General features: G+C 56.1%; 4 protein-coding genes and 1 long non-coding RNA gene across 5 annotated transcripts; all 5 read left to right on the forward strand.

Annotated features, from left to right (window-relative positions):
* Positions 1–3,113: 3,113 nt before the first annotated feature.
* On the forward strand, positions 3,114–32,082 carry PLEKHM2 (pleckstrin homology and RUN domain containing M2). The gene is made up of 20 exons (XM_074161686.1): positions 3,114–3,173; positions 15,694–15,800; positions 15,950–16,059; positions 17,697–17,796; positions 18,336–18,423; positions 18,906–19,092; positions 21,169–21,228; positions 23,819–24,053; positions 25,181–25,954; positions 26,216–26,285; positions 26,373–26,463; positions 27,365–27,429; positions 27,772–27,860; positions 28,396–28,528; positions 28,613–28,803; positions 29,073–29,138; positions 29,575–29,734; positions 29,977–30,156; positions 30,242–30,358; positions 30,882–32,082. Exons 1-20 carry the CDS (start codon positions 3,114–3,116, stop codon positions 31,017–31,019), a joined length of 3,021 nt encoding a protein of 1,006 aa, XP_074017787.1. The 3' UTR covers positions 31,020–32,082.
* TMEM82 (transmembrane protein 82) lies at positions 31,174–40,470 on the forward strand. Its single transcript, XM_074161714.1, has 7 exons — positions 31,174–31,193; positions 35,917–36,122; positions 36,215–36,287; positions 36,589–36,763; positions 37,964–38,372; positions 39,767–39,954; positions 40,048–40,470. Exons 2-7 carry the CDS (start codon positions 36,044–36,046, stop codon positions 40,114–40,116), a joined length of 993 nt encoding a protein of 330 aa, XP_074017815.1. The 5' UTR covers positions 31,174–31,193; positions 35,917–36,043; the 3' UTR covers positions 40,117–40,470.
* SLC25A34 (solute carrier family 25 member 34) lies at positions 33,348–35,623 on the forward strand. Its single transcript, XM_074161703.1, is given in 7 exon segments — positions 33,348–33,839; positions 34,471–34,536; positions 34,919–34,957; positions 34,959–35,072; positions 35,183–35,213; positions 35,216–35,316; positions 35,441–35,623. Coding segments are annotated over 7 exon segments (1,026 nt in total).
* Positions 40,471–43,114: 2,644 nt separating the features above from the next.
* On the forward strand, positions 43,115–47,548 carry FBLIM1 (filamin binding LIM protein 1). Its single transcript, XM_074161702.1, has 8 exons — positions 43,115–43,270; positions 44,084–44,277; positions 44,655–44,788; positions 44,895–45,006; positions 45,096–45,265; positions 45,490–45,668; positions 45,775–45,892; positions 46,177–47,548. Exons 1-8 carry the CDS (start codon positions 43,245–43,247, stop codon positions 46,288–46,290), a joined length of 1,047 nt encoding a protein of 348 aa, XP_074017803.1. The 5' UTR covers positions 43,115–43,244; the 3' UTR covers positions 46,291–47,548.
* A 3,749-nt stretch (positions 47,549–51,297) lies between these two features.
* LOC141474038 (uncharacterized) lies at positions 51,298–56,696 on the forward strand. The gene is made up of 4 exons (XR_012463614.1): positions 51,298–51,606; positions 54,092–54,143; positions 54,625–54,797; positions 55,840–56,696. It is a non-coding gene; the product is annotated as an uncharacterized lncRNA (long non-coding RNA).
* Positions 56,697–61,780: the final 5,084 nt, after the last annotated feature.

A 61,780-nucleotide genomic window follows, 5' to 3' on the forward strand; every position in this document is an offset into this window, starting at 1 on the left:
ACCAAAACACTTGTGCCTGGCTGTGGAAATGGAGGTGTGCTCGCAGGCCTGCATGTTGGTCGTGAGATGCAGGGCTCGCTGTTTTCTTATCCTGATAAACCTGTGGTTTTTTTCTTTGGTTTTTTTTTTCCAAATACTAAATTTTTTCTTCCCTAAATCTATACCGCTACCTCCTAAAATGTTTCTTGGGTCACTTTAATTTCCTTCCGGATCACTGGCAACCGTATCGAAGTGCCCTACGACTGCACTACATGATGAGGTGTGTATCTTAGGAGGATGCTATCTTGCACTTAACTCGCTTTGCTGCAGGAGCCGAGACACACCTCAGTGACTCAGTCTGGCCTTCCTTGCTCTCCTCACGGCTCCTCTCTGTGGGTAAGGTTCTTCATGCTACCTTCCAGCTGGAAATATCGCACAAAATATTTTATATATTTTTATATCGTGCCCTAAAGAGTTAAAAAATCTCTCGGGAGGAGAGTAGGAAGCAGACTAGCATGTGGTGGGAGCGGGATGGTGCTTCCTGAGCCTGTCCAGGGAGAATGGGAGCTGTCTTTAAATGCTGGGAGCAGGAAATTTTCCATGTAAATCCATAATTGCGTGGTGGGTGCTATAAGGGATTACAACCAACTCATTTTACTTGCAGTAAAGCAGGGACTTGGGGCATTCAAAACATCCAGGAGAACAGTTGGAGGCTGGGAAGTCTGGCGAACCATGGGATTATACAGGGGTATATGTGGGGCTGCCTCTAGTGCAACAAAGAACACAAACAGATGCCCTTACCTGCTGGCTGGTGCTGTATGGCTTGTTTTCTTTATAACCCGAGCGTGTTTTAAATCCTAAAATTCACTAGTAAGCTCAAAAACAGTGCATTGGATCTGTTGTGCTGCTTTAAAAGGGCTGACTTTGGCTTGTTGCTCTCCCCAGTCACTTCTTGGGGATCAGGCTTAAATATTTCATGCTCAGTAGTTGTGTGTGCACTTTAGTGGGGTGGTTTCCCTCTCATGCCCCCCCCAGCTCAGCAGGGGAGCTTTTTACCTTCTTCCCCAGGCGCCGAGACAAGTGCGGATCCTTGTTGGGCTCTCACTCAACGCAATGCTTCTGCTTCATTGGTGGGGAGCTGAGAAAAGAAGAGGAGTTTTATGGTTTGGCTCGGTTTTAACCCAAGCACTAAGGAGCTGCGCTCTCTTCCCTTCCCTTCCCTTCCCTGGGAGTTTCTCCCGTGGTTTCCGAAGCTGTTAAACTGGCTGGGCCGTTCCTGCCACTGCGGGGAAGGAGCAGGCTCAGCCCGGCGTGTTTTCTCCATCCCAGTCCCTGCTCAGCTCGTCCCTTCCCTGCCAGGAGGATACTCGGGGAGGAAGGGGTGGGAATGGCGCAGGGAACGGGCTCCTTGCCGGCTTTTCCTTTTTTAATTGCTTTTACTTTCGGTTCCATTTTCAGTTGTCGGGGTTGGGCGTTTCAAGGGTGACAAGCCAGCCCCGAGGGACAGCCCCATCAGGGCCTTTCACCTGAATCTCAGGAGAAAGGTTTAATATTAATTTTATCTTTTATTTCTCCAACTCTCACCTCAGCGCAGCCTCTGCACCGACTCCCAGCTCCGTCCTGTGATGGCGAGTGGGGCTTCTATTATTTTTTTTTAAGGATCTTTTCCCAGTGATGGAGGTTTCAGCACCACTTTTCTGGCCCATTTCTGGCTCCCAGGTGCCATGGAACCAAGCCCACGGACCTCAGCAGAGAGACGGGTCTCCCCTGTTCATCTTGGGGCAGCTAAAGCCCTGGGGGGGGGGTGTGCTGTGTGGACTCCCCCATTTTTCCCTCATGCCACTGAATATTTCTCTTTCCTTTAAGGCTGGCCCCTGCCAGCTCCCCAAAGGGCAGCAAAGCTGCGGGCTGGGCCCTGGCTAGGAGGGCTGGGGGGCTGGTGGCCACTTCGTCTGGTGTCCCCAAAGTGGGGTCTGCTGACCCCCCTGTGTGTCCTCTCAAGGGACACCCAGCACCATCCACCCCTCGTGCCCCCTCAGGGGGCTGTGAGGGACCCAACACCATCTTCCCTCTTCCCCCTCACATCACCTCACTGTGCCCAACACCACCTCCCCTCGTGTCCCCTCAGTGAGTCATGAAGGACGCAACACCATCTCCCCTCACTGAACCCTGAGGGCTGAGAAGGACCCAATGCCATCTCCCCACATGTCCCCTCACTGTGCCAACAGTCCCCTCAACTGGGTCATGAGGGATCCAGTGCCATCCACCCTCATCCTCCTCATGTCCCCTCACTGTCCCCAATGCAGTCTCTCCTCACGTCCCTTCCCTGTGCCCAATGCCATCTCACCTCATGTTCCCTCAGTGGGGCATGAGGGAGCCAGCGCCATCTCTCCTCACATTCCCTCATTGAGCCCAGGGCCATGAGGGACCTAACACCATCTCCCCTCATGTTCCCTCACTGGGTCATGAAGGACCCAGCGTCATCTCCCTTCACATCCCCTTCATGTCCCTTCACTGTCCCCAATGCCATCTCCCCTCAAGTCCCCTCACCAAGCCCAGGGCCGTGAGGGACCCAGTGCCATGTCCCCTCATCCCCCTCATGTCCCCTCACTGTCCCCAGCGCCATCTCCCCTCACGCCCCCTCACTGCCTCATGAGGGACCCAGCGCCATGTCCCCCGCGCCCCGCCGCCTCCGTGAAGGACCCGCGGGCGCCATTAGCGGCGGCCCGCCGGGGCGGTCCCCGGTGCCGGCTGCCGGGGGCGGGCATCGCCGTTCCCCTCCCTCCCTCCGTCCCTCCCGCCTGACCTCAGTTCCTGGCGGAGCGCGGCGCCTGTCACGAGTGAGGCTCCGCTCCGCTCCCTCCTCCCCACGGGGCCCCGTTCGCCTCCGCGCCCGCCGCGGGGGGCCCCGGCGCGGCCATGGAGCGCTGAGCGCCGGCGGAGGCCGCCACCCCGCAGCCGGCGGGCCGGGCCGGGGCCGGGCCGGGGCAGCCGGCAGGACGGAGCCGGCCGGCGGGGGGCGGCGGGGCGGCGAGCGGGCCCGGCGGGCGGGCCGGCACTCGGCCTCCGCCGGGCGGGCGAGGCGGCGGGCGGCGGCGGCGGCGGCGGCAACGGCGGGCGGAGGCGCCGCCGCCATGGAGCCGGCAGAGGTGAAGGACCGCATCCTGGAGAACATCTCCCTCTCCGTCAAGAAGGTGGGCGGCGGGGGGGGCGGTGTGGGGCCGGGGTGGCCCTGGAGACAACCCCGTCCTCAGCTCGGGCTGGGGTGTGGGGCTGGGGACCCCCTGTGCCGGGGCCGTGGGACTGAGGACGGCCCTGGGGACACCCCTGTGCTGGGGCTGCGAGGCAGGGGACAACCCTGGGGACCCCCATGTGCCGGGTCCGTGGGGCTGGGGACAGCCCTAGGACAGCCCTGGAGACCCCCTTGTGCCAGGGCCATGGGGTAGGGGACAGCCCTAGGACAGTCCTGAGGTGTCCCTGGGGACTGTCCTCTGCTTCTGGGTGGGGGACACTCCTGGGGACCCGCCAGACACACATCACGACCGGACATGTGGGGCCGAAGGACAGTCCCTAGGGACATCCCACTCCTCCCCAGGCTAGGGGGCTGGGAACGTCCCGGGGACACTGGGGGAGTCTCTGGGACAGGAGTGTGGGGTCAAGGACACCCGCCATCTCCTCTGCCAGAGGCAGGGGACACCTTTAGGCATTCCTCTGCGCAGGTTTGGGGGTGTTCCTAGTGACCCCTTGTGCTGGGGCTGTGAGGTTGGAGCCATCCTTGTTGCTGGTGCCTTGGGACGCCCCAGAGGCACCCCTGGGGGTGAGGGGTCTCCCCCTGGCCCACCCTGCCAAAGGGACACTGCCAGGGTCACCCCCAGGAACCTCCGTCTCAGCTGGTTGGGATATACTGGGGTTATCCCTGGGGGTTCCCCCTTTTCAAGGAGTTTCTTTCTCCCGTGGACGGGACTGGGGGGATCCTGGTGGGACCCCTTTTCCTGGGGCTGTACGAGGAGGGGATCTGGACGAGTCCAGCCTGAAACCCTCTTTGGAGAGGCCTTCCTTCCAGGCAGGGGCATGGCAGGGGTTGGCTGTGCCCTGGTCTGAGCCCTCTAAAGAAGGGCTCTGAAGACACGTGCCGTCATACCTCGTCTCTCACCTTGTTGTTCTGCTTGCCCCTCATTTCTCCTGCCCCTTGGCATCTGCTGCTGGTGAGAGCGTTTCTTAAAGCCCGTCCCTTTGGTGGGACTGTCTCCGTGCTGGCACAAAGGGCACCAGGACGCTGGAGTCTGGTCACAGGAGTGAGCTGTAATGACGTGCTGGAAGTTTTGGGTTGGGCCACATGTCCTGCCTGGTGCCCGTGGGAGCTCCAGCTGTGCCTGAGAAAGAACACCAACTCTGTTTGAGGAGGTAAAGGGAATCTTAGTCCAGTTTTCATCCCAAGTTTGGGGGAAAGGAGGCTTTGCGGACTTGCTGACATCTCTCCAGCTATTTGGTTTCTGCTGCCTTATGGAGTAGGAAATTTCCTGTGGTCTGCAATGTGTCCTGACACTGGTTCATTCCTGAAAACTTGTCTTACGAAGACCATCACAAGCGAATTCCCAGCACTATTAAGGAATGGATGGCTTGGTATCACCTCTGGGACGTAGGATGGACGTGCAAACCTTCCCAGCCTTTCTTTTTTCTTCCATGGGTGACCCTGTGCTCTGGTCTCTCACCGTTCTGTCCTCTAAAAATTAAGGATATTCTTTTATCTACCTGGAAATCAGTGGATGTTGAGCCGTCTCCAAGCTCTGTTACAACACTCTGCAGCGCTACTGCCTCAGTTTCCCCGTATGTATGAGGATTTACTACTTCCCCACAGGATTTGTTGGACATAATTTATTTGTGTTTGGAAAATCCTCAGAGGATCCCTGTTGGAAATGCTATAAAATCAAAGTGATGGCTATTTTAATTATTATCGTACTTGAACAGGAGTCCTCAGCTCCAGCTCTGCCAACGCACCTCTGTCTTGACTTGCCTCGATCTCTGCCGACTCCTGTCCTGGTCCAGCAGCAAAGAGGGATTTGGGGAATTATCACTCCTGCCCTGTTCAGCTGGGAGCAAGGAAACTCGGGGCAACGTAGGAATCTCCGTGAAGCTTCAGGATGATGGATTTAGCGATACCATCCCAGCGAAACCAAACTCAGCTGCATGGCCCAAGTCCAGCGCTGGCACATCCCCGCTTTTTACCACTGGGATGCAGTTCTCCTTCTTCTTCATCGCTCCTTTTCAGCTGTGGAGCTGCTAATTTTTCCTGGCGCTTCCCTGTCCGACTTCGTCCCTCAAATCCCTGATATTTCTCTTTTTCTCTGTGTTGGTGGGCAAAGGTGGTAGATCAGGGGAGCAGGTACACTCGTCCCACACCCTGCCTGCGCGCTGGGAAATCCTGCTCTCCTTCATCCTCCTCGGGGTCCCTCTTGAGTAACTCCCTGGCGCTGGGATTGTGTCATGGGGCGCGGAGGAGTTTTCCAAGTCTCTCGCCTCTGATTTCAAAAGCTTCCTAGCTGCGTAGGTTGCTCGCTCCTTACTTTTGCCATCGTCGCAGGTTTGAGTTGTAGAGCAGAGGGTTTGGGGTGATGTGCACACCCCTCCACACCACACCACTTTTTCAGTCAGATGATGATCATTGGTTTTCTTTCCTCAGCTTCAGACCCAAAGAGGAGTTTGTGGACTCTCAGCAGTCCGTGCACTGCAAGTCAGACGTTAGACTGAAGATGACCAGGACTAAACTCCACCTTGAGCCTGGGTAAACTGGGACAAGCCACCACTGAAGGCTGAGGTACCTGGTTACAATTTGAGTAGCAGCAGCAGAAAAAAATGCCTTATTTTCACCCAGTGGCCCAGGGAAAACCATCCAGGTGCTTGTCAGCTTCCCTCTGCCTCAGATGGGGAAGGCAGTGGGCAGCAGCAGAGCCCTGAGCAGGGTTTGTGCCACGGAGACCTGTGGCTGTGACTTTGCCTGGCTGTGACTTCAGTTTCTCCAGGGTGCTTCTGAATTTCGGGGGGGGGGGGGGGAGGGTGGGCTGGTCAGAACACAAGCAGTGAGTAAATGCCGTACAAATCAACAGCAAAACCAGTGCTTCAGATCCAAGTGAACCCCTCAAGCCTCAGTGAACAGGACTGTTTCCCTCTCATTTTCCTAGAAATATACGAGGGATGGGGCACCGCTAGAAAAGGCAGGGATGCAAACCTGCTCGGAGAGGGTAATTACAAGCCCGTGGGTTTCTCTGTGTGATACCCAAGTGCCAGATCTGGACCGTTCACATCCTTCACCCTTATCTCAGAGATCAGCGGTAGCTTTGCCACTGACTGCAGAGGCGTGAGATCAGGCCTCAGCTGCAGAGAGAGAGGCAGAACATCTGATTTAGACACCCAATAAATTGTCCCCTGCAGCTGGAGAGGTGTCAAGAGGTTGGTGGCTTCAGGAGAGATCGGGAGAGCTCAGCAGTAGGGAGCTGGGTCCTTGCTTCAATCCAAGCACACCTCCAAGGGAACTGGGAGCGCAGTGTGGATTTCCCATCTGCAGTTTGTCCTCTCGGGGAGATATAAATTAATTCCGAGGGCAGTGCTTTCTGCTCTGGTTACGTGGACAGCGTGATGCTACGGAGCTCGTTGCTTCTGTCTTGTGACCATTTCTTTTCCCTTTTCCCATCCAGTGCTCCCTCACCCTGTTTTCTGCTGAGGGCTGTGCTCCAGCCCAAATTACTGTGCAAATTGATGCCTAACCCTTTTTTTTTTAAAGAATTAGGGCTTTATTGAGGCAGAAGGCTGGAGATGGGCCTCAGCGTGCATTCGCTTTCTGTGTATCCTCTCCCAGCAGGGTGCTGACCCTTCTTCACTCAAGTGCTTGTTTTCTTCTAGGAGATATGACTGTGCGTGCCAGCAGCGGGATGAGAACTGCCTCCTGGTGCCTCCCTGTTGAACCCTTGCTGTGATAAGCACACTAGAAGTGCCCACAGCTTCATATCTGTCCTTGGCCAACCATCTCCTGGTAGCTAAGAGCTGTCACAGGTGACCTGGTCCATGCTGAAGATGGTAGTGTAGATGTTTTGGATTCTCTTATTGGATTTCCATGCCCTCCTGGACATGGCAGTGGGTTCAGGAGAGATTTATTGCTGTCCTGCTTGGGATTAGGTGGTGAAAAGGCAAAGTCCTTAACAGTGCTCTTTGTTGGCAATTCCAGGTGCTAAACTTAAAATCGGAAAAGAAATCAGAATGCAAGATTTTGGGACTCTTCTCTGTTTTTCAGGCTTTCCCACTGGCTTTGAAGGACACAAATTCTCATGAACCCTAGAGCAGCTGATCCTTGGTGCATGTCAATCAGGTGGAGCAATGGTTTTTTGCTGATGTTGCAGGAGTTCTTGCCAAAAGCTCTGGCTCTGCTCCGTTTATGCATGACTTTGGGAAGGTTTCCACTTTCCCCATGGTGAATTAATGCTGTGCCTTTTCTGCTTGTCTCTGGATCAGCTTTTCAGCCCTGTACCAGTGAAATTCCTTTGCAGTTCCCCTGGTTCTGCGTTGCAACATCTCTGATCCTCCCACATGGTGAGGGAGGGTAGATTTGGGGGATGGCTTAGTGTCCCCATGTCCTGGAGAGAAGCAGGTAGCACTGGAGCGGAGCATCCCTCTTCAAATAATGGAGAGAATGTGCTCATCTCCCCCTGGGTGGATTTATTTAGCCCAGTTGTCGTGACATGGAGGTAGCAGTTCTGGAGATGTGAAAATAGGCAAATTGTGACTTGCTTTCTGCTTCCTGTTGAGGGGCACCTCGCCGGCTCTAAGACCACAGCGATTTTTTCTCTCTGGCAGAGTATTTCTTCTCGCTCATGTTTGCTCCAGGCCATGTCTGCTGTCGGTGTGGGGAGCGCGCAGCAAGGATTGACATCGCTCCTGTTGGCAGTCCTGCCCCTTTGCCACGTGTCCCAGGGTCACCAGCCACCAGACTACAGGGCCACCAGAAGCCCGTGGCTGAAGCCAGCAGCAATTTTTGGAGCTTGTAAGTCCACCGTGAAGACACAAGGGTTGCTCAGGTGCTCTTAAGAAGTCTACAAACTCTCGCAGCTCCGACACTGCGTATTTCGGTGGCCCTCTAAGGGCTTTGCCACCGTTTGGCAAGCGAGCAAAGCCGTTTGTGGTTCTGCTGAGAGTGCAGCAGTGTGTTTCTTGGGTTACTTGAGTATGTCACGGTTTATCTCTTTTCAAATTCCTCATGCCACATCCTGACACAGGTCTGACGATGATTTGAGGTTCGTCGTCTCCAGTTGCAAGGGGATTGGATTCTGATATTGTCTCTTTATATCCAGAAGAGGTGTTTCTCAAACCCAGCTCTGGATCTGCCATTAGGCAAGGCTATTTGTCTTGGCTTTTTGGGGAGAAAAAAGTCTCATTTCTTCTGCCACTAACTCCCATTTCACTGGGAGAGCAGCTGGTTTAGGAGCACGAATTGCAACAGTGGGTTTTGTATGAGAGGCTGAAGCGATGCCTCTCTGCCTCTGATTGCACAATTCCGGTGCCTGTGGAGTGATTTCAGCTTTCCCTGTTCCTGATATCCTCGTCCAAGAGGAGAAACAGAAATAACTGTGGGCCAGAGGACTTGGTCGATGGGGAGGGATCCAAAGCCGGCGTGTGAGTAAGCGGCAGCTCCCTGGGAGAGCAGCATTCCCGAGACTTGCAGGGCACAAGAACCCTGAGGTCGCTTGTTTTGGTGTGTTTACCAGCCAAACTTGGGTTTTTGTTTTTTTTCATTTCCCGTGAAATCTGTTTATTTCTCTTGTGCCAAGCATGTGACTTTTCCCTCTGCCTTCAGTGAGCGCAGGGATCCTGTCCCGCAGCAGCCAGCTCCGTGCCCGTCCCCTGCTCTCTGCGCTCTGCTCGCCGTGGCAGAGGAACGGGATGCTCCCCACGACCTGCAAGGTGTCACCACTGGGAAAAAAAATCCTGTCCTTGGCTGAGCCCCGCACAGCTCCAGCCTGCTCCAAGGTTTGCTGCTTGGAAATCATGAAGGAAAGCCCTGGAAAAGCCTTCGGGGTGCGGGAGCTGACGAGTGTACGTCTCCCACGAGGCGACAGCTTTGCTGGGGCTGGATTGCAAAAGCTTCAGAACTCTGCGTTTCCAGCCACGGAGCATCTTTGCTGTGGGTTTCAGCTTCACCTCTTTCAGGCTCCTGTCTCCGCACATCATGAGCGTGCTTCGTTTCTCTCCAGGCTGTTCCACCATCCGTTTGTGGTGCCTTCAACGTGCAGATGGATTTCATCGGGAAAGCCCACGAGACCCAGGCGAGGTGTACTGCATGTGGGATGGGAAGCTGGATGCTGAGGCTGGTGCTGGTTTGGAAGCTTGTTGTAAGAAATGTTGAGTCAGATCATGTTTGTAACCTCCAAAACATCCTGCTTGAGCTGAAGTTTCAGGGGGTTGTGTTCTTCAAGCGTACAAGAGAGAATAACACCCCTACCTTGAAATTCAGCCTGCTTTTGTGGGTGGTATGGAAGACTAGGGGTCTTCCAGGCAGAGTGGTTCAGCCTCCTCTTTATCCATTTGCCACTGAATGTCTGCACTCCCCTGAGCAGGTATGAGAGTGCTAGTTGCTTATTTATCTTCTTAGCTGTCTATCCTGTCCCTTCCCATTGCCTCTTCCCTTGGGATTGAGCTGTCGTCGTCTGCATGGGACAAGTTCAGTCACCTGCCACCTTGTTTTGGTGCTCCCTGGAGCTCCAGCCTTGCTCCGGAGGGTGCTGAGCTCTGGGTGCAGCCCCAGACTGAGTGCCAAGACCCAGAGCTGCCTTCTTAATCAGCATTTTTTTTTTAATCGCCTTCTTAGACAGCTTTGCAAACTGCTCACAGGAAACCATGTGGGTTTGCTCTTGCTGCAGAGGGTTATTCTGGCTGTGCCGTCCAGTAGGTGACATGCCACCATGCTCGTCCAGTCATGCAGCAAGTGCTGGGAGCAGGTTTGGGAAGGGATTTGAGGCTAGCAAAGGGGTGGCATCTCCAGCTGCCTGCCTGGATAGCTCATGAAATACTGCCCTCAAAGAAAAACACCTACTTGGTAGCTTGGAAAAGGTCTTTCCAGCCTCTGGGGAAGACGGGGAGAGGGCAGGAATTGAGGCAGAAAAAAGGCTTCTGCAGTTTCTGTCATGTTTTGACTGTTCACTTGCTGCTTGATGGCACTGCTTTTGTTTTGCATTCCTGCAGCTGGGGAAAACCGCTCGCAGTCCATGTGCTTTGGGTGAGAAAAGCGGGTTTCGAAGCACCTCTTTCCTTCCCCGAGCGCTGTGGCTACGGAGCCGGAGGAATGGAAAGGGTGCCCGAGTGGGCTCTCTGCTTTCCTTTGGCCGTGTTTGTCCTGCCAGGGAAATACCAAACAGAACAAGGGAAATGAACTCGGTGCTGGAAAGCTGTTAGCGAAACATCTGCGGGCCAGACTTACGGAGAGGAGAGGGAGACTCGGTTGGGTTGTGGCCAGCCGTGAACAGGTCAGGGGCCTTGTTTCAATATTTCAATAAGCTTGTGGAAATACTGGAGAGATTTCAAAGGAGAGCCACAAGAATGATTAGGTTTGGTGAATGGACTTTAAAGCACGCCTGCCCCGATTGTTTTTTGGCATCTCTTGCAACACAGCAAAGGAGCCTGGAGAGCTTCACGCTCGTTGAGAACTGGTGCGATTAGCAGGCTATAAAATTGTGCAAGGAATATCCTTTCTGGTGCGTGCCGGAGTGGGGTGTGGTGTATCGCTCCAAAAAAAAAATTCAACTCGTGATTGATAAACAGCAATTAAACCCACCTTCTCCTCCACGGGGACGAGGTGTGATTGTTGGGAGCCCAAACCCAGTGTTCCCCCCCGTGCAAACCAGCTCTCGTTGGAGAAACTCCCTTCTGCTCTGCTTTCTTCTCGAGTGTGTTGAACTCACCACCCTCGAGTGTTTGGGCTCTTGTCACCAGTTCACCGAAGGGGGTTTTGTCCCACGCTGTCACAACGCCGGTGCTCAGGCCCAGTCGGGGCTGCAGTGGCCTCGGTGGATGGCGGGGATGCCTTCTGTGAGCCAACGGCGCTTATTTTGGCCACAGGAATGTCTATAAATAGCCCTGGGTCAGGCCTGGAGGCGTTCACCGTGCCCCACACAAGTCCTCCATCCGAGCCAGCCTTCTGGTGTTGGAGCACAGAGGAGACGAGCATCTCTCCAGAAAATCCGGAGATGACCAATGTCGCATTCAGTTAATGGTTTTGGGTTTTTTTTGACCTTATTGCTTTCCTCCTTCCTGACTTTTCCCCAGCTCCAGCCCGTCTCACTGCCCAGATATGTCAGGGAGCTGCTTTGTCAATGCTTCACAGAGTTTGGTCACCACCTCCCAAACAGGTCCGTCTGCGACGCCGTGATTAGGGAGAGGTTGGTTTCAAATTATTCATTTGTGTCTTATAGCAATTGACAGGAGAGAAGTAAACACTCCATACAAACACCATTTTTTCAGGGCAGCGTCACATCGCTCCTGCCTGTGCTGCGTGATCAGTGTCGGGTGCTGGGACCATCCATGGTCTGTGCCTCTGCCCTAAGACGCTTGTGGTTTCCTACAGAAACCACAATTCCTACCTAAAAATCTGTCGGAATTGTTGTTTCCGTAGGTGGATCCTGGAGCATGCCAGCGGGGCCTTTGGGAAATGATGCAACTGGATTTTATTCTCCAGCTGGGAAAGCTATTTCATCCTACTTTTCCTCCGTGGTGTGTCTTCACCCTTCTCCCCAAGCTGAAAACGCCTCCCCATCGGCTTTTGCAAGTCTCAGCCTTTTGTCACCCTCGCCGTAGGGATGACTCCACCCAGGAGATCCCAAGGCTCGTTCCGTCTTGTTTCCTTCCTGGACACGTGGTAGTTTGGTGGGGATTCACCTCTTTTGGGAGCTTCTTGTGCTCCGGCAAGCCCTGCATGTCCTGTGCTCGGGGCTGTAAGCCCTTGGCCATGTTTATTTTGTAGAGATCATGGAAATAGCACCATCCTTTGACACAGCATGATTTCCCCCTGTGCTTGGCGTTGGTGAGGTCCCACCTCGAGGGCTGTGTCCAGTTTTGGGCCCCTCATGATAAGAAAGACGTCGAGGGGCTGGAGCGGGTCCAGAGAAGGGCAACGGAGCTGGCGAGGGGTCTGGAGCACAAGTCTTGTGAGGAGCAGCTGAGGGAGCTGGGGGTGTTCAGCCTGGAGAAAAGGAGGCTGAGGGGAGACCTTCTCGCTCTCTGCAACTCCCTGAAAGGAGGGTGTAGCCAGGGGGGGTCGGTCTCTTCTCCCAAGGAACAGGCCATGGGACAAGAGGAAACGGCCTCAAGTTGCACCAGGGGAGGTTTAGGAGGGATATTGGGAAAAATTTCTTCACCAAAAGAGTTATGAAGCCTTGGAATGGGCTGCCCAGGGCAGTGGTGGAGTCACCATCCCTGGAGGGATTTAAAAGCTGGGCAGACGTGGTGCTGAGGGACACAGGTCAGTGGTGGGTTTGGCAGTGTTATGTTGATGGTAAACTCGATGATCTGAAAAGTCCCTTCAACCTCAACAATTCTATTATTCTATGAGCTGGGTAGGAGCGAGCTGTTGATGCTCTGCCCGGTGACCGACAGTTCCTAAACTGTGACCGGGAGCGCCTGAATCCAAATCCAAAACTGCTGAGTGTGCATTTCCCACTCGCAGTGTCCCACGTGCGCGGGGCTGGCGTGGCCCTCGTGACTCTGAGCAAGGCACAGTCACAGCAGCTCGTCCTCTGGCTCTTGACGTTGCAGAGGGGCAGAACTGAGCCTTTTGGGAATAGGTTTCTGGACATCGCTATGGGGCTGGGTTTTCCAGCAGCCTCCCCAGGATGGGGGTGAAATGCAGGGGTGACTGGTTTGTGTGGGGCAGGAGGCTGCGTGCTCCCTGCAGAGCAGCGAAAAGTAACACCAAGCCTTAATATAACACAGAATAAGCCTTTTAAAACTTGGATCCCTCCGTGGGGGGAAGATTTGACTTTTCTAGGGAAGAGAAATCTGTTTTTCAGAAATTCCCTGGTGCTTCTCGCTGTTTGGAGATGCTGAGATGAGACAACCGCTGTGTGCTAAGGGTTTGCATCTTCTGATGGTGGGAGCAGGTCGGTCCGTGTAACAACAGAGAGGGTTGGGAGCTGTGAACTGGCTGCAGGAAGGACTGTAACAAAGACCTAACTTATTTTTGGAGAAGGAAGGAAAGAAAAAAGAGGAAATGCTTCTCTTTGCTCATCTCTTTGGCTGCCCAGGCCTGGAGTCTCTCTGTCACGGGGAATTCCTCCAGTCAGTGACACAGATGGGCTCCAAATTCCCCCCAAGATGACCTCCCCGAGTGCAGAGCTGGCTGAGTGGCTCCTTGGTTTCAGTGGTACGCTGAGGTAGGGCCTGGTTATTTTTGTTTTCCCCTACCTGTCGCCCACAGCTGCGTTTCCTCAAGCCAGCACAGAGCCTGCAGCACAGAACCCCTCCTCCGAGGGCACCCCAGGCTCTCTGCAGAGGCAACAGCCTCGCTGGGATAAGTTGGGAATTTCTGCCTTCAAATCCTGTCTCACGTCCTATTTCATTTTCCCCAAAATGGGGTATTTTAGTGATCTCCAGACAGGTCTTGGAGAGCATCACCTGTAGCTCTGTCTGTCCATCCTTTGAGGGATGTGACTCTATATTTCTTCCTCTAGTGTCCTCGCTGCAGGAGTGAGCTTAAAACACAGGTAGCTCCTGAAATATTTCTTGAATAATGGGATTTTCAGGGCATTCTCCTCCCTGCTTGGGTCTGGGCTGCCTGTTAATAGTGCAAATCTTCTGGCTCAGCTTCTCCCCAGAAATGGGTAAGAGCTGCTGAGCTGAAATGCTTTGGATCTCACTTGGGTGTTGTGAAAAAGTCTGTGCGTGGCTGGAGCACCCGTGGGTGGCTCTGCAAACAAAGCATTATTGCATATTTCCTTCCCCGGGGGATTTACCTTCTTGACTAGACGGGACAGGGACAGGCTGAGCTGCGCTTTGAGATCAGATGAGGGAATTTGGCCGCAATTCTTTGGGCTCAGCAGTTCTTTCCCATGTAAGGGCTGGGACCTGCTCCATGCAGGAACACGCTTGCCTCTCCCGTCTTACCTAAGAGCTCCGGAGAGAGTCCAGGTCTTCAAACCATGGGGTGCTGGAGCCAGATATATCCTTATTTTTAAGAGGGTTGTTGGGAGCAGTTCCCCAGCGGCCGTGAGGTTCTCTGTCCCCCTTGATAACTTTCACATTGAGACTGGATGATTTTCTAAAGGCGATTCTCCGGCTCCAGTAATAATTCAGGAGGAGAAACCAGTTTCTGGGAACAGCTCAGACTCGACAGGCGCAAATGGTTTTGGTTTTTTAAAAATCTACTGTCCAACCGGTGAGGTTTCGCAGAGACCTGTTGTGTCACCAAAATAATGTACACAGGGATGATGTGTTGTGGCTCAGCTTGTCGCCAGCCAGAGCAAATAAACGTGGCCTATTCAGCTGAGATTACATCCCGGGTGAGTAATCTCCCTCCCTGAATGCCAAGTATGTGTGAGACGGGGACCTAAATAGATCTGTAAGCTCTGGGGGCAGGAGGAGACCAGTGGGTCAGCTGGGAAGGGATAGAGGATTTGGGTCCAAGGGGATTTCTAGGATTTCTAGCTGGTTTTGCAGAAGCAGAACAGCAATTTATGCTGCGTGGAGCCTCCGAGGGCTGTTGTCAGCAGAGCGTGGGGCCAGCGCCGACTTCAGAGCTAACTTTGTGTCTGCGAACGGGTTAACTGAGGATGAGTCAAACTGTCCTGATTTTTGAGAGAGCGGCAGCTCCGTGACGTGGCGCGTCGTAGCGATGTAGCCTCACCCCAGCAGGGGCAAACGACTCGGGATTAATTGAGCTGCCTTAGTCCCGTACGCACGTGCCTCCGTCCGTATCTGCGCTGCCCTCTACACCCCCAGAGTCCCTGCTGCCGTGCAGCCAGGCCAGCCATGCCAGCCCCTCTTTGAAAGTCTGGGGAAGCTCTCAGCCGCCTGGCATCAATACCCAGCATCGCAGTGGTTATGGGAGCTGTCTGTAACAGGAAAACCTCTGTCTCTTCCCGGGATGCTGAAACCGCGCTGAGAATTTGCACAGGTTTAGCACAGATCCCATGTGCTGCAAGAATGAGGTTCCTGGACTCGGAGCATCTTTTATACCTGGAAACAACATCTCTCCCCTGCCAGCGTTTCCCAGGGCAAGACTCAGACTGAGGAGGGGACTCCTCATGGCAGAGCCAGAAACAGAGCCCAGAGCTCTGATTTATTTCTGTTCTGAACTGCTTTGCAATGGCTGCACTGCTGCAGGGGAGCCACCAAAACCCCGCTGCAGTGCTGGCTGTAAAGGAGGAGGAGGAGGCCGTGCAGCCCAGCCCGCCTGCTCAGCGAACAGGGAAGTTGGTTCTGCAGCTGCGGCCACGCTGCTGGCGTGTCTCTGAAAAGCGCACGAATCTTTGTGGGTGAGGTTCTCCCTGTGAGTTATTGCCTTTAGGGTACTCTTAAAACCAATTGCTACACCCTGTAAGTAACCTGCATCAAGGCTTAACAATCCGAGAGATTAAAAAAAGCTATTTAATGCTGGCTGTGAGTGTCTTGGTATCTCTATCCGCCTCCTCAGTGGGCTGTAGAAGGGTATTTCAGCCATCCCACCTCTTATTTTCACAGCTGCAGAGCTACTTTGCCGCCTGTGAAGACGAGACGCCGGCCATCAGAAACCATGACAAGGTTCTGCAGCGCCTCTGTGAACATCTGGACCACGCTCTGCTCTATGGGTAAGCGTGGAGCCTGCCCCTGGGCCGCTGGGGTGCTTTTCACCATGCTTTGATGTGGCCTCGGCATGGGCCAGCTGTTTAGGCAGTAATTGGGATGGAGATAACGATGCCCATGCTTAACCTTTCTCTGGACTTCTTTCTTCTTACAGCCTGCAAGATCTTTCCTCGGGCTACTGGGTGCTGGTGGTTCACTTCACCCGCCGGGAAGCCGTCAAACAGATAGAGGTGCTTCAACACGTGGCCACCAACTTGGGACGCAGTGAGTATTGGCAGCCGCTGCCCCGGCTCTGAGGGCAAACCTCCGTTTGGGGACAGCTGGCAGGAGGCCCGGGCAGGTTGTTGCTGGCCACGTGGCCAAGGGCTGGGGCTTCAGACAGGCTGAGGGAGCCAGTGGGCTACTCTTTGCTGAGGGTGGCTTGTTTTGCTCAGGCCAAGGAGGTGGGAGTCCTGCCGTAACGGCTCTAGAAATAATTGCACCGTGTCTCAGGATGGGTTGTTGGGTCAAAGACACAGCCCTGCTTCTGCTGCCCTGAAACCAAAGCCATCTGCTGGGTTCTGCTCCGGGAAGGGTTTCTGGCAGATGGGAGGCATCACCTCTCATGCCAGAACAGATTCACAGAATGATATGGGGTTGGAAGGGACCTCTGGAGATTGCCCAGTCCAACCCCCTGCCAGAGCAGGGTCACCCAGAGCAGGTCCCACAGGAACGTGTCCAGGGGGGTTTGAATGTCTCCAGAGAAGAAGACTCCACCACCTCTCTGGGCAGCCTCTGCCAGGGCTCTGCCACCCTCACAGCAAAGAAGTTCCTCCTCATGTTGAGATGGAATTTCCCATGTTCAAGTTTGTGCCCGTTCCCTCTTGTCCTGTCCCTGGGCACCACTGGAAAAAGACTGGCCCCATCTCTTGACACCTGCCCTTTAGCTATTGCTCAGCATCGATGAAATTCCCTCTCAGTCTGCTCTTCTCCAGGCCGAACAGCCCCAGCTCCCTCAGCCTTTCCTCAGCAGAGAGATGCTCCAGTCCCTCATCATCTTCACAGTCTCCACTGTCCCCTCTCCAGCTGTTCCCTGTCCTTCTGGAACTGGGGAGCCCAAACTGGTCCCAGTGCTCCAGATGTGGCCTCCCCAGGGCAGAGCAGAGGGGGAGGATGACCTCCCTTCACCTGCTGGTCACACTCTTCCTCATGCACCCCAGGAGACCATTGGCCTTCTTGGCCACAAGGGCACGTTGCTGGCTTGTGGGCAACTTGTTGTCCACCAGGACTCCCGGGTCTCTCTCTGCAGAGCTGCTCTCCAGCAGGTCAGCCCCATCCTGTGTAACGTCTCACTGTAGCTGTCGTTTGCCCGATGCTGCGAGTTGTCTGTAGCGGATGTTTGGGACCATCAAGACCGTTTTTGACGCAGGACAGTGCCCAGAGGCCTCCTCTCTGCCTGATTACCCCACCACCCCTCGTCTCCCAAGCCCCGTACCGGTGAGAGCGGAGCTGAGCGCAGACCCCGCCGTCACCTCTCTCTGCACCACGATTTGTGTAATACCTCACATTGCGCCTACGCTGATTCAGAGCGATTCTCCCTCCGTCTCTCCTGTCTCCCGATTCCTGCTGGGAATGCCACAGGGCTCCCATCTTGCCGGAGAGACACAGTTGTGTGTCTGCTTCTCAACTGGCTACCACGCAGTCTCTTATTCTTATTCCCACTCCGAATCACAAATCCGCCTCATCGTCTCCCACTGGCATTTTTCCCCACAGATTTCCCCAAGGGTCAGTTGCTCCCCTGAAATGATACAAATAAGAATGAACGATCTGACATGTTTTAACCGATTCGGGATTATTTCCGGGCTCACTTCGCTTCTCTGGTGTTTCCCCACAGATAAATCTCTCTGCTGCTTGCTTTTCAGGCCGGGCATGGCTGTACCTCGCCCTCAACGAAAACTCCTTGGAGAGTTATTTGAGGCTGTTCCAGGAGAACCTAAGCCTGTTGCACAAGTACTACGTCAAGTGAGTGTCCCAGCTCGTTCTCGTTTGGGCACTGGTTGGCATCCGTTCCTGTCAGAAGCAGGCCCTAATTTGCCAGTGGGGAGCGAGCAGTGGATCAGGATCTGACCTTTCCTTGTGGGTTTTGCAGAGGTTTCACATGATTAATTTGAAGGTTCTGTATGTGGGCACGCTGTCCTATTTGAGGGCTTTTATGCATCTCTCGCAGTTAACTGCTGTTACTCCCAGTCCCAGATGCAGCCTTTATATTCTTCGGTGTTCTCCAAGAAGCTGCTGAGCTCTTGTCCGGGGACCCAGCTCTGGTGGACACCTGGAAATCTGGCTGTAGCTTGGTTCAGGGGCAGCACATAGTTCTCTGAGCCACATACATCTGCCCTTAAGCTTTGCCATTGCTCTTAAGAAGAAGAAAACAGCAGGCTGACAGCTCTGAGGCTTTTATGTGGCAGCTCAGAGACAGGCCACCAAGAAAACAGAAGGGCTCTTGTAGCTCTTTCTTCTCTTTCCCGCGTCTCTAAAGCTCTGCTGTTTTATCCGCGCTGCAGGAACGCCTTGGTTTGCAGTCACGATCATCTGACCTTGTTCTTAACGCTGGTGTCCGGGCTGGAGTTCATCCGCTTCGACTTGGATCTGGTGAGTGTTTCTCTTGGAGCAGGGAAGGTCCTGGGTGTCAGAAGTCCCACCGCTTGGTCCAGGCTGTACCTTCTTGTTGGTCTTCAGCTGAAAATGTGAAGCTGCCGCTTTTAGGCTGGGAAAGGCTCTAGGCTGGGATCTCTGGAGATCCAGCAATGGGAATTATTCCTGTTACTCAGTTATTCCCCTGCACTGTTTGGAAGAGGATCGAGGCAGTTGTGGGGACACCAGCTGTGGGGCAGGTTGGTGGGGATGAAGGAGTTGAGCTCTGCAAGCACAATACAAAATGCTGGCGTCCCTCCAGGTAAACACAAAGCCACTGGCTAAACCTCGGTGTCACGGTGGAGCCGCTGGATTTCCTCTGAAAGGTGCAGAAATGGACAGTGGGAAGAGGTTGAAGGACAGCCCCATCGTTTGGACTGTGCTAATAACTGTGTGTGGTGACTCAGAGCCTGACTCACCCCACGCTCTCCTCTCTGCAGGACGCTCCTTACCTGGATCTGGCTCCCTACATGCCCGATTACTACAAACCTCAGTACCTGCTAGACTTTGAAGACCGCCTGCCCAGCTCCCTGCACGGCTCGGACAGCCTGTCCCTCAACTCCTTCAACTCGGTCACCTCCACCAACCTGGAGTGGGATGACAGCGCCATCGCTCCCTCCAGTGAAGGTCAGTGGTTTTTTGGGGATGGGTGCAGTCAGGGCTCCCACATTGCCTCCGGCTGAGCTGCTGGAGCGGGCCAGACGCCGAATGAGGTAGCAAATGATGGGCTGGAAGAGAGCAAAGCAAGAAACCCAGCAGTTAGGCTGTGAGCCTTTCCTGTCTTGCCCTGGGAGGTGCTGGAATTTAAGCTGTGGACATCCCCTTTGCTTCAGACCAGGAGAGAAGGACTTTCCCTTCTAGTCACCGCAGGCCACATTTCCATCCTGGGGGGGTGTGTTTTAGCGAAAACGTGAGAAATCTCCCCATGGAGTGAAAATCATGTCTATCTGAATGTGGCTTCCAGTTCAGAGCAGGTACTCAGGGCGGCAAAGGACCTTTCTTAACTGCTTATTTTGCAGTCCAGAGCCCCACGTACACTGGAAGTCGTGGGGAGTAGTTTCCAGAGTCTTTCCTCCGTGTCTGCAGTCTGAGGGAAGGTGGTCTCGGAGGTGCTGGTTTTATCTCTTTATGCATCCTAACTTGAGCAGCCTGATGAGGTGTTGTCCTCACCCCGTCACCTCTGTCAGAGAGGGCTGGTGGTGGTCCTGGTGAACCGAGAAGACACGTGCCTTTTGCCTGCCCCCTTAACCCGCTTCGGGCTGGAGCAGGGAGCCCTTAAGCCGCACGAAGCGTGTTCACGTGAAGGAACAGTTTTGCTGCTGCTGTTCCTAATCCCAGATAAGTTGGCCCTGTTCCTTTTTTGATGTCAGTTTGAACAAAATGAGATGAGGGGATTCCGGAGTAGGTGGGGTGATGTGTGCCATTAATTGGGTGCAGTGAATTCAGATGGGTTCCCTCTGAGACAAGGGTCTGCCGGTTGCCTTTTATGTGCAAGATAGAAACCGCAGACATGAAAAATGCTGAGAAGGAGCAGCCTGGGATGGGAATTAGCATCGTTTTAGCCAAGGACTTTGAAGCACAGCACTGTTTGGGGCTCATCCACGACGTCTGTGCTTGTGCTGTAAGTGTGAAAGGGTTTGCTTTCGGGCACTGGCTTATGCCAAACCTCCAGCATCCCAGGTAAGTTGGAGACAGCACGAGGAACGTAGCAATGAAAGTCACAGGAGGAAGCTCCTCTGTCCCCAGAGGTCTGGCATAAGAAGACGTTTCAGCGTATCCTGCACCCCTTTGGATTCCTGTTCCTCGCTCAGCAGAACCTGCCTTGGTGCCAGCACAAGTCCTGCCTGTCCCTGCTGACTGGGCAAGGGGTGTCACTTGGGTTTGGCCACAGACCTCCAGCTCATCTGGTGGATGGAAGCTTAATGATCGAGAGAAGAGGGGTTTGCAGTAGAGATCCAAGGGATTTTGGAGCTAGATTTTGGGTTTGGCATTGTCACACGCTGTTCCATGTGTCCAGGCAGCAGCTGTAATCTGTGTCTCAGTTTCCCTGCACACAGAGGGGTTGGGTGCTGGTGTAGGAAGTGCTGTCCCGCGTTGTGGGACCAGGATGGTGGAGGATTCCCGACCAGGAATTGTCTCTGTTCCTCTGACGTGGAGGAATTTAACTTCAGTAACTATTTCACTGCTCGTCATTTCAACAGGAGCCTCTCGCTGCCCCGGGAGTGTAGGTGAAGCTGGGGGTTTTAGGATCAGAGAACAAGTTTTTACCTTTAATCAGACCCCTGGCTTTGCAAACATTAATGAGTCAAACATCACAGTATCTCTGGGAGGTAAGTGTGAAGTGGGGAAACTGAGGCACAGAGGGTATCCCTAATTAGGTACATGACACCAACCATTCATCTGGTTTGGCTTTCCAGCAGCTCCCATAAAGGGGCCTTCATCCTTCCCTGGTCCCACTGTAGTTTCCGTAACGCAGACATCCAGCAGGAACCACCATTAGTGCAGCTGGTTTCCATTTGCATCCATGTTCCCTAACTGTTTTCTCATGCGTTTCAGATACCTGTGGAAGATTGTTTTGTTTCTATCCTTTCCCATCTCCCTCCCCAAAATCCCCCTTCACACTCTCCCCTGTGTCCCCCCCCCCCCACCTCCCTCCCCACTACTTGTATTTCTAATCCTGAGTTTTATCCCTCGTTTTTGTAGATTATGATTTTGGAGATGTCTTTCCAGCAATGCAGACCATGCCCAGCAGAGACTGGGAAGGTGGGACATACTCATCTCTGTTGCACCATTTTGTTTTTCCTCTCTGCATTGCTGCCACGTCGAGCTTGCTGCATGCTCCCCCCCCTTCGTCCCTTTAACAGCCGACCACCCCATCTCGATGGAATTCGGTAGAGGCAGAAAGGAGCGGAAAAGATCCCCCCCCAAGGTGTGGGAGGTTGGGCGTCTCGTTTGTGAGACCACGTGCGAAGCTTTCCCTGGCTCGTTCTCCTGGCCGTTAATCCCGGAGTGGAGGGACGTTTTCCTGCCTCTGACGATGCCTCCCGTGTCTTCTAGAGGTGTCTGCCCGTAGCAAATGTGAGGCTGGAGTTTCGAGTGAGGTTCTGTGGCTGCTCGATACGTTACGGCCGGTATTGATAAAGGAGCCTTTTTCCCAGGTTATAAAATAAAAGGTGTAAAATCTCCGCTGTCCTAAAGCTGCAGGCAGGGATCAGCGGCCGTCCCAAAGGAACATGACCTGATTTTACAGACCTTACGCTGTAAATTCCCTCTTTGGGGTAAGGCATGCAGGGTGCTGATTGAAAAACCCATCCACCTTCACTGATTTCCTGAAAGCACTAGAAATTTCTGCTTTTTTTTATTATTTTTTATTTGGGGCCTTTTGCCAGGGATTAATTTGGGAGGTTTTGGGTTTTTTTTTCCCTGGACCCTGCTCTCCTGTGTCAAAAAATCTCTCTTGAAGCCACAACATCCAGCACATTGCTCTGCTCAGTTTGGGTCACCGCACTTCTTTTTTTTTTTTTTTTTTTTTAATTTTATTTTACCACTTCTAAAACCAACTTGTTGGCGATGTCTGGCCTTCACGGTCAGGAGCACGTGCTCATTTTAGAGGAACTTGTTCTCCTTCCTCCCCGTGCAGTCCCTGTGCGTATCCTTTGCACGTCACAGGAGTAAGGGATCTCTTGGTTTTACCCCCGGAGGAAAAACACCCACGCTCTGTCCTTTGCAGCTAAAAGCTGGATGGAGCCTTGGGTCCGAATTGCCTGAATATTGGGGGAAATTCTGCCTGAATTCCATGTGGATGGCTCTACGCCTCTAACACGCTCCCTCTCGTCTTCTCTCTCACCCCACGTGCAACGATGCTCACAGAGATGGTTTAACGCCCCGCTGAAGCCCGAGTGTGTGCCCAGAGAGAACAAACCACGTTTCCAAACCCAACACCCAGCGAGAACGTAACCCTGGGTGTTAGGTGCGGGCTGGGAGAAGCCACGGGGCGTGAGGGGCAAATCCCTCTGGTTTTCGGAGGCGTGCGCAGCTCCAGGGTGATCCAGCCGGAACAGCTCCGGTTACTGTGTGCTGAGCAAACCTCAGCCCTGGCAAACCTTCCATCCTACCCCCCCCTGCCAGGTCAACTTAGTGATGCCTCCCTGGCTGTTTGTACGCAGAGCAGGAGGTAACGTTGAGGCACTGAAAGTTCCCCGTTTTCAGTGGACGCTTTTGGGGAAGAATTTTGGACAAAGTTTGTTTTGTCTCAACAGAACTCGCAGGGTTTAGGCAAAAGAAGTGATGTTCGTTTTGATGATACAGGCTAGAAGCCTGGGGCTGAAATAGCTTTTAAACGTTTTGTCTTCCCTTTAATGTAGACATTAAAAATCTCCCTGATTTACTTCCCCTGATGGAGTTCTCACCCCCCGCGCTGCGGGGCAGGCCCTTCAGTGGGAACAAAGCAGCCTTCTGAAGCCGGCCATCACAAAACTGCCTTTATTAGACTTCTATAAGAGGTTTTATTTTCCTCCTCATAAACCTACGCCCCCCCGAATCAGTCGGCCAGGGCTGGGATTTCCTTTGGAAGGGATGTCCCTGCCGAGCAAGAGGTTTCCAGCTGGCTTTGGGAATGGAGGGCGCTGGAGAAGAGAAGGGCGTGGGGTAACCTTCCTTTAACCGTGACTCTGTGGATGGATAACTCCGAGCATGACTCCTGTAGCCCTTCTCTGCTGCTCCTTTTCCCTCTGAAGACTAACACGGGCCGAGCCAGTTGTGCTACGACCTGTCTGTGCTCCCTGCTGTCCTTGGACCCCGGTGAATGCTGTGTGTCCCCCCCCGTGTGTGTGTCACACAAGCTGAGAAAAGCAGCTGGCTCCGTTTCTGCCCTTCTACCCGAGCGAGCATCTTCCTAAGACCCCGTCACAGGGCAGCAGCGGCAATGGGGGGCAGCAGCCCCGGTACCTCGCTGGCATCTCGCTAAGGAGAACCATGGCCCCGAGACCCCCTCGAGTTCCTTCCCAAGGATGCTATTTCTGAATCCAGCTGTGGATTCCGAGCTGGAATGACCGAGCTGGGTGACCGAGCTGTTCTTTCCAGGCGTTGCCTAAATTGCAGCGGGTTCAAAATGCAAGAGCGATGCTGGGTCACACGGTGGCCTCTCTGTCCCTCCTCGTGAAGAGCCTGCTGCCCGCAGCGATCTCTGAATGGCCCCATGGCACTCTGCCAGTGGCTGGGATGGTGTCACTTGCCAGCAGTACGGTGACCGTGTAGTGCCCCGATCCCCCCCTGCGCCCAGCTTTGCTTGAGTTGACTCGATCCAGGTGCCGGAGCCGACGTAAATCCTGCCCTTCCCTTCTTGTCTTTGCAGATGGAGACCTCACGGACACACTCAGCTGCCCGCGCTCCACCGCCTCGGAGGCCAATGGCAGCAAGGCCTCGGTGAAGAGCCCCACGCAGCGCTACAACCCCTTCAACGAGGAGAAAGCCGACGTGCCATCCTCCACCGAGACCACGCCGGTGCACTCGGCTTCCCAGGAGAAGGCAGAAGCCACCCCTGAAGGAACAGACCAGTCCGAGAGCTGCACAGAGCTGGAGGTCATCAGGTAGGGACAGAGCTGCCTGGCCTGGAAATGTGCTCCTGAGTGTCATCTGTCACCAGAGGCTGATGATGTGCCAACACTTCTAGCCCAATGTAGCCTTTATACCACCATGAGAAAGGGGTTTTACACCTCCAGACACCAACTGGTGCTCGGTAGGTGTCAACAGAGCTGGTCCCTTGAGTCTGTAGGGCTACAGCTTGGCTCGATGTAAACACCTTTGCCTGAGAGTCTGTATTGGAGAGCTCAGAGGAAGCCCTGGGCTTTTTTTTTTTGACGCTTTCTCCAGCTGGTGGCAGGTTTGCAGCACCTCTGGGCCTCAGATCTTCTCTCTCCTCCTTCCTCTTCTTTGTCAATGAGCTGTGGCTAAACCTGTTGAGGGAGATGCCTCTGCAGACCTGCTGGCCTGCATTTGACTCTTGCAGAGGAGATCCCCAGGGGTCCCTTGGAGCCCTTAAACCCAGACAAAGAGCTCAAGGCTCTGTCTGCTCACACCCAGGGTGGGGGCACCCCAAAACCAGCCCAGCAGGCCCAAGCTCTGCTCTTGCACCCTGATTTTCCTGGGAGGTGCGGAGGAGCTGGGTTGTGTCGCTCCCCACTCTCTGGCAGACACGTGGGAAGGAGAGCACCACGCTCACTTCCCAAAAAAGAGTGGCCTGGGTCTGTTTGGGTGCTATGGGGGGTGCTTCCGCAGCCACCATCCCCGTGTGCTCCAGCCCGCATCTCCCTCTTCTGGCAGCCAGGGACATGGCATTCCCACCTCCTCTTGAAACCTTCTCCCATCATGCTCTCAAGAGAGGGATTTCTCCCACCTCACTTCAGCTCCACATCCGTTTGTGAGCCCCTTTGTGGCCAAAGGAAGCCCAAGATGCTGTGTCTCGCAGCCGATGCCTCTATTCTTTTTTGAATAAGAAGGAAACGGTGTCCATACCCTGCTTTTCTTGTGACGGCTGGCACAGAGACGGGGCCTCTTCGTGGGCACACACTGGGCGATGTTCTTGATACGAGGATTTCTCTGCAATAGGGAAAATTGCAGAGGAAGGTTGTTGGGGAAGGGTGGGACCCCTCTCTATTTTGGAAAAGTCTAAGCATGTGCAGATGAGTGACGTCTCCATTGGTCTCTCACCATGCAGGTTAGCCAAGAAGAAGAAAACAGGCAAGAAGAAGAAAGCAAAGCCTGAGGAGCCGGTGAACACCCCTGCGCCCATGGAGCCCCAGCAGGTCAGCGGCGATAGCGGCGTGAACGGGCTGAGCGACAGAGAGGACCCACAGAGAGACGATGATCCTGCTGCCCCGGCTGGTGAGCCGAGCCCAGGCAGGCAGGAGGAGGGTCGGGAGCGCTCTGCCCTCAGCCAGCTGGCTTTACACATCCCCGAGATGAAGGACACGTCCATGGAGAGCCTGGGGCAGCCCCTCAGCAAGGTGATGGACAGGCTTAACGGGCAGCTGGACCCCGGAGGCTGGAATGCCCCTCACGAGCCCCCCGGGCAGTCCTTTCGGACTGGCACGCCAGGGGAGACCCCGGATGGATCGTCCTCTGGCGACTTTAGTGAGGGGATTTCAGCCCCCATGGACTTCTACCGCTTTACCGTCGAGAGTCCAAACGCTGCTGCACCAGGTGGTGGCCACCATGACTCTCCAGGGCCTGGCCAACCGCCACATGTTTCTGGTAGCCCTGAGGCTCCTGAAGAAGAAGAAAGCAGAGAGGGAGAGGCAGTTGGAGCAGTAGAGGAGGCTGGAGGGGCGAGTGATGAGCCCCAAACTGGCCAGACGGAAACGGCCAACCCCCAGGCTCTCCATGAGCCCAAGAAGGAGCAGCCCAGCCCTTCCCTGAGCAGCGCCGAGGACTCTGGTGTGGAGGAAGGTCAGGGCAGCCCTTCGGAGCTGACCCATCCCTCCGAATTCAGGTGAGGCTGGGTTTGCTCAGCAGGGAGAGTGTCTTCCAAACAATCTTGAGCTCAAGCTGGTACTTCTCCCATTGTCCTTGGTTTTGGGGGGCAAAGCCCATCCTTTTCCAGGCTGAAGATGAGGCACAAGGGGAGAGGAGAAGGTCTTGGGGGCCCAACAGGTGCCCGAATCATGGACAAGTTCAGTAAGGAAGGGGATTGCCCTTCCTGGACTCACCAAACTCCACCTCTATGTCCATCCTCTGCTGTCTCTCTCCACAGGGTGGATAACAACCATCTCCTCCTGCTGATGATCCACGTCTTTCGGGAGAACGAGGAGCAGTTGTTCAGGGTAAGGTGGTTGTGATCGATCTTCCGCGAAGGACCAGCCCTATGCCTGCCTCATCCGCGGGCTGAGAGCTCTTCTCTCTCCACACAGATGATCCGAATGAGCACTGGGCACATGGAGGGGAACCTGCAGCTCATCTACGTCCTGCTGACGGATTGCTACGTGTACCTGATCCGGAAAGGTATCCCATCCCAGTGGCCTCTGTGCTCAGCTCCAGGGAAGACTTGCTTGATCCGTGGCTTGTCCATAAATTATAGAATCACAGAATGGATTGGGTTGGAAGGGACCTCAAAGACCCCCCAGTCCCACCCCCTGCCCTGGGCAGGGACACCTCCCACCACACCAGGTTGCTCAAATCCCCCTCCAACCTGGCCTTGAACCCCTCCAGGGATGGGGCAGCCACAGCTTCTCTGGGCAACCTGGGCCAGGCTCTCACCACCCTCACAGCAAAGAAGTTCTTCCCCACATCTCAGCTCAATCTCCCCTCTTTCAGTGTCAAACCCTTCCCCCTCCCTGGCTCCCCTCCCTGATCCAGAGTCCCTCCCCAGCTTTCCTGGAGCCCCTTTAGGGACTGGAAGGGGCTCGAAGGTCTCCCCGGAGCCTTCTCTTCTCCAGGCTGAACCCCCCCAACTCTCTCAGTCTGTCTTCATAGGAGAGGGGCTCCAGCCCTCTCATCGTTTTCCTGGCCTCCTCTGGCCCCGCTCCAACAGCTCCATGTCCTTCCTGTGCTGAGGACCCCAAAGCTGGACACAGTGCTCCAGGTGGGGTCTCACCAGAGCGGAGCAGAGGGTCAGAATCCCCTTCCTCGTCCTGCTGGCCGCGCTTCTTTTGGTGCAGCCCAGGATGCATCGTGAGGCCACCACAGCTCACTACCTTCACTGCCAGCTCCTGCTAGTGTCCCTAGGAGCGGTGGCAGCCGCAGTAGGGAGCTCAGGTTGATTTGTCCCCTGAGAAGGCATGGCACACGTGCCCCGTGGCTTGGTGCTGCCTGGGACACGGCTTGGTTTGCGGGTCCATCGCTGCGGTTGCGCGGCGCTGGGCTCCTTTGCCCCCATCTTCACGCAGTTCTTTGTGTCCGCCAGGGGCAGCGGAGAAGCCGTACATGGTGGAGGAGGCTGTTTCCTATAACGAGCTGGATTACATTTCGGTGAGCGAAGCCTGGGTCGGGTCTTGGGGGGAGCAGGAGGCCAGCGGGGAGGTCAGTCCTCACCTCTCCAGCTGTGGGGGTGTCAGGAGCATCACGGTGGGGGGTTTCTGTGGGGCTCTGTCCCCAGGGAGCGTTTTGACCAGCCGATCCTGAAGACCGGGGGAGTTAGAAGTGATCCCCCACCTCGAATGCCACCTCTGCAGGGGCCCAGCTTTGCTTGTACCTTCACGTGGGCAGCAGAGCCACTGCTGACCTTCTCCCCCGGGGCCAGAAGCCAGGCTCAGCCCTGCTCCGCTGCCCCTCGTCCCCCACCTGGCTTCCTTAACCGGTCATGTGTCACAGGTTGGGCTGGATCAGCAGACGGTGACGCTGGTGTGCACCAACCGGAGGAAGCAGTTCCTGCTGGACACCGCGGACGTGGCTCTCACTGAGTAAGCGGGGACGGGGCGGTGAACCGTGATGCCTTCCTCCGGGGGTCCGGGACCTCCGCCCGGCACCTTGGACTTGGGGAATGCAAGAGACTCTGGTGACAGCCCTTCACGACAAAGTCCTGTGACCAGAGGGGGTTTGGTTTGATACCACCAGCTAAAACCTGCGGGTACTGGGTGACGTGGACTCTGTGTCCTCTGTGTCACTTGGGATGAGTAGGGACAAGATCTTGAGTTTTGAGGCACATCCCCAGGTCTCTCTGCATGTTGTCAGCTCAGGGGGGTGATCTCTTTAGGGCCTGAATGGTGATATTGGGATCTGTGTTGGGATGGGTGTCCATGTCCCAGTCTCACCAGTCTCACCTGTTCTGGAGCTCAGATTTTGCAACCCCCCATCACCTTTGGTTGATTTTGAGACCCTTTGGTCTGGGAGACCAGAGGCCCACGTTGAAGGGAAGCCCGTTCGGCGTGAGAGCACGTGAGGAAGATGAGGGGCTGTTTGCCCTGACCTCATCAGAGATCTCTGTCTCCCTCTCAGGTTCTTCCTGGTCTCCTTGAAGTCAGCCATGATCAAAGGGTGCCGGGAGCCCCCATATCCCAGTATCCTTACGGACGCCACCATGGAGAAACTGGCGCTCGCAAAGTTTGTGGCCCAGGAGTCCAAGTGCGAGGTGAGTCTGAGTATCACGGTCATCGTTCCATGTGGCAGAGGCTCTCGGGAGACTCTCGTTGACTTCTCCACTTGACTCTGGCAGGCCTGCGACGTGGTTGTGCGTTTCTACGGCCTCGTTCACTGGGAAGACCCCATGGACGAGGCGCTGGGACCCGCCAACAGTAGCTACAGCTCCACCGAGAACGCGGTCACCAAGGACGGCGTCCTGCACTACAAGGCGGGGACCTCCTACCTGGGCAAGGAGCAGTGGAAGACCTGCTTCGTGGTGCTCAGGTGGGCACCGGGGCTGTGGGTCGGGGCTAGGGTCAGGCAGGGCTTGGAGGAGAAGGTGCTGGGACCAGTTTGCTGCCAAGGAACTGCTTGGGAGATGGAGAGGACCCATCTTGTCACCTGGGAGGTGACAAGCCACTGGTTGTGGCTGCCCAGCAGCAGGGGGGAGGACAGGCTGGAGGGTCTGTGGGACCGAGGGCAGAGGGTGTTTGTGCAGTCGCTGGAGCCAGGCTGACTCCAGTTACCGCCTCTCTCATCTTCCCAAACGGCAGCAACGGGATCTTGTACCAGTACCCGGACCGCACGGACGTCACTCCTCTGCTCTCCATCAACATGGGGTAAGCGGCTGGTGGGATGCGGCACCCCGGCTCGGTGGGGATCTGGGGATGGGGAGCTCCTTGGGGTGTTCAGGGGGGTCTTTAGGGGCAAATCATGATCTGGTGCACGTAGCTGGAGATGGGCTCATTCCCTCCTGGATTTCCCACCCCAAGCCCACCCTTTGATGGGGAATTGGCCTCTGAAGGGCTGACACGTGCCTCCAGGAGCCACACTGAGCGTCCCCCACAAACCCACCGTGCTCAACTCCAGCTCTACCGCGGTGTGTAGGGACCGAGGGCATCCTTGGAGCAACCGCAGGGGGTGTCGCAGATGAGAATCGAGTGTTTGTGGGGAGAAGGGGCGATGTGCAGCGCAGGGGGGGCAGAGGGAGGCTGGTTTTGGGCTGGCACTGGCCCATCCGTCCCGCTCATCTCCATCCTCCCCCCTCTCTCCCAGCGGCGAGCAGTGCGGGGGATGCCGGCGCTCCAACACCACCGACCGGCCACACTCCTTCCAGGTGATCCTGACGGACCGGCCCTCCCTGGAGCTCAGTGCCGAGAACGAGGAAGACATGGCGGACTGGATGCAGTACTTCTGCCAGGCTGTCTCCAAAGGGGTGAGCTGGGGATGTGACCCCCACCAAGCGTGGGCACATCCACCCCCCCCCTCCTTCACCCGGAGCCCCTTTGGGGCACAGCCCAGCCGGGAGGGAGCTGCCGAGGGGAGCGGGGATGTCGGGAAGGGATGGAGCAGGCAGTTTTCTCCTGAGCCAGGGGTTCTTCCCCACGGGCCACCCCATGGAGATGGGGTTTCTTCGTGCCAGATTTTAACCGACCCCCCTTTCCCCACCCCATGCAGGTGATCCCCCAAGGGGTTGCCCCTACGCCGTGTGTCCCCTGCTGCCTGGTGCTGACGGACGAGAAGGCTTTCACCTGCCACGAGGACTGTCAGACCAGCTTCTTCCGCTCGCTGGGCACCGTGGAGCTGACGGACATCACCGCCGTCTCCACGGAGGCCGGCAAGGAGTACTGTATCCTGGTGAGCCCGGGTGCTGTGGGACCGGCTGGCCCGGGGCTGGACAAGGATGGGGTTGGTAACGCCCGGCCTCTCTCTTGGTGTTTAGGAGTTTGCTCAGGACAGCAAGCAGTTCCTGCCCCCCTGGGTCCTGTATTTTAGTTGCACTACAGAACTGGAGAGGTTCCTCTCGGCGCTGAACACTGCGTGGAGGAACATCTACCAGGTGAGTGTGTGAGGCTGCATCACACCCTTCTTCCAGCGAGGAAGGGCGAGAGGGACAGCGTCCTGGGAGGAAGGACTTGGGTGAATTGTTCCCTGCAGGGTGAACCTGGCTTTCCTACAAGGGGCAGGAGAGCTACAGGGCTTCTCCGTGTCCATATAACCACGGGATGTGGGAATTCAGAGCTTTGAGCCTCCTGGAACACGAGCCAGGGCTGGCAGGAGGGGTGGGGAGGAACCTGGGCCAAGCCCCTCCCCCTCTGTCACTCATATTTATGACACAAGCAACTTCTCTGCTGTTTTTGAGGTGGTTTTACAACGAGGAGGGGGGGGAAGTTCAAGGTGAAGCTCGACGAGACCCTGAGCAACCTGGTCTAGTTGGAGGTGTCCCTGCTGACTGCGGGGGGGTCGGACTAGATGACCTTTGGAGGTCCCTTCCAGCCCAGACCAATCTACGAATCTATGAATCTATGAAGTGGCTGTTGTTCGTTCGTTCCCCTCTTGACCGCCCCCCACGTGTGTTTCAGGTCGACCTCCTGCACAAGGCCATTCTGGACGCCACCGTCAAGAAGAAATGCGAGGACGCTCAGAGCCTCATCGACAGCGCCTGGCAGCGCAGCGACAGCCTCTGCCGCGGGCGAGCGGAGCGGGACCCCTGGTGTTAACCCCGGCCGGGGGCAAGGACGGCTGACGGGGGCCTGTTTTCGGAGAGCGGGGCCGGTACCCGGCTGCCCCGCAGCCAACTGCCCCCCCCCCTCCCCCTTTTCCCCCCCAACCCCTCCTGCCATCGCTCGCTCCCCACCAGGAACGTGCCTGCAGGCGTGGGCCCCCTCCCCACCGCGCTCTCCACCCAGTCGGGGACGTCCGGCTCGTTTTGGGGAGAAACCGGCCACTTCCCCAACGCTGGAGGCGAGGCCCAGCTCTGCCGGGGGGAGCCTGCGCCCTCGTCCAGCTGCCACGGGGCAAAATAATCTGCCTTTCACGGAATAATATCCCAGGAGTAGTGAGGGAGAGGGTGGGAGCGGGGTGGGCTGGGGATGAGCGTCCCCCCCCGTGGCGCCGGGGACTGAGGACGTGTGTTAGTTGTAGAGCAGGGTCGGGCCGCGGAGGTGACGAGAGGGGACACTGAATCGCGCCCCTGCATGTTTTCTCCTTGCTAATTACAATCACCGAGTGCGGCACCACTTCGCCGCCTCCTCCTCCTCCTCCTGGCGTCTCCCGGCGCCGGGAGATCTCACCCAGGGCCTCCGGACATCACGAAACCCCCCCCCCTCCAGCCTGTCGGTGAGAATTTCCAGGCGAAGGAAGAAGGACCGGGGCCAAAAATTTGGCCTTAAATATCCCAGCAGGGTTTTAGGAGACCTCAGAAGCCGGTTTGAGGTTTGGACGCCGGCCCCGTGTGCCGGGGCAGAGGAGATGGAATCCCACAGTCTCCAGATCTTAAGGGACGCTGTCACACGGCTGCCACCAAACCTGTCCCCATCTTGGCTCGTCGCATCCGAAGCCAGTGAGGACCCGTCACCGCTTGCCCTCTACAGCGAGCCCTTTGGGGCACAACCCCAGCTTTTAAATAATAATAATAATAATTAATAATAATCCGGAGACCTTCTCATGTAATATATGTTCACGGGGCCTTTTTCTGGGAGGAAACGTATGTGACTGAATGTATATGTACATACATCTGCTTCCTTTCCCCCCTCCCCAAATAAATATCCATTGGTAACTCGGATTTGGCCCTAAGGCAAATTCCGGGGTCGGGGGCTGCCCTTCCTCCCCTCCACCCCGGGATGATGGAGCCCCTGCTTCACTTCGGGGATAGGGGATCCCCCCTTCGGAGAAGGGGATATTTAGGATGAAGAAGAGGAGGAGGAGGAAGAAGGGGGGCAGGACGTGCCCCCCCCCCCCCCCCCGGCATTAACCCTCCAGCTTTGCAGCTTCAACCCTGAATTATCCCGTCCTGACGTTCCAACCCTGTTTGTCCCCGGATCCGGGAGATATTCCCAGTCTAGACAAGGAACAAACAGCCGCGGGGTCAGCCCCCGGCGGCACCCGCCTTCCCCAGTAACCCCCCCCCCCCCGCCTTTTGGGATCGAAGGGGGCAGTTTGGGGGAGGATATGGGGAATGGGGCAACCATGGGGGGGGAGAGGACTTTGGGGGGGTTTCCCCCCCCCCCCAACCCCTGTAATGACAGAAGTGACTGCGCTGAGGTGTAAACACAGGTCCCCAGGGGGTCACTGAAGAGCCCTAAAAATAGGATGCCACAAGGGGGGACACACACACACACAGAGGGGACAGACAGCGACCTTCCCCCTACCACCACCCCCCCCATCCTACCCCCCCCGCAGCTTTTTGAGCTGGAAAGCTCCGATTTCAAAGCATTTGGGTAATCCCGAGAGGGGCTGGCACCGGGAAAAGGAGGAAAGGAGATGAGACACACGCACCCCCCCCCGCTCAGCCCCCCCCCCGGAACCGCAGCCACAAGCGCAATGAGTTGGCCGGTCCTCATCCCCCCCCCCCCCCCGTTGGGGCTGACTGCGGGGGGGGGAGGAGGGGGACGGGCAGATGGCTGCGTATCCCCCCCCCCCCCCCCCGAACCCCTCATCCCCGGCTTTTATTTCAATTTTATCGCGCCTTTTCCTTTCGATTTTTGTGGGTTTTTGTTTTTTTTGGCAGAAAGTGCCTTTTTTTTCCCTATTTGCACCGCCGAGTCACGTGACTGCGGGACGCCCGGCCGGGATTCGGCTGCCGGTTGCCGGGAGGGGGGGGGGGCCACACACACGGGACAACACGCACCCCCCCACCGCCAGGCCTGACCTTTGCCCCATATCCCTTCCCAAATTGGGGGGCGGCTTCGGATTGGGGGGGGGGGGGTTGGTTTGCAGGAGGCGGCGCTCGCTCCCCCTTCTATTTCCCCCGCAGAGGGGGGCGCGGGGGGGGGGTGTGGGGGGGGGGGGAGGTGGAGCCTGGGGCCATCCCCGCAGGCAGGTGCTGCATGGCGGCGGGTGCGGGGGCCCTCGCACCCTTCCCCGGGGCCCCCCCAACCCCCCTGCATGAATTCCCTTACCCCTCCCAAAACAGATCCCGCGTGGCCCGGGGGTCTCCTCCTACCGGGGGGGTCCCTCCGGCAATCGATTTGGTTCTGGGGGCTACTGCCGGCTGCTTGGCCTGCGTCCTCACCAACCCCTTGGAGGTGGTCAAGACGCGGCTGCAGCTTCAGGGGGAACTGCAGCCCCCCGGCACCTACCCCCGGCCCTACCGGGGGGTGCTGCGGGCGGTGGGGGCCGTCTGCCGGGCCGACGGGCTGCGGGGGCTGCAGAAGGGCCTGGCCGCCGGGCTCCTTTACCAGGGGTTGATGAACGGCGTCCGTTTTTATTGCTACTCCTGCGCCGAGGACGCCGGTTGGACCCGGTATCCCGGGGGGACGGTGGCCGCCGGGGCCGTGGCCGGGGCGGTGGGAGCCTTCGTGGGCAGCCCCGCGTACCTGGTGAGTGCTCTGCCCCGGCAGCCTTCGCATCCCGGGGGGAGGGAGGGGGGTGTGGAGGGATGGGGGGGACATTTTTGGGGATACACTCCCCCCCCCCCCCCCAAAAGCTTCGGCCAGCCCAGGGCTCGGCTGCATCCTGCAAACGCCAGCGCGGGGGCATCCCTTCTCCCCCTGCGTTGCTTCGCTCCACTTCACCCCAAAAATGGGGGGGTTGCTTTGTGCATCTTCATTCCTCCCTCCCCCCCCCCCCCCCCGTTTCTCCCCCCTCCCGGAAACTCAAGTGGAGAACTCCCTCATAAGGAAATTGGAGTGGTTTTTTCCCCCTTTTTGGGGGGTCTCCCCTGGTTTTTTGGGGGTGCGGAGCTCAAAGGGGAGGGGGGCTGTGGTGGGTGTTTCTGGGGGGGGCCCTTTGCCCCAGGGTGGGAGGGGTGGAAAATAAAAATACCCAAGGTTCAAAGTCTGGAGGTGCTGCTTGGCAACACACCTGGGCACCCCACACCTGCCCGAGGGGCTTAAAACACCCCCAAAAGCTGCTACAAAGAGATGGGGGGCAAGGGGGGGGACACAGCCCTTCCCGGGGCGGGGGGGACGACAGGAGGGGTTTTGTCACCCGGCATTGTCCCCGTCCCAGGTCAAGACCCACCTCCAAGCCCAGACGCTGGCGGCCGTGGCCGTGGGCCACCAGCACAACCATGAGGTGAGCGGGGTCGGGGGGGGGGACGACAATGATGGAGGGGGGGCACGGGCACGATTCGGTGGCACTTTGGCCGTCGGGACCTGGTGAGGACAAGGCTGTTTTGGCCACCGGGTATTTAAAGCTGCTGTTTGGCAGCTCGCGCCCCCCCCCCCCCCCCGCGGATGCTATAAATAACGGTGTGAGGACGGGGAGGGGGTGACGGGGACGCGGAGCCCGACACTCGTTAGGATCGCCGTCACCCGGCCTGAGCCACGGTGGCTTCGTGCCACCGGCCAGCGATGGGGGTCTTGTGCGCCGGGGTGGGGAATTTTGCCAGGGTGGGGAATTTTGCCGGGGTGGGATGCGCCGTTCCCGGTTTTCCCGAATTTCCTCTTTTCCCCAGAGCATCTCCGGGGCTTTCGCCAGCATCTACAAGCAGCACGGGGGTGGCGGGGCTGTGGCGGGGGGTGACGGGGGCCGTGCCCCGGGTGGCCGTGGGCTCGGCCGCGCAACTCGCCACCTTCGCCTCCGCCAAGGACTGGGTCTGCGAGCGCCAGGTGAGGGGGGAACCTGCGGGATCCGGCCGCCGCCAGCCCTATTTTCCCCTATTTTTATGGGGAAGGGTGGTGGGGGGGGGGGGAATGCTGACGGCCGGCGCTCCCCGCAGTGGTTCGGGGAGGGCAGCTGGGCGGCGGTGCTGGCGGGGGCATGGTGAGCGGCGTGGCCGTGGCGGTGACGATGACACCCTTCGACGTGGTCAGCACCCGTCTCTACAACCAGCCGGTGGACGCCCAGGGCGCGGTAAGGGCCGTTGGGCAAAAGATGGGGTGATGGGGGGGGGGGGGGGGGGGTGGCTTTTCCCGGGGGTGGCTTTTCCCAGGGGTGGCCTCCGGCAGGGGTGCGCAGCCGGCTCCTCTCTCCCCAGGGCAAGCTCTACCGGGGTTTTTTGGATTGCATCCTGCAAATCTCCAGCAAAGAGGGGCTGCTGGGCTTGTACAAGGGCATCGGCGCCGTCTACCTCCGCCTGGGCCCCCACACCGTCCTCAGCCTCTTCTTCTGGGACGAGCTCAGGAAGATGGTGCAGCACCAGCAGCCCCCGGGGCCGTAGGACGAGCTCCCGCCGCCGTTAATAAAGGGTTTTTTTGGTTTTTTTTTTCTATTTTTTGGCATCGTTTCAGGGTCTTTGGGGTGGTGTAAAGAGCTGGGGGGGGGGGGGGGGGCGGTTCATAACCAGCCAAGCCAGGACCTGAAACGCCGCGATGCATCGGGCTGGAGAGGGTAACGGTGATGATGGGACGGGGGGGGTTAAAGACGCTGGTGGTCCCTCGGTCCCACCATGTGCATCCCATCACTGCATCCCTAATTTTCCCCTCCTCGGGGCAGCTGGAGCTCTGGCCTGAGGAGCTGAGCTCCAGCTGCCCTGGCTTGCCCCAGCAATGATTTACTAGCCCGGGGGGCCGCTCCCAGCCTCCGCCCCGCGGACCTTGGAGCCGGGGCCTGGTTACGCCGTGGCTCCTCTCCACCAAAAATGTTTTCCCTGGGGTCCTGGCTGCCGGCGCTGCCGGGGCTGGCGTGGGGCTGGGCGCTGCTGGATGCCCTGCTGCAAGGTGAGACAGCCCTGGGGGGTGGCCTGGGGATGGCTTGGGGACACCCTTGGTGGGGGACACACCGGTGACCCGCTGCTGCCTTTTCCCCGCAGGGTTGGTGGGTGCCTGCGCCGTCTCGGTGCTCTGCAGCCTCCTGAAGGTTTATCTCTACATCCAGTGCCTGAAGTAAGCACCGGCCATTCTTCTCCTCACCACCCCCCCACCCCTCCCCCCCCGCTGGGGGGAATCCGTTTTGGGGAGCCACCTTTGGGATCTGCCTTTGGGATCCACTCCTAGGGTGGGGGGTGGCTCTCAGCACCCATGGGTGCTGGTGGTGGCCTGAGCAGGGCAGGGGCTGCGCCCTCCTCTCCCCACTCCAAAGCCTGGGGGGGGGTGGGGGTGTCTCTGAGGCTGTCACCCCGTTATGGGGTGGTGGAGGATGAAGGGGACTCCCTGCCCGGCTCAGTGTCCCCCCTGCTGTCCCCAGTGACCCCCAGAGGCAGGCGGAGAAGGAGGCCATCCGGGCGCAGTGGTGGGTGCTGGAGCCGCTGCACGTGGTGGTGCTGACGGCCCTGCTGGCCCTGGTGGGCTCCCGGGTGGCCGCGCTGGTGGTCCTGGAGTTCTCCCTGCGCGCCGTCTCCACCCTCCTCTCCCTCAGCAAGGTGAGGTGGGACGGGGGAAACTGAGGCACGGTGGGGTGGAGGGGGCCGCAGAACGGTGCAGCCCTCACGACAACTATGGGGGCTGCAGGGGTTGCGGCGTGGAGTCGCTTTGCAGCCGCGCAGCCCCTCACTGCGTCGCAACACGCACGGGGAGGACGGGGGCTGCGGCCTGGGGGGTAGTGTGGGTCCCTTCTCTGTTCCGCAGCCTCTGTGGGGCGGGCAGGGGTGGCTGGCTCGGGGAAAAGCATGCGTCGCTTTGCCTGCATGCATGCCTCTGCAACCGTGCATCCCCTTGCCGCATGCAGCCCCCTGCGGGGTCACAGGGGGCCGCAGCGTGGAGAAAACCATGTGTGGCTTTGGAGCAGTGCATCCCCTCGCTGCTCTGCAGCCTCTGCAGGGAGGATGAGGGCCGTTGCATTCCCGAAATAATGCATCCCCCGCTGCTTGCAGCACCCGTGGGGCATCTGGGAGCTGCATGGAGGAGCCTACGCATCCCCTTCCTGCAGCCTTTGGGAGGCGGATGAGGATGGCTGGCACGGAGAAAGCCCTGCATCGCTTTGCATGCATGCATGCCCTTACAACCCTGCATCCCCTCGCTGCTTTGCAACGCCTGCAGGGGGCTGCAGCACGGAGAAAACCACTCATCGCTTTGCAACTGTGCATCCCCTTCCTGCTCCGCAGCCTCTGCGGGGTGGATGAGGGTGGCTGGCATGGAGGAAACCATGCATCGCTTCGCATGCATGCATGCCAAGCACATGTGCAGCCCCTTGCTGCTTGCAGCACCCGTGGTGGTCTGGCGTGAAAAAGACCATGCGTGGCTTTCCAACCACGCATCCCCTCGCTGCGTGCAGAACCTGTGGGGCTACAGGGGGCTGCAGCCTGGAGAAGACCATGCATGGCTTTGCAACCACGCATCCCCTCGCTGCGTGCAGAACCTGTGGGGGGCTGCAGCCTGGAGAAGACCGTGCATGGTTTTGCAACCACTCATCCCCTCGCTGCATGCAACACCTGCGGGGGGCTGCAGCCTGGAGAAGACCGTGCATGGCTTTGCAGCCTTGCGTCCCCTCGCTGCTTGCAACACCCATGGGGGTTGGGGGGGGGCTGCAGGGTGGAGGAGGCCATGCATGGCGTTGCAGCTGCGCGTCCCCTCGCCGCTCTACAACCTCCACAGCGGCTGAGGGGGCCGTTCTGCTCTCGCAGGGTGCGCACAGCAGCCAGCTCTACCTGCTGTGCCAGTACTCGCTGGGCTGCGGGGTCTCCTGCAGCCTCAGCTTCTTGCTGGAAGGGGCTCCCCACTCCACCTGCAACCTGGCGCTGGCAGCGGGGCTAGCGGGGCTGCTGGCCACCTACGCCCGGCGCCTGGCTCACCACGTCTGCACCCTCTACGAGCTGCACAGCCGAGCGCGTTACTGCGGCGTCTGCATCCTCCTCCTCGCCGCCGGTCACGGTATCCCCCGGCTGCTGCGGAAGGCGTTGGCCGTCACCTTCGCCGTGGCCGACCTGGCCGCCGTGGCCCTCATCAACCGGGATTTCCTCTCCACGGCGGAGGCCATCCGCTTCTGGACACCGCTCACCATCTGCTACACCCTGCTGGTCATCTACATGCAAGGTGAGAAGGGGACCGAACCCCCAGTTATGGGGTTTTTTTTGGGGGGGGAAGGAGGGTATGTCCCAGTATGGGGCATCCTGGGGCTGTATGGGGGCAATATGGGGCATCCAGGGGGTGTATATGGGCAATATGGGGCATCCTGGGGCTATGAGGAGGTATAGGGGGCCACCTGGGGCTGTATATGGAGCTGTGTGGGGCATCCTGGGGGCACATGGGGCATCCTGGAGGTGTATAGAGGATATATGGGGCATCCTGGGGCTGTGTGGGGGCATAAGGGATATATGGGGACACGTGGGGCTGTATATGAAGATGTGTGGCGCATCCTGTGGTTATACAGAGGATATATGGGGCATCCTGGGTGTGTATGGAACTGTATGGAGCATCCTGGGGCTGTATATGGAGCTGTGTGGGGCATCCTGGGGGCACATGGGACACCCTGGAGGTGTATAGAGGATATATGGGGCATCCTGGGGCTGTGTGGGGGCATAGGGAATATATAGGGCATATACATAGGGGATGTATATGGGGACACATGGGGCTGTATATGAAGATGTGTGGTGCATCCTGTGGGTATATAGAGGAAATATGGGTCATCCTGGGGGTGTATGGGGGCATAAGGGGTATTCTGGGGCTATATAGAGGATATAGGGGGCGTCCTGAGGGTGTATAGAACTGTATGGAGCATCATGGGGGTGTATAGAGGTGCAAGAGGCCACCTGGGGCTGCGTGGGGGGCATCCTGGGGCTGTAGGGGGGTACATGGGGCATCCTGGGGGTATATAGGGGATATATGGGACTTCCTGCGGCTGTATGGAACTGTATGGGACATCCTGGGGGTATATGGGAGCACGAGGGGACACTTGGGGCTGTATAGAGGGTATATGGTGCATCCTGCGGGTGTATGGGGGTACATGGGGCACCCTGGGGCTGTATGGAGGCACAAGGGAGGTGCACCCAGGGCTGTATATGGGGCAGTATGGGGCATCCTGGGGTTGTATGGGGGTACATGGGGCATCCTGGGGGTATATAGGGGATATATAGGGCATCCTGGAGCTGTAGGGGGGTACATGGGGCATCCTGGGGCTGTATGGGGGCACTGGGGGCCACTTGGGGCTGTATGGGGGGTATATGGTGCATCCTGGGGCTGTATGGGTTTATATGGGGCATCCTAGGGGTGCATAGGGGATATATGGGACATGCTGGGGGTGTATGGGAGCACAGGGGGGGCACTTGGGGCTGTATAGAGGGTGTTATATGGTGCATCCTGGGGGTATATGGGGCAGCAGGGGGCTATACCCCATAGCATCCCCGAGAGGCACGGTGCCCCCAGGTTATGGGGCTGGGGAGGGGACAGGGTGTCCCCACGGTGGCCACCCCAACCCCGTGTCCTTGCAGAGGAGTCGCGGCAGAGCACGGACGGGCGGGGGGTTTACCAGACGGTGCTGGTACGGATGGGTGGCCTCTTCATCCTCCTCCTCACCGTCGGCCGTTGGAGCGACGTCCTCCACGTCCTGGTCTCGCTGCTGGGAGAGCTCTGGTGCCTGCTGCGCGCCGGCGTCATGCTGGAGGCCTGCTGGCGGCAGGTGAGATGGGGGGTCACCTCCCCATATGGGGCACGGGCAGCCCCGAGGCCACGGTGAGGGGCCTTTCCGCTTCTCTTCTTCCCTCTCCCGTAGGATTTTGGCCAGCAGTCACGGTCAGATGGGCAGTTGGGATCAGGATCAGGATCGGAGGAGACGTCCTGATAAGCCCCGGGGGCATCAGAAACTCAGGGTGGCTTTGCCCAGCTCCCCAAAGTGTGGGCACCCCCCAAATCCTTCCCGTCGCAGATCCCCCATGGGGACGAAGGCAAAAGGGCTCCCAGAAGGTGCTCGACCCCATCCCATGTGGTGGGGAAGTTTGTGGGGAGGCTCACATGGCCCCTCGTTTTTTGGGGGACCCCACAAGGCTGCAGTGGTGCTGGGGGTTTGCTCCCTGGTCCCCCCGGGGACGTGGGATGCTGTCGGATGTCCCCGTCCTTGGTGGCTGCAGAGCCGCACCATCATGGTGCAGGGGTCTCCGTGGGCTTATGAATCTCGGAAAATAAAGCTTTTTCCAGCAAAAATCTGTAGGCAAAGTGAGCTGGGGTCCCGTCGTGCTGGAGAGGGGCTCAGGGAGGGCTGCACAGCTTTTTTGCAGGGGGTGGGTGGTGTGGTTCTTCCCCGGGAAGGGAAACTGAGGCACAGGGGGGCTGGTGACCCTCTGGCTGAGCGGTGCCCCCGTGCCTCAGTTTCCCCACCTGGCTGCAGCCGCCAGCTTCCCTGGGCAAGACCCCCCCTGGCCCTGGAGGTGTGGAACAGGAGAGGGGCTGGGGCGGTATGGGGCATCCTTTGTGTTTATGGGGGCACAGGGGGCCACCTGAGACTGTATTGGGCCACATAGGTTATATATGGGGCATCCTGGGGGTATGTGGGGCATCCCTTGGGCATATGGGGGCACATGGGGCACCCTGGGGGTATATGGGGCACCCTGGGACCGCATGGGGTTCACAGGGGGGCATCCTGGGGCTGTATGGGGGCACGGGGGGCCACCTGGGGCTGTATATGGCCACATGAGCATCCTGGGTGTGTATGGGGTGTTACGTGGGACAACCTCCAGGCACATGGGGCAACCTGGGGGTGTTTGGGGCATCTGGGGGGGCTCTACGAATCACCCTGGGGACATGGGGCTCCCTGAGGGTGCCTGGGGCAATTGGCGGGGGGAAGCATGGGACAAGCTGGGGGGGGCATAGGTCATCCCCGAGCACATAGGGGCACCCAGGGGCCATGGGGCTCCCCGGGGTGCATGGGACAGCCCGAGGGCACCCTGAGGACATTTGGGGCACTCTTGGGTCCATGAGGCACCCTGAGGTCCCATGGAGTACCCTGGGGTGCATGGGGCAGTCATGGGGGGGTCACCCCAGGGAGCATGGGGCACCCTAGGAGGGTTCATGGGATACCCCATGTCCTATAGGTCACCCTAAGGACCTTATGGGGCACCCCAGGGTGCATAGGGCAGCTAGAGGGCACCCTGAGGACATTTGGGGCACCCTGAGGTGCATGGGGCAGTCGGGGGGGGGGTGGGGGCACAAGGTATCCCAGGGTACATGGGGCACCCCATGTCCTATAGGTCACCCTAAGGACCTTATGGGGCACCCTAAGGCCATGTGCACCCCTCGCCTCCCCCCCCGCCCCGGGCCGGGGCCGTGGGGCAGGCAGGGGGGAGGAGGAAGGAGGAGGAGGAGGAGGGAGGAAGGGGCGGTGATGCCGGGCGGCTCTGCCTCCCCGCTGCCCCCGCCAAGCCGGGCAGGGCGCGCCCGCGGAGCGCACGGAGGGACCGGCACCGGATCCCCAGGTAGGGGACAGGGACCGGGACGGGGACACCTCCCCCCCGGAGGGACAGGCGGGGCTGCAGCGACACGCCCGGGCAGGCGAGTCCCCCCTCCCTGGGTAGGGGACCACCCCCCCTAAGAAGGGGATGGGGGACAGCCCCAGGTAGGGGACTCCCTGGGTATGGGATAGGGGCCACCCCCAGGTAGGGGACAAGGGACACCCCAAGATGGGACATGGGACCCCCCCAAGGTAATGGGATAAGGATTGCAGAGCTGTCCTGGGACAGGACAAGGGGACCAAGAGCCACCCCCAGGTAGGGGACAGGGGACACCCCCAGGTATGGGATTGGGGACACCCCCAGGTAGTGGACAGGGGCTGCCAGATAGAGGGGGACATGGGGGGGCCATCACCACTTAGGGGACAGAGCACCCCCCAGGTAGGGGACGGAGGGCTGTAGGGTCACCCTGTGGGGAACAGGGGATTGCGGGGGGGGGTGGGCTGCAAGGCTCCCCCCCAGGTAAGGGACAAGGGGACAGCGGGGCCACCCGGGGAAGGGACAAGGGGACAGCAAGGGCTGTGTCCCCCCACCCTGTCCCTTCTCCCTTGGGCATCCTCAAAGCGCTCTCCAAGAGGTCCCCAGGGCAGAGGACAGAGTTGGGGGACAGTTGTAGGAGGGCCATGTCCCATCCCAGTTTTGGGGGGTGTGAGGGGGTGCCCCATAAGTGGCCCTGTCCCTGTCAGTCCCCCCCAGGCTCCCACCCCAGGAGATTTTGGGGCGATGCTTGTGAGAAACCCGGGGGGGCCCTTCCCACCCTGGCCTCGGCCACCCCAAAACAGGACAGAGCTATGTGCGGGGGGGGACCCCATTGAAAAAAACGGGGGGACGACACCCCATTAATGCCCCCCCTTAAGCCTCGACCACCCGGACGGCCCCTGGCTGGGGGTGGGGGACTCGGGGGGGGGTGCCACGATGAGGCCGCCGGGATCCCGTCAGCCCCGGCACAAAGAGGAATGCGATGAGCACATGGTTCCCATTAGCCCCAGAGATTTTTTATTTTTTTTTTTTTTTTTTTGGTGCTTTTCTTTTTTGGGTTGGTTTGGGTGTTTTTTGTTTTTTTTTTTTTTTTTATGATCATTCCTTCCCCCCCCCCCACTATTTTCTGCAGCTCAGCCGGGGAAGGAGGAAAAGCGGCGGCTCCTGCGGGCGAGGATTCGAGCGGCCGGGCTGGCAGCGCCGGAGCCCGTTTGGGGTTTTGCCGGCGGGGAGGGAGGGAGGGAGGGAGGGAGGGAGGGAGAGAGGGAAGAAGGGAGGGAAGGAGGGAAAAAGGGAGCAAAGCCTTTCAGGGTTTTTTTTCCTTTTTTTTTTTTTAATCCCTTCCCCTGCTTGAGTCAGAGGCTGAAGTCACCGGTGAAGCTTTTCCCCCGCCACGGGGGGGGTGGGGTGGGACTGGCCGCCCCCCAAAAGGATGCACCAACATCCGTGAGCGGGATTTTGGGGGACCGGAGCCACCCCGCGCCGGGGCATGAGACCGGGCAACTCGTCACACAGGTATTTCTCAGGCCGACGATTCATCTCAGGGGGTGAATCCTGCTTCACCGGCACTGCCTGGTTAAAGCCTCAGGGTGTCCTGTCCCGTTCCCCCCCTCCCCGCCCCCAAACCATCCCATTTGGGGAGGGGAAGCTTCGCTCCAGCTGCTTTTCCCGTTGGGAAGCTGAATAAACAGCCCTTTTCCTTCCCGAGCGGGGTTTATCGGGGTCGGGCGCATCCTGCCTGTGCCGGTGGGGGATGCTCGGGGGCCGTGTTGGTGACGGGGACGCGGCGATTCGCAGTGTCGTGCCTCAGTTTCCCCATCTGCAAATATAAAAGGGGGGATGCCCTGGGCTGGGGGTGATCAGCGGGAAAGTGGGGGTAAGCAGGGAGGGAATGGGGGGCCGGAGGACTTAGAAACACCCCAAAAAAGGGTTTGCAAATCAGACCCTATTGCAATCCCTGTTTTTAAGAGGAAAGGTGGGGTTTTCCTGCTGCCCACAGGGAATTCAATCCCAGGTGGGGGGCAATAAAAGGAAATAAATGGGATTAAAATTGTAAAAAGGGTGGGGTTTGGCCACAGAGGCACGAAAATGGGCAATTTCGGCTGCTGCTGCTTCACCAGGACCCTTTGCCCTCTGTCCTCCCAGGCACAAGACCATTTATTGCCGTGACGTGGGACGGGGACACTCGCTCCTTCCCCCTTTCCGGGACGGCGAGGAGGGAGGCGGGTTGAGGCCGAAGGGCGGTGCAGCTGCAGGAGCTGCCGGTGCACCCGTGGGTTTTGCTCCCTTTTTTTATCTAATTTTCCCCCAAATCCAATTTTCACCCAGGTCTGGCCCTTCCATGGCTTCGGCGATGCTGCCGGGGAAAGCGGAGAAGAGGATGGCTTCGTCTGTCTTCATCACCCTGGTGCCACCCCGGAGAGAGGTGGCCACCAAGGAGCCAACCCCAAGGGAGACGCGGCCGGTCAGTGCTGCGGTCCCGGCCACCCGCGGCCCCCGGACCCCCACGGTCCCCAACGGAGGTGAGGGGTGTTGTCGGGGGGCTGTGAGCGGTGCCGGGAGGATGATGATGGTGGTGGGGATGTTGCGGGATGCTTTGCTAAAGGATGCAGGTGCAGAAGGGGAGGGATGAGAGGGTGGGAGTTTGCGGGGGGATTTATTCCCCAAATCCCTGCACCCCGCCCCGGGATGGATCCGGCTGCTGGGGAAGGGCTGTGTTTGCTCTCCATCGCCGGGCTCTTATCGGTGCTGTTTGTCCCCTCTGGCCGGGACGGCGTTTGCTTTTGGGGCAGGTCAGCCAGCGCTGCTGCAAAGCTGTTGGGGCGTGATTGCCACGGGGCATCACGGGACATTATTGCCCCCCCCCCCCCAAACCCACTGCGTCTGGCTTTCGCTGCAGAAATCCACCCAGCAGCCCCCATGCCTTCATCCCCACCGGTCCTCATCCTCTCCGAAGCCCCCCAGCCCTTGTCGGCGGAGGCGCTGAGTCCAGCGCTGCAGCAACCGGACCTGGCGGCACCCACCACCCTCCAGGTGAGGACAGTGGGGTGCACTCCCCCCCCCCCCCCAGTGCCTCAGTTTCCCCACCTGCCAGGGCATAAATACAACATGCCTTCGCCTTCCCCCCCCCGCTCACCAGGCCCCGTCTGCCTTCCCCGCCGAAGTGAGGCCACCCAAATCTTGCCAGGAGCAAGCAGAGAAGCCACAATGGCAGGATGCGAATGGGTACCCAGAGAGGGACGGCTCCAGAGGTAAGGAGGGAAGGGGGGGACCCAGAGACGCAGGGTGGGTTCGTCCCTGGTTGGGGAAACTGAGGCACGCAGCAACTTCTCCCCCCCAGATATCTGTGCCTTCTGCCACAAGGCATTAGGGCCACGGGAGCCGACAGTGGAGGCCATGCGGAAGCAGTACCACGCTGACTGCTTCACCTGCCGGACCTGCCACCGGCGCCTGGCCGGCCAGCGGTACTACCAAAGAGACGGGCGCCCCACATGCGACGCCTGCTACCAGGTACCTGTCCTCCCCTGGGGACAACTGGCACCCTCGGGAGATGCCATCATAGAATGGTTTGGGTTGGAAGGGACCTTAAAGCCCATCCAGTGCTACCCTCTGCCCTGGGCAGGGACACCTCCCACCAGACCAGGTTGCTCAAAGCCCCCTCCAACCCGGCCTTGGTGCTGTCCCTTGGAAGGTGGCATCTCACAGCATGTGTGTCCCCCTCCCCAAAACACCAGGCCACGCTGGAGAAATGTGCCAAGTGCCAGGGGCTGATCACCGAGCGCATCATCCGTGCCCTGGGCAAGGGCTACCACCCCGGCTGCTTCTCCTGCGCCGCCTGCGGCCGGGCCATCGGCGCCGAGAGCTTCGCTGTGGATGAGCAGGACGAGGTGTTCTGCGTGGATGACTTCTACAGGTCGGGGAGCATGGAAAAGGGGGGAGCAACCCCCACTTTAGGGGGGGGGTTTGGCTGGTCCCCGTTGCCCCACTGGGTTCACGCCGTCCTGGTTTGGTCCCATCAGGAAATATGCGGCGGTTTGCGGCGCCTGCGAACAGCCCATTGTCCCCCGCGGGGATGAGGACACCTACAAGATCGAGTGCCTGGGACGCAGTTTCCACGAGAGCTGCTACCGCTGCGAGGTATGGGACCCCCCCCCAAAAACCGAAGGGTTTGGCACCGACCCTTCGCAAAGCAGGGCCACGGGGTCATTTTTTAGCCACGGAGATGGGGAGAAAAAATAAATAAATTAGGTGAAAAGGACGATGCGTTCGGCCAGGAGAGCTCCGGGAGAGCTTTTCACACTTTTTGACATAGTTTGTCGCTTTTTCCGAGCGCTGGTGGGTTTTGCTGGAAGGGTGGGATGGAAGGCATCATGGGAACCCCTAAAACGTGACACCCCCCCCCTTTCTCCTCTTGCCCCTAGAGCTGCAGGACCCCCCTGTCGCCGGAGCCGACAGAGAAGGGGTGCTACCCCCTGGGCGACCACCTCCTCTGCAAGTCCTGCCACATCCGCCGGCGCAACGAGTCATCCTGCTGAAAACCCCGCGGCTCCAACTCCCTCTTCCAGCGCCAGACACCCAAAAAATAGGGGTTCACCCACCAGATGCGGCCGGTCCTGGGTGCCCACTGCACCCCCAAATAGCTGCAGGACTGGAGTTTTCCTCCCCAAAACATACCCTGAACCCCCATCTGTGGGGCTGGCCAGGCAGATACAATGTCCCAGCGCTCGTCATGAGCATAAAAAGCCCTGGCAGAGCAGCGGTGGCGGAGGAGCCGAGGTTATATCCACTTATTTCTTTTTTTAAACTCCTTTTCTGAGGCCGGTTTGGTTTCCTTGAGTGTTGGTTTTTTTTTTTTTTTTTCCGTTCTCGAGCTTCCTTGAAGTTTCACTTAAAACGTTTCTCCCTGTGGTGACGCAGAGAGCGGGCACTGATTTAGTCACTCGCAGTTTAAAATAAAGACCCCAAGTTTAAAACCCCACGTTTCTTTCATCCGCCCATAAAACATGAGATTAAAAATAAGAGGGAAAAAAGCCACTTTTTTTGATTTTATAAATGTGGCAAGAGTCTGGTCGCTCAGGGTGATGACGCCTGGGGTGCAGTGATTTGGGAGATCGCCTGGGGAGAGTGGAGGGTCGTTTTTTGGGGCTGGATTTGGGATTTTGGCACTGTGCTGCGGTGTGGATGGAAGTGTGTCCGGTGGCGGGTTATTTTGCTGCCAGCCTGGGCTCTCCCAGCTCCATCCCAACCCAGCCCCGGAGCCGGCAGAGGGCAGCCGGAGCACAAATTCCTCCATCAAGCAGAAAAAAAAAACTCTGGCTAAAACACCGTCTCTCCTGTATCCCACAGCGCCCCGATGACGGGAGAGACCCCACAGCCCCATTTTTGCCCTTTATCCAAGATAGTGTCTCTCCGCCAGCAGATGCTTTTTGCTCTTCTCTCGGTCGAAGCCCCAAAACAGCAGAAATTAGACCGTTTTTCTGCGTGCCCTACATCTGTGCACCTCATGTCACTGGCGCTTAGCGGTTTTGTTTGCGAGGGCGTTGCAAACCAGCCGGAGAAAGAGGGGTTTTCTTTTTAACCGAAAGTGCTTGAAAAGCCACAAATTGAGAGCAGAAAATAGCAAGAGCAGCCGAGGCGCTGTTTAATGCTTTCCTCGTTACAAAAAAAAGGGAGTTTCTACCAAAAAAACATGCACTAAACCAGCAGCCATAGGCTTTTAGGTCACGTTGTACAATGTCTCTCCGGCGTGTGCTGTATTTATGAATGAAAGGGTTAATATATGGTTAACTAATGTATGCACTGGAGTCCAGAGGGTTAATTAATCACACCAACCCCGCAACTATTTCCTGCTGACTCTCCCCAGTCTACAAAGCCAATTACTCAACATTTGTTAATGCGCATCTACGGCCCATCAATCAGGTCGTAACTTGCTATAACATCCTATTTATAAATAAGCTTCATGTAAAGTTGTGGTCTGTCCTGGTCACGTCAGTTGGTGGCTTTGGGGTCCAGCGGGGTGGGGACCCCTGTCTCACCCCCAGGGAAGTCCCCTGCCCTAGGTCAGCTCTCGCTTTCTAAAGCCTCTCGCCCCCGCGGGGGAAAACCAGGTACTAAAATGATGCTAAAAAGGTTAAAAAAGACGTGGGCAGGCTTGGTGGCGGGGAAGGGAAGCCCCAGAGAGCAAAAGGTTGCCTGTTTTTTTGCAATCTGGGTGTTTTTCCAAGCGAAGTTTTCGGGGAGGGTAGAAAGGCCGATGCTGAGCGGCATTTTGGATGTGGCACCCATGGGTGCTACCCCTCCCCAGAGCAAACGGTGGGAAGGGGTCGGGCATTTCCCCTGCAGAATAAACCACGATGGGCTGTTCGCACTGGGCCCGTGGTGATTTTTGACCAGAAACAGGCAGGGAGATGTTTTTAATCCATAAAAATCCTTGGAGAAGACACTGAAGGGTGAGGAGAAAAGCATGGTGTAGCTGGAGAGTTTGGCATCATGGCGAAGGGACACAGAAGTGGCCAGGTTTGGTGTATTTTTCCAACAGAAGACCACAAGGGACAGGGATGGCTGGATGTGGCGGGGTAAGATGATAAAAGACTGATTTGAGCCATTTTCTTCTTGGAGGAGGGGAGAAGCACTATGAGCTGAGGCCCAGGGAGTGTTGCTAAGCCTGAAAAGCACAGCCCCACAGTTTCCCCCAGAAGGATTTCGAGGAATTTCCAGTGCTGGCCAAGCCCTGTGTGTGTGTGCAGAGGAGATTTCACAGGGGCTGCGGGAGCTGGGTCCTCTCCCCACCGGCCCTGAGCAAGCCCACGTCGGCTGGGCCGGTCCTTGGGCTCCTTGCCCTGCTGCCAGCACCTGTGCGAGGCCCGATAGCAAAAATAAAACAAATATAAATCACACACAGAGGAATACGAAGCTCCTGCTCTGCCCTGGGAGCCCCCCAAAGCCTTGTGGAGCACACCCCCCCCCCCCCCCCAAGGTGTAAAACCTGCTCGAGGTCTCTTGTCTTATTCCAGGGCAGGGCAAAAGGGCAAAGAGGATGGACCGCCTCCGAATGGCACCGGCCGGGCCCTGCCCGTCCCTCGGCTGCTGCAATCCTCCCGTCTTTTCTCGCAATCCCTCTTGGCAGCCTGAGGAGCGCGGGGAGGGACCTGGCTGCCCTCCAAGGAGAAGCAAATGCGAATATTTCTTCATTTCTTCAGGCTGGGTGTGGCCCCGGGGGGGGATAAAATTTCCCCGAGTTTTCCCAGCAAAGGCATCCCATGCCGTACCCTGCTGCGAGCCCAGTTTGCTCCCAGGAATACCACGGTGAATCCCATTAAAAACCCCAAATCCCCAAAGGTTGTCTTTTTTTCAAGTCAAAGGACTGCCTGATTTTTTTTTTTTTTTAAAAAAGATCTTTTAAATTAAAGGAGGAGCTGGTGGACACGGCTGCAGTATTTTTAAATCAGTGGTCAAAGTGTTGCTTCGTAACAAATAAGGCCTTTTTTGCAGGTTTTGTTTGCGAGGCGAAGGGTTTTGGTGCGGCGTGAGGAAAGCCAGCCTGTAAATGGGCCGGAAAGTGCATTTTCCCGGTGTTTTCCCCATGAGAAATGGGAAAAGCAGAGTGGGAGAGATGAGATGGATTCCTCCTGTGCCTTCCCTCTTCCATCGCTGCCTTCAAGGAGCCGGGATGGAGCCAGGAACGCTGCAGGAGGGAAAATCGAGGCCGAAGCAGCCGCTGGGGCTTTGTTGGCTCAGGGCTGATAGTATTTCAGTGTTTTTTTCCGAACGTGATGGAGAAAGTTGGAGAAAGAAATAGGTTTTTCCTTTGGTCGACCTGGATTAACTGCAACCGTATCCCAGCCATCTTGCCTCAGCGTTGTCCTTCCCCGCAGAGTGTTTGGGTCCATTTTCTGCGCTTTCCTGTCTTCCACACAACCTAAAAAATGTGTATTTCTTACACAAAAGGTGGTCTGATCCTGCTGGCTCTAAGGGAGAGGGGGGGAAACCAGCAGGGAATACTCTGGGAGTAGCCCAAGCCCTGTATTTCTCCAGCTTCATTACGCAGCACAGGCGGGATATATATATATATATAAAAGAAATTAAGCAAGATTCTCCTTGTTTTCCCACCTTTCCCTGCAAAACTGAAACACCCAGTGCCACGATTTATTTTTAAATATATCAATAGGGCAAGGTGAAATCAACACGGCTCGTTACGCAAGCACGTTACCAGGCTGCAAGCGATACACTGATTTAAAAAAAAAAAAAGGCAACAAAAAAAGCAACAAAAACCCCAACCCACCCTATTTCTGAAAATAGATACACAGCACATGCCTGCAAGCGGGACTTTGACATTTTAGACCCTAGCGTTCCTTCATCGCAGCAGCAGCAATTACATCCTGCATCCATGTTTCCCCAAAATTAACTATTTTCGCCCAGACCTGGCTTCAAGCAGTTTAGGTTTCATCTTTATTTTGCTGCAGTATCCATCAGAGCCCTCAGGTGAGGGGTTTTATTGAAAAAAAAAAAAAGAAAAAAGAGAGATTTCTCGCAGAGGTTATCCCATTTGTCAAGGCGGCTTATAGACCTCGGTTGATTTATCACTGGGAAAAATGCTGGAAGGAGGAGGGGGGAATAGCTCCTAAAAATAAATATATGCCTTAATTCTCCATGCGGTCAAACCTTCCCTCACAGGCCAAGCCGGGGGGGGGGGGCTTTAATCTCCTTTATCGGATTGCCTCGTCCGCGGCTGAATCTTGCTGAGGCGACCGGCTTCTCCCCGGCGTTTTACGGGCACCACGTTTTTGTGGAGAACGAGAGAAATAAGTAATAAAAGGGAGGGTATTTGCCTCATAGAAGGGGTAGGAGGAGGAGGCTAGGGGCTGCCCCTCACGCCTCCACAGCGCCGCCTCGCCCATGCTAAGGCAGGAGCTCCCCCTCACCCCCGCCTCCCGCTCCACAAAATGGCCGCCCGGCGGGGCTGGGGCCAGCGGCGCCTAGGCGACAAAATGGCGCCGGGCGGGCAGCGAGGGGGAAGGACGGATGAGGGGCGGCTATGGGAGGCCGGGGCGGCCAGCGTGGGCTTCAGCCGTGCCAGGAGCACGGCGCAGGGGCTCCTCCTGATGTGCGTATCCCCTCCAGCCGGGCAGCGAAAACGCTGGGGGTGAAACTTGACCTTCCCCCCCTCTCCCCCCCCGACATTTTTTTTTTTTTTTCCCCCGCCGCTTTGGCAAAAGGATGGGAAAATGCCCAGAAATGCGCATTCCCACTCGGCCACGGGGGTGGCGGAGGCCTCGGCCTCCCCCCTGCCGCCTCAGGCGCCATCGCTGCCTCAGGGCCCCCCCCCCGCCTCCCGGGCACCATCATCCCCTCAGTCCCCTCACGGCGCAGCTCCCCGGCACCGACCCCTGAAATGTTCTGTTTTTTTCCTCATAGCGTGAAGATTTTTGGCCCAGAATTGCTCTTTCCACGCGCCCCCCCGCCCCCCATCATCACCGCACGCACCCCGAGGTGGGTAGTTTTATGCTTAATTCTTTCTCTTCCACCTCTTTTCTCCTTCGCAGGGGTTGAAGCCACCACCTCCCGCTCTCCTCACGGCGTGGAAAATACCCAAACGCGCTTAAGAAAAAAAACAAACCCAAAACAACAAACCACCAGAACACCCGAGGATTGATTTATCTTCAGAGCTGGAATGGCGCGGGGAAGAAACCATCGCCGCTTGTTTTGCTCCCCACGACAACCTGCCCGCCATTCCATTAATTAAAAGCATATACTTGGTGTGCTCAGAGGTGGCAATACCGTAAAAAAAAAAAAAAAATTAAAAAAAATACCCGGTAACATCCAAATGCTCGTTGTTGGAGACTGCAGCCAAGGTACCACGTATGCTTTGCTTTTTTTTTTTTTTTTTTTAACGTTTCCTTACCTTTTTTCCATATGACAGTGTTGTTACAGGCTACGTTATAACATTGTCTCTTCTTTGTTAAAAACCACATGTCTAAAATACTTCTGTTTTTTCCTAGAATTACAGATTTAGGCCCATACAGATGCTTTTTATTTCTACATACATAGAAACATTGCTATATATTTACTGCATATTTCTATATATATACGTATCTCCTTTTTCCAGGGACTTACAGATTAGAAAAGAAACCCGCACACCTAAACCACTATGATTTAATTGTATAAAATCACTATAAGCTTGGCCCGAATATGTTTGATTATATATATATATATATTACCTTTGTTTTCCTCCATTGGCTTTCTACTACAATATATCCTAAAAGCAGGAGAAAAAAATGCCAGGAAAAAAAAAAAAGGAACAAAAAGAACAAAAAGCAACCCATCTCTTTTTTACAGTCCGTGGTGGAAATTTGTGCCTGAATGTTTTATTTGTTCCACAGAGATGTAGATTTTCCTTGGGAGATTTGGGGAGGATGGTTTGGTTTTGGTTTTGTTTGTTTTTTTTTAAATTAAAAGTAGAAAAAAAAAAAATACACCCAGAAAAACACAGTAAAAGAGAACCAAAAAGAAAAAAAAAATAAAAAGCACACAAAACCAGACCCCAGTAACTGAAGCTGCAAATGCAATCACATAGTCCGGACCAGACAATTCATTGCAACAAAACGAGAGGACAGATTAGTTCAAACTGCAATGGCTTTGCTGTAGATCCGGGAGGAGGGATCAGCTCCTTTATCCCACCATCGAGCGCTCCAAACACCACCATTATTTTATTTTTTTTTAATTTTTTTTTTTTGTGCTTTGTGTTGGGGCGTTTTATTTAAATCCGAGCAGGTGGCAAAACCCCGCCGAGCCGGGGCTGCCGATTTTTATATATATATTTTTTTTTCCTTCCCCTGCGCGCACCCCATCCTTGTGCAATCCTCTCCCGTTTATTATGTGCTCTACTGCTCTCTGTTTTTTTTCTCCCCCTCTGCGGGTATAAAGGTTTCTCTCCTCTCCCCGGCTCGGCTGCTTATTCCAGAAGTTTCTACGGGGGAGGGGAGCACCCACTGCGGAGCCTTTGCCGCAGCGAGGAGGAGGAGGATGCAGAGGATGCACCACCTCTCCCTGGCTGCTAGTTCTTTTCCAAGCCTCTCCCCCTAGCTAGATTTCCCCATCCTCGAAAAGGTTGCTGGGAGGTGTTTGCAGGGTGTTTTTTTTTTTTATTTATTTTTAATTTTTTTTTTTTTTTTTAATAAATTAAAAGCAGAGCTGTCTCCCACTGGAGATGGATGAGGCCGGGCTGGCAGCGACGGGGGGGCCGCAGCCGTAGCGAGGGTCCCCATGGCAGAAGTGACCTTTCCCAGGCGGTGGGAGGGAGGATTCTCCCCCCCTGCCCCGACATGCTCCCGCTTGGAATTCATTTTAAATAGCAGGGTTTTGTTTTTTGTTTTTTGGTGTTTTTTTTTTTTTTTTTTTGTTCTTTCTCCCCTCCCCTTCACGAACAGCTTGCTCTTTCAGTGATTTTTTTTTTTTTTTTTTCCTTGGTAGCCTGTGGGTTGAAGCTTCCTCATGATCTTTTTTTTTTGTGTGTGTGTGTGTGTTTTGAATTGCGTTTTAAAATTGCCCAGCTGGAGACAAGTCTTGATTAGAGCTGGAACAATAGCTCCATTTTATTAATAATGGGAAGGATTTACAATCCTACAGCACCTTCCTTGGAAGGCTTTCAAAATCATTTGCAAACACTCACAAATTTTAAGATTTCACAGCCCTCAGCTGTGAGGTGGGTAAGTATTTTCATGGTGCCACCACCAAAAAAATCACGTCGGTGGCAAATCTCTGTTTCAGAGTGCTTAAAAAGATGACAAATTCGGTGAGTTTTAGCGGCTGCAAAGCTGAGGGGAGGCAGGGGGGTTGGTGAGTGGGGGCTGGCTATAAGCTGTAACCTAAATTTGTTCTGTGTTCTCTGTAAATACAGCGTATTTTGCTGCGTCCTGGGAAACTGGGCTGTTATTTCTCCACAGCTGACCCTTCCCTCTTGCTCTTGCGAAGCTGTAGACTTGCCTGCTTGTCAGTAAACATCTGCTTATAGATTTTTATTATTTTTTTTTTTTAATCCATTACTTCTTTGTAGTCCCCGAGCGACCTCCTCTAGTGCTGGCTGTGCCGTGGTTTGACCGCAGCTTTGCATTAAAGCAGGTTTGCTGGTGCTGATGTGTCTCCCTGCCAGGCAGTGACCTTGCTGGAGGGGGACAGAGCCCACCGAGCTAATGCAGATGCTCCTCTTCCATCACCAACCCCCCCCACACCCCGCTTTTTTTCCAGCCCATCCCTTACCCGACCCTGGGTGTTGAAATATTATGGGTGAAAGCTGTCTTACGCCTTACATATAATTTTTTTTTTTTTTTTCCTTCCCAGGGAAATAGAGAATTGTTTGTCTGACCCCTCTTCGCAGCAGATAACCTCCTTTGTAAGTGTTGTAGCCGCGCAGGGATGTCGGAGCCGGCTGGGCAGTGGGATCTGGCCTGGGTTGTGTAAGCGTGTGTCGCACACGGGCCACAGAAACCCACAATGTTTCTGTGGTTACCGCTGTCTGGAGAAGCATGAGCAGGTCCCAGGGCTTTCCCTTCCCACCGCTTACTAGTTCACAAAAAGTGAAGGCTGGTGCTTCTGGAAAAAGCTCTGCCTCGTGGCCTTTAAAAAAAAAAAATAAAGAAAAACTGCTGTGGATTAGTCATGCTTATTTTTAAAGGAAGCTGTGTTTGCCAGCCCTATCTGTGTAACGCGTGTGAGATATTCACCATTAGCTGTATTTGCGAGGGCTGGTAACGCGCTCTGGTCACTGTGCTTTGGAGCAGTGCCACCGAGGCTCCCTCGAGCTGCTGCTGGCAGGTGGAAAAAAACTGACAATCCAGCTTTTCATAACCTTTCCTTCCATTTTTCTTTTTCAGTGCCGGTATCTCTGCGTTGGCAGGTGTGGAAATGTGGAAATTTGTAGGAACGCTAAGCGAGGACGGATGAGCTGTCTTCTGGAGGCGCTTCCAACTCCAGAGAAGAAACCCTGATGATTTATATTTCTTTTTCTTGCCTGTGGTAGCTTTTACCCTGAGCTCCACTGTCTCTTGTGAGTTTGATCCTTTTGGATGCTAAAAACGGTACCGTTTTTAAACCTTGGTGGTTTTTTCCCTTCCCTGTGGTCACTGAGAAGAGGGAGCGGTGCAATTAAAAGAGTGTAGGGAAGGACAACTCCCTCCCCCTTTCCCCTTTCAAAAAAAAACCCCTTCCAGAGTTGTGTGCTCCTGAACTGCTGCATAGGCAGAAAACATACAATGCCGTTGTCAGCATTGTGCTGAAGTGTGGCACGTTTAAAAAAAAAAAAGGAAAAAAAAAAAAAACTATACACAAAAGGGGTGGGGAGAATGGGAGCCTCCAGGGAGTAAAACTGTGGGGCCCCTTTCCCTACACGTGATAGTGTATTACTCCTAATTTTGCTCAGGCAAAGGGCTGACGTTGGAGGGAGTGCTGCGATGGATGTAAATTGAGTTGGTGAAGATCAGAGTCCTCTTGAACTTGCTCCTGTGAGATGCTGCTGGTTTATTACTCGATTCCTCAAAGCCCTGCTCGCTCACCGGGCAGAAGGAAAACGCTTCCTTACCGGCTGCAGTTCCTTTTGTTGTATGGCAAAAGGTAATAAAAAGCACCTGGCGCTGGTCTCTCCTCGGTCACATGTAACTTCAAGGCGCAGAGCCCTCGAAGGCGCGCGAGGAGTGTTAGGTACCGGCGCCTTCTCGTTAGCCTCCCTTAATGAGAATATTGGCCTGGGTGTTGGGTGGATGCCTCTGGCTGACCAGCAGATAGGCCCTGCCCTGCTAAACTGGAGCAACACCTTATGAGAAACGCGGTGATTTCCCTGCCAGCAAGGCAGTCCAGTTGCTGATTTGTAGCACAGCTCTGACTTTATGCTTTCCTGGCCCCAAAGAAACGTAGCGGAGGGTAAGTATGAAGTGTCCTGGCCAGATTTCCTCTTGTCCTCCCTGCGGTGCGGAGCTAGGGAAAGCTGGCGTGTGGTGTATGTGAAAATCGCCAGTAGCTCCTGTGCCTGAAGCCTCATCTATACTTGAAATAACCCAGCGTGGATGGGGATATTAATTTTATTTTCTCATTAGGGATGCGTTGGTTTGGAGAAACGCCTCGTGCTCGTCAGAGGCCTTCGCTGGCATGAAGGTGCGGTGGACCATAAGCTTGGCTGGTTGGGATGTTTCCACGTTTTTTCAGGTTGGCACACCCCGTGGGACTCGGAATTCCTCTTTTTTTTTTGGCAGTTTAAGACAAACGAGTGAGAATTACCTGAACTTTTACCACCCTCTGCTCTGGACTGAAGAGTTACTAGAAAGAACTCCGTCCGCGAGGTTTCCAAGCTAAACAAAACCTGAATTTCCGGTGCCAAAAAGCCAGCGAGTGATAGAAACCTCCGCGCCTCCTCCGTAAGGGGGGGAAACTGTGGGCTTTCAAGCTTTCCTATTTTCCCAAAGAGTTAAAAAGCTGCATCGGGAGATCTGAGGAGGTAAAATAGAAGCCAAAACTTGCCCAGAAACCGTTCTCCTGCACCGGGTTCCTGGAGAGGTTTCTGAGCGCAGCAAATCTTGATGTACAAGTGTTTTTGGTTTTTTTTTCTCTGAAGGGAAAGAGCGATAACGGCGCAAACGTGGGTTCAGGCTGCTCCGTTTAAAACATCGTCCGGTTGCTTCGGTATCAAAACGGTGTTTGGCGAAACACAAGCTGTGGTGGTGGCTGCCCTGGTGTTTGTTTTGCCCATCCATGCGATGGGGAACGTGGGGAAGAGCAGCCTCCAGCTCACGGATTTGGGCTGGGGGGTGTGTGTGTGTGTTAAACCCTCATCCTTCATCACCCCCAGCGCAATTTCTGTGATTTTTCCTGGGCATTTCACGCAGGGCCTTTATGTAGAAATAACGCAACAATTGGGTGTTAAAAATGGCAAAATACAGGATGTGGTGATCCATCCAGTCCTAGGGGATTTATATCCTTTGCAGGTGTCGTGTTTGGGTATGAAATCATGTGGGGCTGGCGCTTTTTGGTTTGGTTTTCTTTGGTTTTCCCCTAAAAGGTACTGTTTTGCAGCCTGGAAGACCAAAGTCCTCTCTGTCTAGCTGACGAAATGCCCTGCGTTTGGGAAAGGCCCTTGTGAGGTGAGCAGGTACAGCTCGGTAGGTGGCTGCATGCAAGTTGGGGGACAAGACAGAAACTGCCATGGTGATGTTCCTATTTTTTCCCAACAACAGGCCAAAAAAAAGGTATTAATTCTAATATATCTACTATACTTTAAGCTATTTCGCAGCCCTGTGAGGGCACACAGTGTTTAGGTTGTGTGGTTTAGCAATCGCACTCTCTCTGCTGCTGAAGAAACGTCTGGTTTTGTGTGGGAAAGTACTTTGAAAAAAGAAGTGGGCTTTTATATATATTTATAAAAATGGGTTGAGTTGCCCTGGTGAGGCCCCATCTGGAGCACTGGGACCAGTTCTGAGCTCCCCAGTTCCAGAAGGACAGGGAACTGCTGGAGAGGGTACAGCAGAGGGCTACGAAGATGATGAGGGGCCTGGAGCATCTCTCTTAGGAGGAAAGGCTGAGGGACTTGGGTGTGTTCAGCCTGGAGAAGAGAAGACTGAGGGGGGATCTGATCAACGCCTCTAAATGCTTCAAGGGTGGGTGTCAGGAGGATGGGGCCAGTCTTTTTCCAGTGGTGCCCAGGGACCACAGGTGCAAGAGGAAACGGGCACAAACTTGAATATAAGAAGTTCCATCTAAACATGAGGAGGAACTTCTTTGCTGTGAGGGTGGCAGAGCCCTGGCAGAGGCTGCCCAGAGAGGTGGTGGAGTCTCCTTCTCTGGAGACATTCAAACCCCGCCTGGACCCGTTCCTGTGGGACCTGCTCTGGGTGACCCTGCTCTGGCAGGGGGTTGGACTGGGTGATCTCCAGAGGTCCCTTCCAACCCCATAGCATTCTGTGATTCTGGGATTCTGAGTGTAAACGGAATTGCAGGGGCTCCAGAGCTGTGGTTCCTGTGCTGCAGGAGGTGACTGATGCTTACCCCCGGCTGCAGCGGTGGCATTTTGTGGCCTCTCCCATCCCCGGTGGGATAAAAACGTCACCGTGAAGTCTGGAGGAGAAGAGCATTAGAGGATAAATTACGAAATACTGGGTTTCAAAACCCTGAAGGGAGTTTTCTGGACAGAGCTGTCTCCTTGTGAGGATTTGGAGCACTGACCCTCAAGGAAGGAAGTTCCGAAATCAAGAGCTTTATTAACACAAATCCTATACTTTGTGTAGCTTAAGGATCCAGACCCGGGCTTCGTGCTCAAAGCGTTAGCGGCGCGTGAGACAATATCCTCTCTCTTGGCAACAGAACGAGCCCAGATATCAAACGGCACCGATTTCTTCTTGGAGAAAATTATCCATCGCGTAAAACGTTAATGGGTAAGCAATAAAATTAGGCCAGTCGTTCAGACTGGCTTAAAAAAAAATGAGATAAAAGCTTAGTTGGCAATTTGATATTCAGCTGCCGTAGCGTCATTTTAATAAATATAGTCAATGAGCAGGAAAGGCACGTAAATACGGTTTATGGTGACGAGATGGTGGCTGGAGCTGGCAAAGAGATACTCCGAGAGGTGTCTGAGGGCTCTTGTCTGGGGAACCACTGTTTTTCTGTAAAAAGTGAAGGAAACTGGATGCATCCTGGTCGCTGCTGGGGATAATCACCTCCTCCCTCCTCTCGCTCTGATCCCTGCGAGCCCCCAGCCGATGTCCCCATCGTGTCCCCCAGCTGCGAGCACCAAGTATAGGGGAGTTACTCTCTCAGCCAACAGAGTTCTGCTTGCTGTCCTTGTTCGGTATCTAATCTTTCGCTTTTTTTAACGTGTTTGGCAAGCGGCGCCAGCCACACGTGGCAGCGAGCTCCATCCACCGCTCGGGTAAGACGCCGCCTTCCAAACGTCCCAACTTGCCTTTTCGAGCCTCGGCCGCTCGCTTCTATTTATTGACCTTTCCTCCTCGAAATGAGGCTGTTTCTGGTTCTCTGTGCGGATCCCAAGGATGTTTTCTGATTCTCCTGCCCTTTTTTTTTTTTTTTTTCCCCCCTCTAAACTGGAGAGCTGCTAACTTTATTAGCTCCATATATGGCAGCCCCGTTTTCTCACGCCTTTAATGGCTTTCTTTTGATCTGGCCTCGTCTCGCCTCGCTTTTCTGGACGTGAACCCGGTGTTCAAGCTGAGATGGGTTTATAACCTGCCTCCCTCGTTAATACATGACCCGGCGTCTTAATCCTCTCCGAGTGCCGATAAAAAACCTCCGAATGTTTTAACGGCGAGGTTGGCCGAGATGCCCGGAGATCGCTGGGTTCCCGGCTACACCCTCCCTGCCGACGTCAGTAATTAAAATTGATTAAAATTGCACCTTGTGGTGCCCCAGCCCCTGCCTGTCCTGAAGGCCGAGGGCCACGGGGCGATGAAGAGTAGCTGAGGTCCCTCCTCTTCCTCGCCCGTTGGCCCCTCCAGGGAGGGCAGCGCGTGGGGATGCCTGTGTCTTGCTCACCGTGTTGTCACCGGAGGCTGGGACAAACGGTGGCAGTGACAGTGCTGGTTGGTGCCACCTGAGCCAGGTCCTTCTCCGGGCCCCTTTGGGCTGTTGGGGGAACAGCGGTGCTCGCTCCGGTCTCTTGCCTGGGTCCGTCTTCTTTAAAATCTTGGAAGGAGTTGGAGGGATGCGATCACAGCGGCGTCACCCGAGTGCAACCAGGAAGAGTTTCCCCCCAAAGTGTATTAAAAACACGGGGATGGTCCGGAGCGGCGTTCTGTGTCACCGGCCGGGCTTTGTGCTCCTCTTCCAGCTGGTTTTCCCGTTAACAGAGCCCTTCGAGCGCTCGTTTCAACCCTCTCTTCTCTCAGCAGCGTCCCATGGCTTCGTTCGCCACCCCCCCGTGTCCCTGCCGGCCCTGTGACAGCAGTGAGGTCCCTCTGAGGGACGCGGGAGCCGGCGTGGCTTTGCTTTCTCCTGTCCCTTGGAGGTGCCACCCCGGCAGGGAGAGGGAGAACGGTTGGAAACGCCGTCGCAGCCAACACGCTCCGTGGGAGAGGGGGGAATTGGGCACGAAGGAGCCTTTTGATGCGTGATTTGAGTTTTTTTTCCTCCCCAAAATGGGCGTCCGTAGAGATAGAGGTGCGTGACGACTTCTCCTTGGGCTTCTGCCCCGTCCAACCACGGCGTCGAGCTCCTTCTCCCGGAGGAGACACCTGTTGGCAGCGCCTTTTCCTGGTGCGCCCGCGGCTCCCCGGCGCGTGTTTAAGTCATAGGACGGTTTGCGTGCGAAGAGTCGTTGGTTTCCTTCCGTTAATTGCTAAATCTGAGCGTGGCCGAGCGGCGTGAGGCCCGTGGTGGCTGGGGAAACTGAGGCACGGGGCGGCGACGGGATGGGCCGGGGCCGGAGTGCGTCACAGCCCTCGTTAAATCAAGAGATTCGTCCCTTCGTTAAACTTCCATGGCTTTGACCGGTTGTGGGTTTGGGTGACCCCAGCCGAGCACCCCGGTAATTAAGAAGGTGGTTTTAATGAACGGAAAAGCGCCGTCAGGAGGCTTTGGTCAAGGAAAATGTGACATTTGGGTGCGTTCTACGGGGAAAGCGGCTTCAGGAAAAAAAAAAATAATGACTCCCGGCCCCGGGGTGCGTGTTCGGGTTTTATCCTGACCTCAAACCGCTCGGAATCGGTTGGGCGTTTTCCCTTTTTGGGCGTAGAAAGAGGTGTTTCTATCACGCGGAGGCACATTTTGGTGGAAAACGGGACGCTCCGAGTTGAAAAATGTTTTAATTCCACGTCGCGAGCCCCTTTTTGAGGGGGGACGGGCGGGGGTGGGGGGGGCGGCGAGACGCCACTCAATTAAATTCTGCGAGCGGAGTAATATTCACAAGCATTTCCTTCACCCTGTTTTAATTAAAAGGGGGTGGGGGAGCAGGGGGGGGCTGGCAGGTGATACCCCACCCCACCCCCCCCCGCCACGGCAGGAGCTTCTCTCACACCTCCCCATTTTCGGGGGGGGGGGGGGGGGAGAGGATTTGCTGAGCCCCCTCCCTGCTCCCTTCAGAGACGTCAGGGATAAAAACAACTCCCAGGGATGGGGGGGGGAGAGCCCCGGGCCCCCCCTTTTTTTGGGGGGGTCACAAACCAGGACCCCCACCCTCTGAGGCTCCCCTGTGCCACCAGCCTTAGTGCCAACCAAATGGGGTGCTGGGTGACAGCGGCACCCCCCCTTGCACTGCAGCCCCCCCCCTTTATTTTTTGCATTATAAATCCTTTATTTTTGCACAGTCCCCCCCCCATTTTGCAGTGCACCCCCTTTATTTTTTTTTTTTTGTAACGTAAATCTTTTATTTTTTGCAACATAAATCCTTTATTTTTTGCGCTGTACCCCCTTTATTTTTCATACAGCCCCCCCCGTTTTTTGCAGTGGCCCTCCTTTATTTTTTGCACAGCTCCCCCCCCATTTTGCAATGCACCCCCTTTATTATTGGCATAGCCCCCCTTTTTTTTTTTTTACAATACACCCCTTTATTTTTTGCATAGCCCCCTAATTTCGTAGCGCACCCCCTTTATTTTTCACATACCCTTTTTTTTGCACTGCCCCCCCTTATTTTTCGCACTGCCCCCCTTTATTTTTTGCGATGAGACTCCCTTTTTCGCATAACCCTCCAGGTTTTCCTATCGCACCCCTTTATTTTTCACACAGCCCCCCCTCATTTTGCAATGCCCTTTATTTTTCACATGCCCCCCCCTCTTTTTTACAACGCACCCCTTTATTATTTGCAGTGCACCCCCATTTTTCTGCAATGCAGCCCCCCTTTATTTTTTTGCAATATAAATCCTTCATTTTTTGCAGTGCCCCCCGCTTTATTTTTACAATGCCCCCCCCTTTATTTTCCGCATAGCCCCCCGTTTTTCGCACAGCCCCCCCTTTATTTTTTGCGATGAAACCCCTTTATTTTTCGCATAAACCCCCAGCTTTTCGCATCGCACCCCTTTACTTTTCGCACAGCCCCCC

Source organism: Numenius arquata, chromosome 20 (genome assembly GCF_964106895.1).
Source record: "Numenius arquata chromosome 20, bNumArq3.hap1.1, whole genome shotgun sequence".
NCBI lineage: Eukaryota > Metazoa > Chordata > Aves > Charadriiformes > Scolopacidae > Numenius > Numenius arquata.

Bases quoted from the DNA above. Each gene is read 5' to 3' on its own strand.
- PLEKHM2 (XM_074161686.1), top strand. From the start codon at position 3,114: ATGGAGCCGGCAGAGGTGAAGGACCGCATCCTGGAGAACATCTCCCTC. The intron at 28,529-28,612 runs GTGAGTCTGAGT...TGACTCTGGCAG, and splicing joins CCCAGGAGTCCAAGTGCGAG to GCCTGCGACGTGGTTGTGCG. The intron at 30,157-30,241 runs GTGAGCCCGGGT...CTTGGTGTTTAG, and splicing joins GCAAGGAGTACTGTATCCTG to GAGTTTGCTCAGGACAGCAA.
- TMEM82 (XM_074161714.1), top strand. From the start codon at position 36,044: ATGTTTTCCCTGGGGTCCTGGCTGCCGGCGCTGCCGGGGCTGGCGTGG. The intron at 36,123-36,214 runs GTGAGACAGCCC...TTTTCCCCGCAG, and splicing joins GCTGGATGCCCTGCTGCAAG to GGTTGGTGGGTGCCTGCGCC. The intron at 36,288-36,588 runs GTAAGCACCGGC...TGCTGTCCCCAG, and splicing joins CTCTACATCCAGTGCCTGAA to TGACCCCCAGAGGCAGGCGG.
- FBLIM1 (XM_074161702.1), top strand. From the start codon at position 43,245: ATGAGACCGGGCAACTCGTCACACAG. The intron at 45,007-45,095 runs GTAAGGAGGGAA...TCTCCCCCCCAG, and splicing joins AGAGAGGGACGGCTCCAGAG to ATATCTGTGCCTTCTGCCAC. The intron at 45,669-45,774 runs GTCGGGGAGCAT...TGGTCCCATCAG, and splicing joins TGCGTGGATGACTTCTACAG to GAAATATGCGGCGGTTTGCG.